The sequence below is a fragment of the Podarcis vaucheri genome (genome assembly GCF_965113315.1).
Source record: "Podarcis vaucheri genome assembly, chromosome: 7".
NCBI lineage: Eukaryota > Metazoa > Chordata > Lepidosauria > Squamata > Lacertidae > Podarcis > Podarcis vaucheri.
In genome coordinates, this window is record NC_138765.1 from 33,011,629 (window position 1) to 33,075,097 (window position 63,469).

General features: G+C 46.1%; 2 protein-coding genes across 3 annotated transcripts; both read right to left on the reverse strand.

Annotated features, from left to right (window-relative positions):
* Positions 1-4,740: 4,740 nt before the first annotated feature.
* On the reverse strand, positions 4,741-11,775 carry GJA4 (gap junction protein alpha 4). 2 transcript variants are annotated; one of them, XM_082232574.1, is made up of 3 exons: positions 11,566-11,775; positions 10,337-10,400; positions 4,741-7,954 (listed from the first exon to the last, which is right to left on the reverse strand). In XM_082232574.1, exon 3 carries the CDS (start codon positions 7,946-7,948, stop codon positions 6,890-6,892), a length of 1,059 nt encoding a protein of 352 aa, XP_082088700.1. In that variant the 5' UTR covers positions 7,949-7,954; positions 10,337-10,400; positions 11,566-11,775; the 3' UTR covers positions 4,741-6,889. The 2 variants fall into 2 exon arrangements, with proteins under 2 accessions (XP_082088700.1, XP_082088701.1); XM_082232575.1 differs by lacking the exon at positions 10,337-10,400.
* A 14,248-nt stretch (positions 11,776-26,023) lies between these two features.
* GJB3 (gap junction protein beta 3) lies at positions 26,024-42,570 on the reverse strand. The gene is made up of 2 exons (XM_082233222.1): positions 42,122-42,570; positions 26,024-28,451 (listed from the first exon to the last, which is right to left on the reverse strand). Exon 2 carries the CDS (start codon positions 28,412-28,414, stop codon positions 27,611-27,613), a length of 804 nt encoding a protein of 267 aa, XP_082089348.1. The 5' UTR covers positions 28,415-28,451; positions 42,122-42,570; the 3' UTR covers positions 26,024-27,610.
* Positions 42,571-63,469: the final 20,899 nt, after the last annotated feature.

Genomic DNA, 63,469 nt, shown 5'->3' on the forward strand with positions numbered 1-63,469 from the left:
AAGATGATGAAGAAAAGTTGTGCCACATTTCTGCTCCCTCTGACTTCAGCCTAGAAGGGAAAAGGCGCATCTCAAACTGCTCCGAGCAAGTTATTTTTAACCTAGATAGAATGTACTGTGCTGGAATATTTCAAGTCCTCTAGTAATAGAAACAGAAAACAATACCAGTGTATCGAGCTTTGAGGCTTATCTTGAATCCATTTCCACCTATTATGTGGCTAGCAAAGAACACAACTGTTTGGGACGAATGAACCTTTTATCAGCAGGCTGTTGAGAAGGCAGGAGCAGAATGAGGTGTGTGTGTTGGGACAGGGTTGGGCAGGGGCACAATATGTGTGTGTGCAGCGGTGGGAGATGTACCAGCAAAGAAACCAGCTGATATTGACTTAAAAGGGAATCAAAGAATGGGAAGAATTGGGAGGGGGGGAGTCTTTTCTTGGACTTCTTGGGGATGCTGAGAATTGAACATAATACCTTCTGCATGCAATCTGTTTGCTCTACCCCTATCAAGTCAGATGTGGGCTCCAACTCTCAGCGGCTCCAAGCCAGCATGACCAATGGTCAGAGATGATAGGCATGGCAGTCCAGCAACATCTGGAGGGCCACAAGTTCCCCAGTCCTGGTGTGGTACAAAAGCAGGCTGGGATGAGCTGGAACTAGAGGAAAGAACTGATTGCTACAGCTAAAGGTAGCTTCACCATATGGAGAAATTGCAATGCTGCTATTGGCACAGCAGGGCGGGGCGGGGCGGGGCGGGGGGACACAGGAAGGAGGAACTCCAGGGCAGAATAGATACCAGGTGCAGGGAACTTGGTTCTCTCCAGATGTTTCTGAGAGTCACCTCACAAGACCACAACTCCCATCATTCCAGACTGTGAGCCTTCCTGGCTGGAGCTGATGGAAGTCAGAGGTCAATGCTACCCAGAGGGCCCCAGGTCCCCCCTCCCCACTTCATGGGGATTGGCCAGCCCCAGCTTCTTCAAGGGGCTGTGCAATGCCCTTTAAGATTGCATACAAGGCTCTCGTTTTCAGGGCTTGGTAAAAGAAACGAGAGGTTTTGTCGACAATTCAATTTAGGAACAATAGATAAGCAATTGAACTATTTTAAAAGGAAACGGACACACACTTGGGAAACACTGGGGGACTACAGGAAGATATCAAAGATAACGTAACAGTTTCAGATCAGTTTAAAAATCAAATCAAATCAAGCATAGGCTCCTCATGAGCAGAGGCAGGCAAACAATTGTAATTTGACTAAAATGAATCGTAGACTCAGATGCTAGAAGCTAAATAGAAAGGGAAAAGGGGGGGGAATAATCTGAGCATTCAAAGCAACACACAGAGGTGTATAAAGCAAAAAAGACCTCTGAATACACCATTAAAAAGAATAATAGAATCAGAAGGAACCTTGAATGCCATCTAGTCCAACCCCTGGATGTTGGAAATCTGCTGGGACAGCATCCTTGTGCCTCTAACAAAGAAAAGCTCCTCACCTTCCAAGGCAGTCTGTCCTACTCTTGAGCAGCTCATACCATCAGGATGTTCTTCCTGACATTTAGACAAAACCCTTTTGTCATTTGAGCTGGGGCTCTGCAGAGTCCCCTGATGCAGCTTCTTAAACTCCATTGACCCCAAATGGCTCTTAATGTGAAACATAAGAAGTTGCCTTATACTGAATCAGATCACTGGTCAATTCTCCAGGTGGATGAGGAGCCATTGACTAGCACGCTTGGGGTATGGGCACCAACCTTCCTCAAATCCACTTAACAGCAATGTTATAAGTTTGGATGGGGCTAGGGGTGGTGGTAGTCAGTGAGGATGGTATCTGGCTCCCTTCTAAACCCATGATCCTGTACTGTATCTGGGAAGGTAGCATCCACAAGTCGAAACCTGCCAGACCAGTTTCTTTGTCAGTGTAATGGCCTTAGCTGCTCAGCTAAGTACATAGCATTCACACCTTAAGAAGTGAGCTCTGTTGCCATAGAGACAAACTGGTGGGCATTTCCTCACCTTACCTGGCTGGGTACCACATCATCTTAGGATGGAGAAATAGGATGGCTTTTGAGGGATGTGTTTATGAGAGCAGTGTGAGTTCTGGCTGATGCTGGAAGCTGGAGGGCAGAGCCATGCTTGCTCTATCTTGGACCCAAAGCTGTGGTTGAAGACTTCTCTGGAAACCTGAAGGGGAAGCAAGATCTGCTGCTTTCCCATTAGGTTTCCAGAGAAGTTAATGCTGTGAATCCTTTCAGCTGTATATATGTGCAAACCAAACCACACACCTGAAATACTCCACAGTCTTATGGGCTCATGCATAGCATATTATTGACCTAGGGGAAAAGACCATGACAGCTGGAATAAGATGTTTCGTATATTTCAGCAGGCAGGAATAAACTCAGAGGACAGAAGAATAATATATAATTTATACCCAAACTAGAAAGCTATCATTAGTGTAAATGATCTTTGAGTGAAGAGCTGAAATGCAGAGAGATCTGTCAAGGGTGCTCACAGTTCCTTGTAATGTTTAACGTATTCATAGAGGCTGCAATTAAAATAAGTAGCAGCAGACACGGGCATGAGAATAAATGGGAAAGAAAGAAATTGACCCTGCTTTGCTGCTGAGGTAGCAGAAATGGCTGACACAACTGGAATGCTGCCAAGTAAAATGAAATAAACTGAAATGAAATGAATCCAGGTTTTTCAGGACTGTGGCTTTAAAAGGATGGAATAAAACAAACATATTAATCATAGAATTGTAGAGTTGGAAGGGGTTCCCCTGTCTAGTCCAACCCCCTGCAATGCAGGAGTCACAGCTAAAGAATTCCCTGACAGGTGGCCATACAACCTCTGTTTAAAAATCTCCAATGAGAGTTTCCCACTTTACAAACTCATCTGTTCCACAGTTGAACAGCTCTTACCATCAGAACATTCTCCCTAATGTTTAGTCAGAATTTCATTTCTTGTAACTTGAACCCATTGGTTTGGGTTCCTATCCTCTGGGGGCAGCAGAAAACAAGCTTGCTTCCATGTGACAGACCTTTAGGTACTTGAAAATGGAAATCTCTCTCTCTCTCTCTCTCTCTCTCTCTCTCTCTCACACACACACACACACACACACACACACACACACACACACACCAGTTTTCTCCAGGCCAAACATACCCAACTTCCTCAACTGTTCCTCATAAGGTTTCATTTCGTTTATCAACTTGGCCACCCTCTTCTTCCAAACTATCCTTCACCAGGGCCAGGGCTTTTTCAGTGATGGCTACAACCTGGTGGAATGCTCTGTCCCACGAGACTAGGGCCCTGCAGGACTTGATCTCCTTCTGCAGGGCCTGTAAGACAGAGCCATTCCACCTGGCCTTCAATTTGAATTAGCCTGATCCTCTATTCCCTTCTCCCCTTTCCTCTTCTATGAAGAAACCCTTTCTGGGACCCCACATTTAAATTCTTCCCTGGTCACCTTGCTGTCCCTAGTAGGATTAACTTGGCCAGATAGCCCTGGTGATCACTTGATGTCTACTGACTGGGGTCCCCCCCTCAAATGACCCCTGAATTTTTGAATTTTATTGATATTGATGCTGCATTTTATGTTGTATTTTATGCTGTTTAAAAGTTGCGTTTTAATCAATGTTTTATATTTGCTGTTAGCCACCCTGAGCCCAGTTTTTAAACTGGGAAGGGCAGAGTATAAATAAAAATTCATTATTATTTCTGCACCGGTTCCAGCTTGTCAAAATCCAAGGCAGAATAACAGCAAGCAAATGGCGGGAAGTATAATCTAGGAAGCAAATGAAGAGAGGATGCCAGACTTGTGAGCAGAAATCTGGAGCAAAACTTGTAAGGGCTCTTCCGTCCTCACTTACTCCCCACAACACCACTGTAAGATAGGTTATGCTGAGAGGCAGTGACTGGCTCAAGGGTCAGTGGGGATTTGAACTCTGGTCTCCCAGGTCCTAGTCCAGCACTCGTAACCACTACACCACCTTGGCTGGAATGTACAGCCCAGTGTACAAATGAAAGCAGCATTTCCATTTGTCCTACCCTTTTGGTCTCTGACCCCACCCACTGGCATGCAGCCCCTGGCAGGTAAGTCATGGGGAAATGCAGCCGTCTGGCTGTAAAAGCCCCCCCCCCCGTTTTATGTTTTGCTCTTGAGGTAGAATGAAGTTTTGAGCTGCCTATAATTTATGTATGTTGCAAATAGGGGTAGGAAGGTTTGTCAATTTCTGTTTCTCATGGTTTCCAATCATGTTCCATTCCCCACATTGTCACATCAGTTTGGGATTATTATTAAGAAGTCATATTGAGTATTCATCAGCATATTTCCAGCTATACATTTTTGCTTACTATACACACATTTCCAAAGCAATTTCCCCCAACGTAAGGCTTTTTTGTATAGTATTATCATTAATAATACACATACCGCTTGCCCTGGCATATATGTTTTTGTACCCGGTACTTGATTGGTGAACTGCACTGCAACATTTGGAGAAGTGCCACTTTCAAAGGGCGGATGTTCTTTGGTTGTCATATACAGTATGTTCTTTATGAAGCCGGATCTGGGTTAATAGCTGTTGGGGCACCAGTTAAATAAGCAAAGGAGCCCTCAAAAGCCTGGCCACACCAGTTGTGAAACACAAGGCAGTTTCCCCCTCACTTCCCAGAACCTGCTTTTTCATTTCAAGCACAGAGTATGTAACAAAGGGTTCAAGGAGCACTCTTATTGCACACACAATATGGTCTCATGTTTTTCTTTTAATTTGAAAAACAACAACAAACAAACCACTTTTAATACTACTAAATGTATTCCCAAATTTCCTACTTGCACTCTTGCTGTTCATTCAACTTTGGCCAGTTTGGCAGTGGGGAAGCAAGCTCTCCATATTACATGCTGGTTGACATCAAACCGACAGATACAGATCTCCTTTTCACAGCTTTATCAAGAACAGTTCACTGGAGACCGAGAAAAATCAGGCTGCCCAACGTCCTGTTGGTTAGGATGTTGGATGCTACAAAGAGGGAGCTGCCATATTCTTATTGAAGCCAACACTTCTTATGCAAGAAGTTGCTGCAGATAAACATTTTAAGACACCCCTGCCCTTTGTCTTAGTTCAGAAATGGATAAAGACCTCTTCCCAAGGCAGCTCAACAGGCATATCCTTCTGTGAGATTCAGGTGAGATTCCTTCTTTAAACTTTTAGACGCTGCCTCAGCAACAGATGCAGAAGATCCAGCTTGCCTTTTCAGACTATACAGGATTTAAGATTGCAATAAATTAACACAAGGGGACAGGAAAGCAAAACAAAGAATCCAGGATAGAGATTGGGCAATACAGCCATACTTAAAGATACATATATAAAACATCTGACATCTTAAAAAGAGAATAGTAAACAGTGTTTTATGACTTAACGCATCATTCTACATAGTGGGGTTAAGCAGGGGGACAGACACTGAACCCAAGAGGACCAATTGTTATCCAGTATGGCAGGGAGGGGGGCCTATATGCATTGGAATGTACATCAAACAAAAGTTAACAGCCACAGACATGCCACCAGTTTCTTGACAGCCCAGTGGACCAGTGTCTTGCTTTTGATGAAAAAAAAATGACACTTCAGAAAATGATCAGGAGACAGAGTTTTGATGAATTGGTGAACAAATTAACTAAAACCTTATTTAGGATGTCTTTGGCAGGGATGGCTAATGTTATTGGACTCCACCTCCCATCAGCCCAAGCCAGCAAATGGTCAGGGATGTTGGGAGCTGTAGTCCAAATATATCTGGGGGCACCATGTTTGCTGCCTTTGGTCTATAGAAAGGTGTCCCAGAACCAGAAACTTAAATGGCAGCCAGTGGGGGGGGGGGGGTTAACCCTGAGCAGTTTGTAGGAGGGAAGCATGTACTTTGCTGTGGATCTTCAATTCCAAAAAAAGCTATCAAGTTGGAAGTGCAAAAGTCTTTTTCAGATCAAGTGCTAGTGGTTACATTATACAGTGAAGGTGAACTCCATAATAAGGCACAAAGCCTTCAGGGACAGTTTCCAGTGACAGTTGCCATCAAGGAGCACAACATGCAAGAAATAACTGAAAAGTACTTAAGCCACACCAACCAAACTGTGTCAGCGAGGAGGCCTGCTTGACAAACTTACTTCGGCAGTGGCCGATATTCCCTAAAATGCCCGCTTGTGACAGGAACTCTGTTTTTAGTCCAACATGACTGTATATGGCTCGCAGTTTTGCTATCCTACTCAGACTTCCTGTAAACCAGGGAGTTGTGCAGAAAAGGAAAGAAAAAATAATATATGAATGTCATACAACGTCACCATGTTGCTATCTGGGAATAGAAGCCACAACAGTAAGTTTCTTCCCACTGAAAACAAAAACACTTTCCTCTGTGTCTTCTGCACTAGGATACAAATCATCTTCCAGAAAGCAAGGCCAACTCCTGCATAGTGCCAAGCTGGTAGAGGTGCCCGTTCCTCCTCCTCCTCCTCATCCGGTGGTTGCTGCTACCCATCCTCACCTGCAAGGCCTAACACAAAAAGAAGACCAACAAATGCCCCTCCCCAATCAACTAGTCACCCTCTGACACTTGGATGACTGAATGTCTGTGAACCAGCCATTTCATTGGCCCAGAAGATGTCCCATGGTAGACTCTACCTGGAAGGTTCAGTTTATGTCTATACGAAAGCCAGGATAGCCCTACTTGGTACAGCAGGTTTCACATGGTAGAAAACAAGGCGGCCCCTGAGAAGAACATTTGAGACATGGCCACTTTTGTCAAAATCGGAAGGGAGCCATCCATTATCAGGAAGGCTAATTAGCTGAGTAAACCCAGAGTTGCCACAAAGGAAGACAACATCCATCTTCTGTAATGGTTGCTTTGCTTGCTAGACATATTGCTTCTTGGAAGCACTGCTGCTAGGCCGGCTCGACTGCCTTTCCTGAGAGAGATGGACTATGGGGGCATCCGTGTTAAAGACGTCAGGGGGCTTATTCCTGCCTTGCAAGGCCAAGGTTTCTTCTGTGTTGAAGTTGGCCCAGTTCTGCTCACTGGAAAGTTTGTTGTATGCCTGGTAGGGCGGAGAAGGCCTCTCATTCATTGGGAGGTAGAAGAAAGCCTTGTCGGAATAAGCCTCCTCAGGCACACCGCAAAGCTTGTTGGGGAAGCTGTTGGCCTCACAGGGCATGGGAGGAGCAGAGGAGGGGGAACAGTAGTCTCTTTCCTTGGTGTTGTGCAGCAGGCTCTTGCAGCAGAGGTGGAAGAGCTCCAGAAGGTTGAGAACGAGGGAGATCAAGCCCACCACCAGCATGAAGAGGATGAAGATAGTTTTTTCAGTGGGACGGGACATAAAGCAGTCCACATGGTGTGGGCACGGGTCCCCCTGACAGACATAACGGGCATGCATTACAAAACCATATAGGTACCACTGGCCAAGGAGGAAGCCAGCCTCAAAGATGCTCTTGAAGACCACACTAATGGTGTAGGTCCACATCAGAGGCCCGCGGATTTTAATCCTCCCATCCTCCGCCACGCAGATCTTGGCCATCTTCTTCTCCACCGCCACCAGCATGGCTGTCACCTTGTAATCCTTAGACTGCAAAGCCCGGAGCTCACTCTCCCGCTCCTTCAGCTTCACCTCAAGCCGGGAGAGATAGATGACGTGCCCCAGGTAGACCAAGGTGGGTGTGCTGACAAAGAGGAACTGCAAGACCCAGTAACGGACGTGGGAAATGGGGAAAGCCTTGTCATAGCAGACGTTGGGGCAGCCGGGCTGCTTGGTGTTGCAAACAAAGTCTGACTGCTCATCTCCCCACACGGACTCCCCGGCGAGGCCCAGGATCAAGATGCGGAAGATGAAGAGGACCGTCAACCAGATTTTGCCGATGACTGTCGAGTGCTCCTGCACTTGGTCCAGTAACTTCTCCAGGAAGCCCCAGTCACCCATCTTGTGCTAAGGGAGAGCACAATACATACTTTTACCACTTAAAAGCCACTCTTGATTACTTGCAATGTGATACATAGCCACACAGCGAAGTTTTGCAAATCTTGTTGCCATAACACCATTCAGTGTAGGTGGTGTTTCTGACTAAAATTAACAAGGAAGGTTCCTGCCCCAAAAGCTTACAGGTGAAAGTTTAGATAGCTTGGGGTGGGGAGAGACCAGCACAAGTGAAGACCAAGTATGAGCAAGCACAGATCACATATAATTGTTGTATTTTATTTTTTTGAAATAAGGAGCCCCAGACTTAAAATACAATTTGCCTTAAGACGCTAACAGTCAGAATGGTAGCTTGCGCAAGTCTCACCCCTGGTGCCCTGCTATTGTGGAAGTGAAGAGCAGCTGAATTTCTAGAAGTGTCAGAACTTGCTTTCAAAATAACAAAGGGCAGAGGAATCCAGAAGTGTTTCAGGCTCTTCTACATCTGGACAAGGACAATCCTTACAGAGCATCCCATTTTTAAAAGACAGTTTTGGGATAGAGAGAAAGGGCCAGCTAACTGTTCCCATGCTCTACACCACCCTCTCCACCTATCTAGTAACAAGATACTTTGAGGACTAGAATATTTGCCTATCCAGAATTTTCATGGACATTGAAGGACGAAAGCTTTAAGAGTAGAGTTTAAAGCAGAAAAGTACAGATATATGCATATACAAATTCTGGACCATAGTGATGTTAGCAGCCTAAAAAACACTTTAAAAATACCAGTTCTTTGGAAGGGGTTTGGAAGAGTGCTCAGCAAGCAGGGAGAAGGGCCTTGTTTTTCTGCTGTGGAAACGAGGCAGCTTTAATAGGATTCTCAAAATGTCTCGCAGTGAGGCATTGACAAGACCCAGACCTCCTTAGCTTCAGCAATCTTGGCCCATTAAGTGTCTTAAGACCAGGCCCTGGGACCAATGTGAATTAACCTACTGGCCTGCAAATTAATCCTAGAAATTGCCCTGTGAAGGAGAAAAGGCAACAGTCAAATCCACACCATATATTCATGTTGTTGGGCTGAAGTTTTGCAAGAAATAAAAAATAAATAAAGCTCAGGATCCTACGACTCTTATACTACTTTCACAGTCATGTTTCCTCCCCAAGGAATTATGAGAAATGAAGTTTGTTAAACATGCTGGGAATTATAGCTCTGTGAAGGGTTCTCCTAATATCACCCATGACAAACCACAGTTCCCTTGGGGGGGGGGAGGGAACCATGACACTGAAAATGGTATAAAAGTGCTTTGCATGCTTGGTGTGGATGTCTGGTAAGAAGATCCACTGTGCAGGAAAATTCCTAATAGTCTCATCGTTTGCAGAACATTTAGAAAAAAACCACCACGATATATTTCTACTAAAGGGACCAGACCCTCACTTCCCCTGATCTTAGAGCTGTTCAGCAGTGGAACAGACTGTCTAGGAAGGTGGTAGACTATTTCACTGGAGGTTTTTAAACAGAGGTTGGGTGGCCATTTGTCAGGGACTGCACTGCAGGGAGTTGGAGTAGATGGCGCTTGGAATACCTTGCAACTCTTTGATTCTATGATCTTTTAGCACTTAGGAGACAAACCGCCCAATGAATGCTGTCCCTTTAGGGATCTGTACCAAGAAGCCAAGCCAACCACAACACCATATCTGGGGTTAATCATATCACTCATTGTTACCCTCAGTTTCCTGTAAAAAACAACAGCTAGAAAGATTAAATCTTATTGGGAGGGGGGAAGCAAGATACTGAGCACGCTGACAAAATATACAAAACGGAGACCTTTGAAAAGCTATTCTCTCTCTGCTGTGTTCAGCTGCTCTGCAGGAACTTCCCCGTAAAGCTAACATCACCTTAAATTTAAAATTTTGTATCAGACAAGGCACTTGTGCTTAAAAGCATGATTGCATACCAAGCTTTTAATTGGAGACAGCAATGAGGAGCTCCTGCTGCTGTAATAATATAGGAAGGTGTCTTATACAAATTCACACCATTGCTCCACCTAGCTCCATATTACACACATTGACTGGCAGCAGCAGTTCCTACTTGGAGATGCAGCTGGGAACTGAACCTGGGACCTTGATGAGCTACAGCCATTTCTGCATTCTGGAGCCTTTCCCCACCCATCCAGTTATTTGTTTTAACTTGGCAATTTCATCCTGCAGCACTGTCTTAGGTATCTTCAAAAACCATGCATGGAGCTACTAAACATGGGTATTTTTCAATGCTAAGTTATATCCTATCATAGATTTTTGGCACCACCAACTTTAAAACATAAACAGAGATTTAATCTTAAAGTGCAAATAAAGACAGAGGAACAAGTCATAAAGTCCACAGACAACAAAGGCCAAACAACAGATTCTTTTGCTCACCTTTTAAGCCCTCTCTCAGCCTAGTACCTCTCTGAAGGCCACCACAGCCCTCTGCTTCTTGCCCCTGGGGTTATAAAGAGAAAGGAGCAGGCAGTCAATCAAGAAGTGTCCAGTCAGGGGCTTGATCAGCTTTTAAAGTGATAGCCTTTTCAACCTCACATACTGAAAGGATTGTCCCACTCAACAGAGCCAACTAAGGAAGGGGTGTGTGTGTGGGCGGAGCAGGTTTAACTCTATCAAAGGGTTAAATTATTCTAGAGGAAATTCCGGCAGGGCAGGTAAATGTTTTTCTCCTGCTGCTGCCCAGAACTGCCTATCAAGGATAAGTAAGAAACCCCCAATGCTTGGAAGAAACGCAAGCTATCTCAGATCAGGGTTGCCAGATGGAAGGAAATCCTGTTCTGCAGCTGTGTCTTCATTGCCTGACACACATCAACCAGCAGAACTTTTCACGGCATGGAGGGAAACATGACTGCTGGCTAATGTATGCGTTTCAAGGTGCTATTGAAAGCATGATGACAGTGGCAGGTTGAAAAGTTGGCAGCCCTATGCCAGTTTGGTGTGTGTGATCCTATCTTTATTATCTGGTGTTTTATTATCTGGCTGAGAGTCCACGCTCCAGAATTTGCATTCTGTACTGGGACTGAGGCTCAGTATACATGGAATATACACACAAGGATAAGAGTGTGCCTCTGAGCACATGCAGTGTGCTTGCTCCTTCTTCCACTGAGGACTAAAAACTAGTTGCCAAAGGATACAGCAACTTTGCTGAAGCAAAGCAGGTCTGTATGGGAGACTGTGCCATGCATACCCTCTTGATAGAAAGAGGGCAGGACAGAAATATAGCTAAACGACTAAATCATTCCAAGGTTCCATGCAGAAAAAGAGTACCAGACCAAGTGGAAAGAACTCACAGGCAAGTAGGAAATAATAAACGAATAAAGTAAAATAAATCAAAGAAATGGGCCCACTACTTCTGAGGCTGTCCAACTAATTTGGAGATTGGGCCAAAACAAATCTGGGGAAGGGCTGTAGCTCAGTGGCAGAACACGTGCTCTGCATGCAGAAGGTGCCAGGTTTGATCCCTGGCATCCCCAGCCAGGGTGGGAGAGATCCCTGCCCCAAACCCTGGAGAGCTGCTGCCAGTCAGTGTAGACAACACTGAAGAAGATAGACCAAGGGCCTGACTTGGCAGCTTCCTATGTTCTTTCCCCGACTGTGGTACTCACCAACAAGTAAAATGCAAGTTCTCAGCATACAAATCCAAGTTTTGGATTACTGTCCTTCTGAGTTCAAGTTTTGCTCCAGAAGAGAAAGGAGGCTTCGGCAAGAGAGCACAGAGCCCTCTTGCTGTGATCCAGGAGACTCCGTGACTGTTCTGAAGAGCTTGGTGGTGATGGTGGGGAAGTTGACTACAATAACTCCAGGATGAGTGCAGAGGGGAGGAGCTAAAGGGGAAGGGAGGAGTCACTGTTATCAAAAGCTTTGGGCCGGCTTTCAGTCCTGTAGCATTATTATGATCCTCCAAGGGGCAGCTGGTGGGGCAGGTGGAAAAAGAAGGGAAACCAGAGTGACTTCACCTGCTTCCTGGCTGGAGGCATGTGTAATGGGTGGGTGAAATTATGGGAGAGGAGAGGAGACAGCAGGAGTCCTAAGAGAGGCTTGGATCAGCCCAGTGGCCTTGCAGGGTTTAGCTTGCTGCTTTCCTTACAAACGGGCAGGCAGGGGGAGAGCTGCAGTCGGGGAAATAGGAAGCATAGGAAAACAACGAAGACTGAAATAACAAGCGTTGCCCATTGTGAAGCTGTCTGGGCCAAGAGAAACAAGAGGGAAATCCTGGAGAAGCGGAATTTGCCGGCAATTAACTAAGCGTGGGAATCGGGAATGAGCTAGGCCTCAGCAAGGCCAGTGGCAGTGGGAGTTTATTGTAGGGGGGCTCTGGTATTATCTTTTGGAAACTAGCAATGCAGCATGTCCCCCCCCCCCCAGCCTGGTCTTCGGTGTGTTTGCTTGGAAGCAAAATTATGCTGAGGTCAGTATTTTGGCCCCTTCTGCATTGTCAGAAAACAACAACAAAGAAACTGCAACCAACCAATCAGCCAAAGGACAGGTGCCCTTCGTAATGATTTGTACTCATGGTGGTATAAGGGCAGTTATACTCAATAAATGTTTGCAGCATCAAACATTTCTGGGTGGTCATAGTGCTTCATTTGCAAGAGCTGCATGTCTTTCCTGGCTAAATCTTGTAATTTTTGCACAACTAATGTTGTGGGGTTTGTTTTGTTTTGCCGAAAGCACATCAAAGTGCAAGCAGATAAATAGGTACCACTCCCGCGGGAAGGTAAACGGCGTTTCCGTGCGCTGCTCTGGTTTGCCAGAAGCGGCTTAGTCATGCTGGCCACATGACCCGGAAGCTGTACGCCGGCTCCCTCGGCCAATAAAGCGAGATGAGCACTGCAACCCCAGAGTCGGCTGCAACTGGACCTAATGGTCAGGGGTCCCTTTACCTAATGTTGTGGGGTTTGTTTTGTTTTGCTACAAGATAGTAGTAATGCAACAATATGGAGAGGCATTGCAGAACAACTAATAAAGTGGAATGATCCGTGGATGGTCTAGTATCAATCTATTGCTAATGCTCTATTATTGCATCAGTGACCTGTTGCAGTATGTAGTATCCCTCAGTATGAACCAACCTGAAATTTAAGAGAAGAGAATTTTTCTGGAAAATGATTTGTGAATTTACCCTTTTTTTTTGCCACCACCCCAAACTCCTCCTTGGAGAACATTCAGGAAAATGAACCCCCTTCCATGTGCCTCTTAATTTCACCACCTGCATAATTTAGGGAGGCCATTTTCACTCAGCTCAGAGGCCCCCGATATGGGGGCCTGATATGATGTCCTAATGTTGCTCCATGTTTGGTCTCAAAAATGGGGGGGGGGGCTGGCCTGCTCCTGCCCCCCCAAAAGTCTGAGGGGGCCCAAAGAGCCTCAGCCCCCTGGAGCCAGCGCCTATGGCTCAGCCACAGACTTGAGTCACTTTTTCTTTTTCTTTTTTATAGTAATTTTTATTAAAATTTTCCTTTTACAAATTCGCCATCTTAAACAATATTCACAAATTTCAGCTTTTTGGACTTCCACCAGCTTCTCTACCAATCATCCATATTTTCTATTTTTACGCATTCTCTAAATTTAATATTGCCATTTAATATTATCCTTTCAGTTCTATTTCTTTTTTACAATACATCTTTAACTTTCACAAAGCCTCTTTAAATCCCACTAGCGTTGTCTGTTCGTCACATATGCTTTTCAGATAATCTGTAAACTTTCCCCAGTCCTCGATGAACTTGTGATCCCGTTGATATCTAATCTTCCCAGTCAATTTGTCCAATTCTGCATAGTCCATAAGTTTCATTCTCCACTCTTCAAGGGTCGGTAACTCCTCTTGTTTCCATTTTTGGGCCATTAATATTCTTGCCGCTGTTACTGCGTATTGAAAAAGTTTGTAGTCCCTTCTATTTATCTCTCTTACTATTATTCCTAACAAAAAGGCTTCTGGTTTCTTTACAAATGTATATTTAAACATCTTCAACTCACTGTATATCATTTCCCAGAAACCCTTTACCTTCTTACATTCCCACCACATATGGAAAAAAGATCCTTCTTTTTCTTTACATTTCCAACACTTATTACACGTTTTAAACATTTTTGCTAACTTAACTGGTGTTATATACCATCTATATACCATTTTCATAATATTTTCCTTTAATGCCATGCATGCAGTAAATTTCATATTTTCATTCCATACTTTTCCCCAGTCAGCCAATTGTATATTATAACCAAAGTCTCTGGCCCAATGTATCATAACCGACTTTACCTCCTCATCCATCGTTTGCCATTCCAACAACATTTTATACATTTTTGACATTATCTTATAATCATTATTTATTATCTCTGTTTGAAATTTCGATTCTTTTTCTGTATATCCACATGTAGTGGTTAAGAGCGGTAGTCTCGTAATCTGGGGAACCGGGTTCGCGTCTCCGCTCCTCCACATGCAGCTGCTGGGTGACCTTGGGCCAGTCACACTTCTCTGAAGTCTCTCAGCCCCACTCACCTCACAGAGTGTTTGTTGTGGGGGAGGAAGGGAAAGGAGAATGTTAGCCGCTTTGAGACTCCTGAAGGGGAGTGAAAGGCGGGATATCAAATCCAAACTCTTCTTCTTCTTCTTCTTTTAAGTCCTTTTTAAACATTTCATTTACCTGAAAACAATGCAACCAATCAAACACATGTTATTTTACTTGTTCATATGGCTTCATTTTCCATTTCCCCCCTTCTTGAATTATTAAATCTCCGTAAGTAATCCAATTCCCTCTCATATTAATTTTCGACTTGAGTCACTTTTTCCTAGGATGGGATTGAATTCAGCCACAGTATTTTTATAAGTAAGGAAGCAGCGCCACCTCCTGGGCTAAAGGTATGATTAACAACCAAGTCCTGAAGTGTAGTTGAGCTGTATTAGGACCAAATTAGACACCGTGTGGATGAACCATGATGGTTTCATTTATTTAAAGAACTTCAATCCTGCTCTCCAGCTGAAAAGGAATCTCAGGGCAGCTTACAATGATCAAAGTTATGGCCATGCTAAGACCCTGGTTTCAGGTTCCACTCATCTACGGTAATTTGCAGGGCCCACTTCAGATTGACTTTGATGGTGGGGCGAGGTTGTTCCACCCTTTCCTCATCTTTGTTTTCAGCAAAAAGACTGACCAGCCTAACCAACCCCTAGGTATGCCTTGTCTCCAGGTAGGATTGGGAATGTCCCCTGCCGGAATGCCTCCTGGAAAGCTGCTGCCAGTCCGTGCTTACAATACTGAGCTAGTTGGGAAGGGGCTGTGGCTCAGTGGCAGAGCATATGCTTTGCATGCACCTGGGACCTTCTGCATGCAGTGCATTTTCAGGCTTTCCTGAAAATCCCCATGACTTGGGAAAATGGGGAGAAAGGGGCGGGGGTAGGGTGGGTTTTATTTTTGCTGCTGTTGCGTGAGTTTAAAAATGTAGAAAAGCTGTGAAATGACAATTTTCTCTTGTGGCCACTGGGTGGCAGTGGGACAGCAAGCATTTAATAATACAAAGAAGGTAATTTCACCTTCTGAACTATGGGGGGGGGGGAGATCCCTCCAGAAAATTGGTGCATCTGCTGTTTTAAATAGACAGCTCTCTCTCTCATAAATAAACCCTTTGCTGAGTTAAGAGAACATAGTGATCTAAAGGCTGGGATGGAATTAAATATGGAGAGGCCCCTAAGACACCATTAAAGTTTTAAGCTGCCGTCCTCCGAAGGTGGGTCATCACAGGGCTTTTGCTGAATTAGCTGTTGCTCCATCTGGGCTCATGGATGTTTGCAAAGGAAAACAGAGAGCGGGGCTGGGGGCAAAGGTTAGACGGTGGATGTAACTGGAATGAGACAAATTATTCTGAATGGGCATTTGAAGTGAAATGCAAAAATTAGCGTAAGTACATAAAAAGAACCCTTCTGGATCAGGCCAGGGGCTCATCCTCTGCAGGAAGAGCAACTGACACTGGAAAGAAGCGCATGGCTCACAGGAAAGCATGAGAATCTGAATCTTGGGGTTAGGAACTTTTGATATATATTTTTGTCTATACAGTGGTACCTCTAGATACGAACGGGATCCATTCCAGAGCCCCGTTTGCATCTAGAAGCAAACGTAACTAGTGATGGCACGTCTGCGCACACACGTGTCGCTTTTCACACCTTCTGAGCATGCGTGTGACGTCATTTTGAGCGACTGCGCATGTGCAAGCGGCGAAACCCCAGAAGTAAGGCGCTCCATTACTTCCGGGTTGCCACGGAGCGCAACTCGAACACGCTCAACTCAAAGCGTATTCAACCCGAGGTATGACTGTATTGTGCTCTGGTCCATGGGGTCACGAAGAGTCAGACACGACTAAATGACTAAACAACATGACTGTATTGGGCTTAGAAACACTGACTTGCCTGGAGTCACACCACCCATTTAAAACACACAAATCCTAATAAAAAATTCCTTCCAGTAGCACCTTAAAGACCAACTAAGTTAGTTCTTGGTATGAGCTTTCGTGTGCATGCACACTTCTTCAGATACCAAAGAATCTGAAGAATTCTTTCTTATCTGAAGAAGTGTGCATGCCCACGAAAGCTTATACCAAGAACTAACTTAGTTGGTCTTTAAGGTGCTACTGGAAGGAATTTTTTATTTTGACTATGGCAGACCATCACTGCTACCTATCTGTAACACAAATCCTAGGAATTGCAATTTGCCCCTTATGGAACTACAGTTCCCAGAACCCTTAGAATACTGGGAATTGTAGGTTTTTTTGGTGGCAAGTCATGTGCTTTACATGTATGGTGCGGATGTGACCTACGTTTCGCTAGGGAGTTGGAGACACAGGCAAGATGTGGATTGAGAATTCATGGCTGAGATGCCCTGCCAGCTCCAGGTTCTGGATTTGCACACGACTGCTCTGGGAATCCAAGCCTGAGCATAGCTGCCAAGAGCAGATGCCATAAAGCCAGAGCTTACTGGCTTGAGGTGGTGATGGGCTTTCTTGTGTGCTTCCTTCAGTACATATGTCAATATCTAAGCGAGGGGACCATTGTTTCCCTTGCCACATACCTGGCTACAGGTAGCAGAGCCCACCTGCTGTGTTTTGAATAGACTATTACCTTCCAAGGGGTATTAACTCCTTAGCTTTCAGCTGGCAAGGAGATAAGTAAAGGCTACTGCATAAGCCACTCAGCATCCAGCAAAGCTGTTTGGTAGGGGCTGGAGAGCAAGTGGGGGGCAATCAGAGTTTCCCAGGTGAGCTGCAACCAGTACCTGGAAGATTCTTTAAGAGGAAATGAAACGGAAATTCTTTCAATAACTTTTTGGTGTGTAATATTTATTAAGGGCTGGTGAATAATTGATACTGATCTCGGCTTCCTGGGGCAGGTTGGCTCTTGGTTAGATAGTATTAAAGTTTAACAACACTTGGCAGCTGCAAAGTAGGACACGCACCCAAGGTGTGGTCTTCCTAGCACTGTGGAGCTGTGAGTGCCGAGTGTCCCTGAGCTGGCAGGAATGCGAGGGTATGAATCTTAGCTTGATGGAGATGGCTCTTAGCATTCACACATTGAAGCCAGGTTCATTGATTACATGTCATATTTTCGTTTTGGTTGGATCCCTTCATTCTTCTGTAATGGTGCTCAAGGATTGCAGCTCCAATGGGGTCTTCCAGCCTGTCAGCGGCTGCACATTGGGGGTCTGTTTATTTCAGCCAGGAAGCCACAGCAGGTGCCTTCATATCAGCTACAAACTGGACCACAATTATTCTCCAGCTTAGATGCTGGGGTTGGAAATATCTATTTCAGTGGGGTTCAAACAAAATAAAAGTCATTCCCTTCTGGTCACCTCTTTTGATCCTGCTTGGTGGCATCCTCCCCCAGCCCCCCAAATGGCTGGCAAGTGTTGGTGCTTCAGTAATAATTTATCTCCACTTCCTGTTTCTTTCATCATCTTCTGGATCAGCCACAGTATTACTGCCACCTAGTCAGGGATCACGTATAGATCCTGACTAACTAGCAGGGGCGTTGAGATTAGTGTGTTACTGTCTGGTCTGCATCACATTGCCACAATGTGGACAGCTCCTCTCCTGCCTTGCATCAGTTTTTGCACTGCCCCCCCTTGGTAGGGCAGGTGAAGACCCAGCTTCCTGTCCCAAAGTGGGGTCTGCAGGTACTGCCAACCAGCTGATCACCAGCACTTGCAAAGCTCTGTGCCTTTGCCTGCATGGTTTGGTTTTAAACCACCTGGGCAAACGAAAACCTGTCCCCTGGCATCAGGTGACTGATAGGTGGCTGGCTGGTTCCACTTGTCTGAAATGGCCTGTAGGGGTTGGGGGAACCTAAGCATCCAGCTCACCAGCTGCAAATGCTTAGGCAGAAACGACTCTACATATATTGGGAAGTTGAATCATAGAATCATAGAGTTGGAATAGACCACAAGGGCCATCGAGTCCAACCCCCTGCCAAGCAGGAAACACCATCAGAGCACTCCTGACATATGGTTGTCAAGCCTCTGCTTAAAGACCTCCAAAGAAGGAGACTCCACCACACTCCTTGGCAGCAAATTCCACTGTCAAACAGCTCTTACTGTCAGGAAGTTCTTCCTAATGTTTAGGTGGAATCTTCTTTCTTGTAGTTTGAATCCATTGCTCCGTGTCCGCTTCTCTGGAGCAGCAGAAAACAACCTTTCTCCCTCCTCTATATGACATCCTTTTATATATTTGAACATGGCTATCATATCACCCCTTAACCTCCTCTTCTCCAGGCTAAACATGCCCAGCTCCCTTAGCCATTCCTCATAAGGCATCGTTTCCAGGCCTTTGACCATTTTGGTTGCCCTCCTCTGGACACGTTCCAGTTTGTCAGTGTCCTTCTTGACCTGTGGTGCCCAGAACTGGACACAGTACTCCAGGTGAGATGCTATACTCCTATTGATGCAGCCCATGAACTGCATTGGCTTTTTTAGCTGCCGCATCACACTGTTGGCTCATGTCAAGTTTGTGGTCAACCAAGACTCCTAGATCCTTTTCACATGTACTGCTCTCAAGCCAGGTGTCACCCATCTTGTATTTGTGCCTCTCATTTTTTATGCCCAAGTGCAATACTTTACATTTCTCCCTGTTAAAGTTCATCTTGTTTGTTTTGGCCCAGTTCTCTAATCTGTCAAGGTCGTTTTGAAGTGTGATCCTGTCCTCTGGGGTGTTAGCCACCCCTCCCAGTTTGGTGTCATCGGCAAATTTGATCAGGATGCCCTGGAGTCCATCATCCAAGTCGTTGATAAAGATGTTGAATAAGACCGGGCCCAAGACAGAACCCTGTGGCACCCCACTAGTCACTCTTCTCCAGGATGAAGAGGAACCATTGATGAGCACCCTTTGGGTTCGGTCAGTCAGCCAGTTACAAATCCACTGAGTGGTAGCATAGTCAAGACCGCATTTTACCAGCTTCTTTACAAGAATATCATGGGGCACCTTGTTGAATGCCTTGCTGAAATCAAGGTAGGCTACATCCACTGCGTTCCCTTCATCTACCAGGCTTGTAATTCTGTCAAAAAACGAGATCAGGTTAGTCTGACATGACTTATTTTTCAGAAATCCATGCTGACTATTGGTGATCACAGCATTCCTTTCTAGGTGCTCACAGACTGTTTGCTTAATGATCTGCTCCAGAATCTTCCCTGGTATTGATGTCAGACTGACTGGGCGATAATTATTTGGGTCCTCCCTTGAGGGTCCAGCTTTGCTAAGGCTTGTAAATTGTCTTTCCAAATGCACCCCATCCACCCAAACATCGTACATGTGCCTGACTACACTGCCCATACATTGAATGTGATCTAGAAAAGACAACTAGAGCTGCATGTGGGCACAGTAAAGTTTCCACTGCTGCAACTCCCTAGGTTGGTATGGCAAGCAGCTATAACAATGGGTTTTAGGTCAACTAGGTTTTGCATAGAGTAGACCCATTGACATTAATGGATCCATCTTAGTCATGCTTATTAATTTCTACTCTGATTAAAACTAAGTTGACTACCACCCTATTTGCCCTAGGCATCCATTGGCTTTGAGTAGAGAAACCAAGGACATCTGCGTCAGGGAAGTGTAGCTGGAGTTTTGGAGTGTTCATTGCCTGTATCTATGGTTGCTTCTAATGGGTATTGTATGGGCAATCTATCCGGAAGATATTTGTATTTCAAGGAGTTAGTGATCTAACTTGGTTACCCTTCCTGCCTCTGTTTGCTTCCCCTTCTCTATCTCTTGTTTAGCTCTTTGGCTGAGAGGAGCCTTTAATGCCCTAATCTGTGGAAGGAAGTGATAGCGCTGGGTACCTTCACCTTCTTTGATGTTAGACACACTTCTTTGATGTTAGACACACAGTGGGGCACTGGGAGAGGTGGCTAATGAATAATCTGCATGTAGCCAGTTGAGCAAGCCATGTAGGCTAACAGGCTATCTATCTATAAATCAGATGGTGTTGGGCACAGTTTCTGAGAAGCTCATGCATGGACTGATCGATTGCAGAGCCGTGCAAACCTAAGGCTACCTGGGAAAGTTGCTTCGCCACTTTTTGAGGGCTTCCAAGTTGCAGATTGAAGTGCTTGCTTGGTAATGTATATAATGCTTGCTGTTTAGAATGAAATCTTTAATCTTCTCACTCACGCTGAATCTCATTTTAAAAGAACCACCTTGCATTTGGAAAGAGAGGGATTTGTCAGTGGCTCAGAAAATGGAGGCAGCCTGCCTCTGAATCACAACTGGTGAGGAATAATGACAGCAGTGGGCTGTTACCTTCCCATCCTGCTGATGGGCTCCATAAAGGTATCCATCCAGCAGGCCACATGCTGGAGCTCTTCTGATCCAGCATGACTCTTCTTCAGGTACCCAGGACTTCAAAAGCTTGCTCCAGTTTTCAGAACATCACTAGTCCTCATGGCTGACATTCCAAATGCCATAGCTCAACAGACCACTGCAGGTAACCACAGTTTGAACTCAAGACTCCAGGATCTCTCCTGTTCCTTTCTCATCTTCTTGCTTTACCCCATTCCTTCTGCTCTGCCTCTCCCCTCTCCATACTCTCCCCATCATCTGTAAGTAAGGAACTCAGCATGTGTCTGTATAAACAAAGTAACATTTATTTGACCTTTCGCATTACACAGTTCGCTAGGCAAATAAAATATTTGTTCAGTGACTTAAAGGAACTGATATGCTTGGCTCTGAGCAAGAGAGGAGCTGAGTCTTGCGAAATACCAGTCTGGTTGGTTGGTCCTGCATAGGGGCCCCTAATGGGACTTTCCCTCAGGATGCTGGGCAAGGCCAGAATGGTCTGTCTGTGCTGCAGATGATGTGGAACAAGTAACAACATGACCTCCTGATTTCCCTTGGAACGGGAAGTATTAAGGAAGAAGTGGCACTTAAAGCCTGTTTGGGCTCTTTCTGCCCTGGAAGAATTCCTGCAAATTCTTGATTTATCTGTAGCACTTTCATTGCAATTAATTTCCTCTGAGTTCCCTCCTGTTTACAGATCAAGTTTATAGTCCAAGCTTCTTCCTCTAAGTTGTCCTGGGTGATGCAAGTAAGACAGCGATCCCATTTTCCCCTGAAAAACAGCCATTTGTGCCCAGAGAGGAGGGGAGTGCTTGTCCCGAGGTTATGCATCTTCATAGCTGAGTGGGAATTCAAGCCCAGATCTCCCTGCACTCTAAACCACTGCACTGGGGATTTTCACATTGCGAGATTGAGAACGGTAGCTACGTTCCTATGAAAAATGGCATGCTCATCACAACCAATCTTCCCTTGCAATGGAGCACTTGATAGTGGAGCTCTGCAGAGCTAGCCACCAACTATCACCCACCTGAGTGTGCACCCAGACTGCCCTGCAATGTGCAGAGAGCTGAAGTGGCATGCGCATGGCGATTCCCCAGGATACAGACTGATGAGGAAAGGGTTCCTGACACAAAGCAAACTTGAAAAAAGGCCTATCTCCCTGCCATCTTTTAAGTCTGCATACCCTCCTGCTCCATCTGAACACCTTTACCTTGAGCCTGTTGTATGACCTGAATCCCTCTTCTCTTGCCTGCTTCACTATCACCTAGCGTGGTGTTCTTGCAGCCTCTGCAATAGACCCAGTTCCACCCCCAGCTCTGATTCTCAAGCCTTATCTCCCTGCAAGGGAGATCTCCTTTGCAAATCTTGCAAAGGCTGCTTTGGTTGTGCCTTCCATGAGGTTTTCCGCCCCAGCTTCCACTCCCCCTTTTGTATTACATGTTTGCTGAACGCTATTGATTTATGGTTGTTACTTTTACCCCCTTCAGGGAGAAGTCCCAGCCTCCTTTTAAGTCAAGCCCTCTCCTTTGAAGAGCTGACTCTTGTCACTCAACGCTCTCTTTGTTTTCAGTTGCCGGTGAACTCGCTCAAAGCAGAAAAGAGAAATAACTTCCTGGACAAAAGAGCGATAAGCATGCCACTCTCTTGACCTCCCAGCCAAGATTAGCAAAAGATAAGAGCCTGGCACCTGGTTAATTTACTGCTGAAAGGCAGCAAATAGCTTTTTTTCTAATTTTCAGATTTGTGGCCAGTTCTCCTTCCCTCCCATATACCTGGAATGGGAACTCATGTTTTCAGAGGACTGGGCTCCTGTACCTTCAATAGCTGGAGGACTGAGGTACTATCAGCTGATGTGCCTGGCATGAGATACTACGCTTGCTGAAGTCCCTTTTATACATAGAAATTAAGAGTACAGGAACACTGTCCTCTTTTGCAGCTGCCTACCCTATTTGCGGGACGCGGGTGGCACTGTGGGTTAAACCACAGAGCCTAGGACTTGCCGATCAGAAGGTCGGTGGTTCGAATCCCCGTGAAAGGGTGAGCTCCCGTTGCTCGGTCCCTGCTCCTGCCAACCCAGCAGTTTGAAAGCATGTCAAAGTGCAAGTAGATAAATAGGTACCACTTTGGTGGGAAGGTAAACGGCGTTTCCGTGCGCTGCTCTGGTTCGTCAGAAGCGACTTAGTCATGCTGGCCACATGACCCGGAAGCTGTCTGCGGACAAACGCCGGCTCCCTCGGCCAGTAAAGCGAGATGAGCGCCGCAACCCCAGAGTCGGTCACGACTGGACCTATTGGTCAGGGGTCCCTTTACCTTTACCTTACCCTATTTGCAGGGCAACAGAGCATAAAAATCACTTGCTTTTCTTCCTGATTGTGCTGGAACCTTTAACAGCAGCCAAACTTGCAGAAATGTTGCAGGTGAAGCTTTCTCCCCGTCACCAGATGTGAGTGGTATGAAAACCTTCCCTTGCTTAAATCCCCTCCATCAAAGTCTACTGAGGTGGTCAGATACAAACGGCTCACAGCTCCTGCACCTTTAATGGGAAGAAACACCTGTTGATATTTCCTCTTCTACATAGCAATTAAAGTTGCAAGATCCCTCTCCTCCTTCCCCATCTGCTGACCCTGGGGCCTAGAGCTGAGTGAAAAAGGGACTTCTGAAGTTCTCTGCCCTACTTGCCAGCAGAAGAATTGGAGGGGAAATTCCACTGAATAATCTTGGAGGGTAGAGAAATTATCCAACCATTTCTCACCATCTGCAATGGAAGCAGCTCAATCCCCCTTTTCTAACTTTTGTTGTCATTTCTGCTGCTGCAAAATGTCTCTTTTTGATTGAATTTAGTCTACTGAGGATGGCAGGTTTCAGTTCTGAGCTGCACTCAGAACTGTGAGTGAAATTATTACTTACTCTTCTTTTCCTCCATTAACTCCTGTGTTATCCTGCTGGATTCTAGTTTCCTACCACATTGTGATTATTGTGGGAGCAATTTTTTCCCCTTAAAAGACTGCCCTCATTGAAGGTCACCCACAAGAAAGGTCTCACAGAGAAATTTGTTGAATTCATAAGAGAAGCTGTCAAGCTACACCAGAAATATCTGGATGCTGATGCGCTTGATTGCCATGGAGGCAATTGTTCAGCATTAAAATGCTTTTCAGCTTGGTTTTGTCCTGGAACTGTAATAATCTTTGATTTCTGACAATTAAGTGCACTGGCTTACCCTCTTGGATGTTGGATGCCGGATTAACAGTGGAGTTATGAATGTTTACAGCTGGGGTTGGGAACCTCAGGTTTGCAGGCCAAATGAGGCCCTCCAGGCCTCTTTCTCTGGCCCCCAAGCCTCTCCCTGGGCTATGCCAACTCCTAGGTCACACCTTCCACCAGCCCTGTGGCTGCCTGCCTCAAGTGCTTTTGTCTGCTGGAATGTGTCCTTGAACTGTGCTTTGCCTCTTGCTTTCCAGATGGTGAGGTATAGAGAGAGGTCTGTGTGTAAACCTCTGACTTTTGTATGGCTGGATTGTTCATTCCCTACAAAGAGTCACATCCACCACTTCACCTTCCTTTATCTCTCACCCTACCCACCCACCACTATCATGCAGGTTCTGGAAGGTTCTCCGGATAGGAATGCAGCCCTTGGACTGAAACCTTTCCCGCCCCTGGATTTCAAGCATGAAATTGCATGACTTGAACAAAGTTAGTTGCGCCCAATTCCTTTGCTCTCGTCATGGTCAAGTGGATCAACCCTCAGAGGTGTGGATGATCAAAGCATGGCACTAATAAACTAGGGTTGTCTAAAGACCATCCCAGGACAGACACACAAGAGCCCTGGGCTCTCTTTGAGGGACAGCCACAACTCTGCCACAAGAAGCAGAGTGCATGCTTTGCATGCACAACATCTCAGGGTGCCTCCAGCACAATGATCTCATTTAATAGGTCTGGGAAATATCGCTGCCTGCAATCTTTGGAAACCTTCAGTCAGTCATACAGCATTTAGCTAAATGGACTAATAGTCTGACTCAGCAGGAGTCAGCTCCCTGTGGAAAGTCATTTTGTCAGGATAGCTCCTGTCCCACAAGTAAATTGTTAGATGGGGCAACCCGCAGCAGCTTGTAGGACGGCACCCAAGCAATTTTGCATGCCCATCCTACCTCCTGCTGAGAAGGATGATTTCTCCATGGTGTGGCTATTTTGCACGCACAGGCAAAGCTGCAGGTCCAAACTTGTCAAATCCTGGTAAAAACCGACAGAAGGACCATAGCTTAGTGTCAGAGCATCAGATTTGCATGCAGAGGGTCCCAGATTCAATACCTGGCATCTCTGGGTAGGCCTGGGAGAGCACCTTGCCTTAAACCATGGACAGCCACTTCCAGTCAGCCTAGGAAATACTGAGTTAGGTGGGGCGATGCTCTGACTGAGCCTGAGAACCTTAGGTTGGGTTCCCAAGGATGGTACAGTGAAGGATGTTGAATTCACCTAATGCTAAAGGATGGGTCAGAATAACTCTTGCAGCAGAACACTGAAGCAAATGTTCACCTGACTCTTTCTTATTATGTATATGCATTAGCTGAGTAATGTTGTTTGGCCCTGAAGTTCTACCTGTCAGGTATTTTGTAGACATAAGCCTGAGGCTGAGAGAGAAAGGAAGATTCCTTGTGGTGGACAAGAGATTTTTGAAGTAGGCATTTTCCAGCTCACAGTCCAAGCCATAAGTTCTAACGTTGCCCCACTGAACTCAGCAATCTTCCCTTCTAAGTAAACATGCTGCAGGATAGCTTTTTACTGAGGGAAATGAGAACCCCTAATTGTTGGGTGCTTTTCTATAATGGTGGCCCCCTCTTTCTCCCTTGCAAAGTCCTTGCCCCTCCAAAGCGCCATGTCAAACCTGCGCAGCTTGTTGAATGAGGTCAGTTCTGCCTCACACCCCGTTCACGTCAACAGTTGCTTCAGCTAAAGAACTCTCCAGTGTGCTACAACTCCCACTCTGTGAGATGTTGCCAAATAAGGGTGGCCATGTGCCCTACTTTCCAGAGGACACTCTCTGTTTAAAGGGTTGTCTGGTTTAAATTTAAAGACCTCTAAGATGGGAGAGCAGGAGGGGTCTTGAAATTACCCTTCAACAGTCAGTACCTGGACAGGAGGCTGAGCAGGAACATACAGGCTACCTGGTCATGGTCTTCCCCACTTCTATGGGATGTATTGCATATCTACTTGAAGTATAGCAATTATTTACAAATGTGCCTTTACATGTATATATATATATATACATTAACATGTGCAAATTTTATGTAAAGCACTTCATTCTTTCGTCCTTTTTTTTTTTTTTGGTAGTGCATAAATGATCACCTTATAATTGCTGAGCAGTACAGAACTCTTACAAAACAGATAGGAAGCCCACCTGAGAAACAGCTCTAGTTCATCAACACCCTCAGAATCCCTTATATGGTTTCTTTTGCATATGGGGAAACCTCCTATCTCATTTAGAAATTTGCTTTCAACCTAATCTGGTCGAAGTTTCAGGCCTTAAGCAAACTGTCCACCCCACCAATGAGGCATATTACAACTCTTTTTGGCTTCCGATGAAAGTCCTCAGAGGTTTCCGTCAAAGTAGAACCCTCAAACCAATTTGGAATGCCATGTTAGGCAGGATTTCAGGGGCAAGTCAAGCCACTACCAGAATAAAGCCTTCTTTGCAGGGTGCCTCAGTCTGGTCCAGGAAGGAAGATGGCTTCCTCTCTGGAAAGCACCCGAGTCCTTGTATTATTCTCACAGAACTTCACTGGGCAGAATCCTTCCTTTGGGGAAAGGTCTGGTAAGGAGTGTGTAACCAGTTTTCCCGAATCATGTGCCCTCCTCACCAATTAGGCCTGGGAAACATGGCCAATGACCAGGGGTGTTGAGAGCTGTAGTCTCTCAGCATCTGGAGACACTGGGGTTGAGGAGGCTGGTGTAAACAGGACATCAAAAAAGCATTTGTTCTTGGCTAGCCCCTACAGCAGGCTTTCCCAAAGCTGGTGCTTTTCAGATGTTCTTGAACAACAACTCCCACCATCCCTGATTATTGGCCATTCTGTTTGGGGCTGGGAATTGAACAACACCTGGAATGCAGCAGACTGGAAAAAGCTACTATACAGAGATATCTAAGGCTGTGCCCCTTTGGTCGTGTAAACACACCTATAGATGGTGCAAATGCCTCCCCCCAACTTGAATTTTTTTCTTGGCTTTCCTTGAAATTGCTAACTTATTCTGCCTGAAGTGAAACCTCCAAATTAACTTTGAATTTCCTTTAGGTGAAATTTTGGTGAAAAGGTTGAGCTGAAACCAACCTTTCCTTCTCATCATTTGTTTTTGGATAGCATTAACTAAACAGTCCCCCCTCCCGCCCCTTCATTGATTCTGCAACACTCTATAAACATTTTAATGAGTCAGAGCTATAAGTCATTAGTTGCTAGGAGTTTTCTGAAGACCATAACAGATGTTTCACATATGTGGCTCTCTTAGCCAACAGCCCATATTATCATCTCTTCTGAGAAAGAGCAGATGTTAGGATCTAAAGGGCTGCAACTTCTTCCAGGGATTGTACAAGTCAACATCTTGTGTTGTGCGTGCTTTGACCATGCATCTTCAGTTTAGTAAAAACATGTAAACAGGCCAGGAGGCTTTGCCTTTAGGCCTCAACAAAACATGACGGTGCTTCCCCTTTGTGGAAAACTTTGGTGGCCACACAATGTAGAAGGAAGACTTCTGTTTCAAATCACCCTTCCTTGCCCCATGTTCCTCAAAAGCCACTTGTGTGTCGCAATGAAATAATCCAAATGGCAGCCGGCCATTTTGGATCTGTCCTTTCACGCCGCCTCAGATCAAAGTCAGGTTAGGTGCGGAGGCTCTGAGGGCCTCCACCTGTGTGTGCTTCCCTTTCCCATAATGTGGTTGGTCCAGTCTTGCATGGCACTGGCAGGTGGATGCCTTGCTGTAGGTGAGCGACCTCTTCTTCTTCTGGCACTTCTGTATCGAGCGGAACACCCGCTTGCAGATGAGGTAGACAATCTCGCAGACAATGAGGACGATGCAGAAGGCAGACGCCCCAACCATGAAGTAGGTGAAAATCTTCTTCTCCGTTGGCCGAGCGATGTAGCAGTCCACTACATTGGGGCAAGGCTTCAGATCGCACTTGACCAGCTTGGGCATGTCAAAGCTCTCCCATATCCTATGCAGGAGGTAGAGGAAGACGATTTCGATAGCCAACTTGAAGAAGAGGGTGAGAACATAAGTCCACCAGAGGCCACCATGTTTCTTGCCAGTATCGCTGTAGAGTTTGGGGCAGTTCTCTCCATTCTTTAACCGGTTTTTCCTCTCCCTGTCCTCGCGGTAGGCCACATGCATTATAACCAGCAGCGAAGGGCAGGTGACAAAGATAAGCTGCAGGGCCCACAGCCGGGTGTGGGAGATGGGGAAGTAGTGGTCAAAGCAGACGTTGGTGCATCCGGGCTGACGGTGGTTGCAATCAAACTCCTTCTGCTCATCCCCCCACACTCGCTCAGCAGCCACCACATAAACCAGGACTCGGAAGACAAAGACAACGGAGAGCCAGATGCGCCCAAAAGCGGTGGAGTATTTGTTCACCCCGCTCAGCAGGCCCTGTAGGGTCTTCCAGTCCATGGTGACGGAAGTCTGTGGAGCTCCTGCTCACTTGAGCCTGGAAGGGAGGAAAGAGAGAAAAAAGAAACTGTGCGTAAAAAAAATATTATTTCAACACTTCAAGATGGCGCCCCATACATTTGTAACCAATAACTGGCTGGCTGGTTATTCAAGCACTCAGGGTACCTGCCAGAGCTGGCTCTCTGAGGTGGTGAGGGATGAGATGGCTCCTCCTTCCATTACACCAGTGTTGGGGAACCTGAGGGCCAGGAGCCCCTTCTATCTGTGCCTCACCCAGGCCATACCCCTCACCAGCCCTGCTTCTCATCCTCCTTGATTGTTTTTTTCCTGGCTGGAATGTGTCCATGATCATACCTTTTGCTCTCCTGGATGGAGGATGGTGAGGTGTGTGTGTAGAAGCTAGACTACTGTGCAAAGCAAACATTGACATTTGTTGCTTCACCTACTTTTACTTTTGCCACTGGCCCTGCCAAACGTGCCCCCCCGAAAGGAAATTGGTCCTTGGGCTTAAAAAGGTTACTCATCCCTGCATTATTTGCATGGAAACAGATCTAACTTTCACTTTGGTCTTTTTTCAACACTGGTAATGGGAAGACGACAGGCTGACCATGCGGCCCACACAGATCTGTCCTCCACTTCCTCACTGCTACTCCCTGCCTCTCAGTATCTGCTGCCTGAGGCATCCGTGCCACACAGCCTAAGGGTAGGGCCAGCTCTGGGACCTGCAGGCTGTCTGGCTAGGGAAGGGCATTCATTACAAGGGGACTAACTGAGGAAGTCTCCTTCCATCAGTGGGCCAGAGAGAAGGCTGGCCATACTCCTAGTCCCTTATAGATGTCTTTGGGCTGGATTTACTTTCTGGACTAAACAATGAAGACACTTTCTTGCTGGTGAGATGCTGCTTTTTGCTCCATCTGTCTTTACCTTGCCATATCTTCAATTGCATAGGGAGTAGACCTATTAGACTTTCCGTCTGCCCAGCCATTCAATTTTATACCACCTACTGACAAAGCCCAAAGTAACTTATTTCAAAGTAAAATATTTCAACTATAAAACACACTGCAGAACTGCCCAACACTCCAGATTAGACTACTGCGATATGTACCTGGGGATTGAGGAGGTCACCTGAATGTTTATGCTCAGACAGTGTCTGGGGCTGGTTTTAATTGGATGGAACAGTATTCCCCACAATTACACTTCTAGGGTTACACTGCATCATGGATTCTGTAGTCCTCCAAGGCTTCACTGACGCTCGTGCACACGTGTTTTGGGCTGAACTGAACTGTTGTGGGTTTTATGGTCTCAGATCTTTACAAAGTATAATATTTACTTTATTTCACCTAAAGTTCTGGAACACTTTTCTGTTATGGAGGAATGCTAGATTTTGACCCAAATTCTGTTATGGGTCATATTTGTCAGCAATTCTCATGGAAACATGAAGAGGTGAATAGCATAATCTGGATTTATCTAGGCCTCTTTATTAAGCACACCGATTTACTCTTTCTGAAAGTGTTGATGTCACAAGATTTATTAACCTGGGCTGGCAGACAAGCAACAACAATTCTTAGTTGATTAATTCTAGCTTACTCACAGTCTCAGTAGCTTCTTGGCACTTCCTTAGAATAATTAACTTACAGGCCAAGGACGTAATCAGAAAATAGGTAAGTAGGAGCAAGGGTTTTGGCTTGACACACCCTGTTCTGAATTTAGCACCTGGTGCTCAGTCTGGGATTCACAAGCCACCGAGATGCAGCCCCCATGAAGTACCATGGACATGAATTAGAATCTCACAGCCAAATAATGACCTCTTAAATTCAGACCTAGTACTTCTCAGGTGCTTGGGAAGGCCCATAGCTCAGTGACAGAGCATGTGCTTTGTAAGCACAAGGTCTTGGGTTCCATCAGGGGCATCTCCAGGTGGGGACATTCAGGCAGAGAATGTCCCCTGCCTGGAGAGCCCCTGCCAGTCAAGTGTTGGTGATATTGCCAATGGTCTGACTCAGTGTAAAGGTAAAGGGACTCCTGACCATTAGATCCAGTCATGGCTGACTCTGGGGTTGTGGCGCTCATCTCGCTTTATTGGCCGAGGGAGCTGGCGTACAGCTTCCGGGTCATGTGGCCAGTATGACTAAGCCGCTTCTGGCGAACCAGAGCAGCGCACGGAAACGCCATTTACCTTCCTGCTGGAGTGGTACCTATTTATCTATTTGCACTTTGACGTGCTTTCAAACTGCTGAGTTGGCAGGAGCAGGGACCGAGCAACGGGAGCTCACCCTGTCGCGGGGACTCAAACCGCTGATCTTCTGATCAGCAAGTCCTAGGCTCTGTGGTTTAACCCACAGCGTCACCTGCGTCCCTACCTGACTCAGTGTAAGGCGGAGTAATTGCTTGAGCCCATGCAAAAGATCCTAGGTTCAATTCCTGGTATCTGCAAGTAGCACTGGGAGAGTTTTCACTCTGAAACCCTGGAGAGCTGCTGCCAGTCAGCGTGGATGCTACTGAGTGAGATAGCCTGATTTGGTGTGAGCCAGCTTGTTTGTTTTGCTCCCTCTGACTTGTCAGAATCTCATATACAGTGGCAGAATGCAAGCATTGGGGTTGCTGTTAAGGGCATCTGAAATGCATCCCTCATCCCATCTAGGTCAGGTTTTTCCAGGACAGCAGTAGCTCTTCCTTAAGCAACCTAATTAGATTTTAGTCAGCTGTCTAACCAGTCTTTCCCTTTCATCCCTAGTGGTGTGCGCAATCCACCCACTTAGCTTTTTACCCTCTGGAAGGAACACACCAGAGTGGTGGAATAGCTTTCCTTTTAACTCTTAGTTCCCTAGCTTCTTTTTCCATTGAGATTCCATGGGGGGTTAAATGTAGGGATGGGAGAACCTGTCACTTTCGGCTGCTCTCAGTTTCTCACTTTTGCCATCTTAAGTTCAGTCCTCTATATTTCCAGGTCAGTTTGCATTTTTAAAAGGTCCTTATGAAAATCCATCAGAATTTCAGCGCAAATTTCTCCTAATGTACACACTTTTGCAAAGCAATTTATCCTAATAAGGTGCTGTTTCCATAAACTGTACAAGTATTTTAATGGACACTTTACCTTAATAGATGCATTTTTACACACATTACTTAGCTGGGGAATTTCAACGCAAATTCGGAGAAGTGGGAATTTCATTGAATGACTGTGCTTTGGAATACTTATTGTTTCAGAAAGTGAGTCAGGCAGGTTCCGGAGATCCGTTCTTAACCTGAAACTGTTCTTAACCTGAAGCACCACTTTAGCTAATGGGGCCTCCCGCTGCTGCCATGCTACTGGAGCACAATTTCTGTTCTCATCCTGAAGCAAAGTTCTTAACCCGAAGTACTATTTCTGGGTTAGCGGAGTCTATAACCTGAAGCGTATGTAACCTGAAATGTATGTAACCCGAGGTACCACTGTATATGTTTGCCTGTTACTCCGGGCTCCTTTGGGAGGAAGAGTAGGCTATAAATTTATTCATTAAATTATAAGTTAAATAAATGTGAACTGAATCAAAATTCGTCCCCCACCCCTAGTTAGATACTTGTCCTTTGGGTTGTGTACTTGCTTTTTTTTGCCAAGCGCAGTTCTACTGTTCATTTTAAAACAATGTGTTATTGCATTGCAATTTTATATCTCTATTATTACTGTATTTTTCGCACTATAAGACGCACCAGATCACAAGACGCACCTAGTTTTTGGAGGAGGAAACCAAGAAAAAAAAATATTCTGAATCTCAGGAGCCAGAACAGCAAGAGGGATCGCTGCACAGTGAAAGCGGCAATCCCTCTTGCTGTTCTGGCTTCTGGGATAGTTGCGCAGCCTGCATTTGCTCCATAAGATGCACACACATTTCCCCACCCATACTTTTTAGGAGGGAAAAAGTGAGTCTTATAGAGCAAAAAATACGGTATATAACAGCAAGGCCAGTCATGGCAAACAACGTGCAGTCATTCGTTAAAGTAAACATGTGGGTAGAGAAAGCCCTGCCAACATATGCTTTTAATAAGGAGAAAAAAAGACATTTCGTTTGAGGAATGGCCATTTTTCCTACGCACTGAGCTGCAAAATCAGATCTTGCTTTGCCATGTTTTCCACAACCGAGAGGCTCCCAGTCCCCCAATCTCAAGAAATTTACCACAACCAAGGACCTCTCAAGAAGTCAAGGCAAGCTTAACCATATCAACGTATGCATTTAAATACATGACACCAAAGTAGTCAATTTTATGCCTATATTGAGAATAGGGAAGTTTGGGTGTTTCCCCAGCAATTAAGGTGTCTGTTTGCTCTGCTTTTAGAGTGGGCAGTCCTCTATTTGAAGCAGTTCTCTATTTGTATGGTATTTGTACAAGATCAGATTAAATATAAAAGGATTTTAACAGTCCTTACCTGGGCAACAGGCCCATGGAACTGCATTTCTCTTTATATTGTGTTCATGATTTCTAAATGTGATAAATTAGCATATGCCAGAATTTTCAAAGGAGGGACTTTTGTCTGGGCAGCAGCAAGGGAAGAAGTGGGTAACCCCCTATCTGCTGCAATGCCAATAATTATGTAACATTCCCTCCATAAGCTGTCATTTGCATCTGAAAGATCACACAGGTTAAATGCACAGGTACATGGAAGGTTATGTCTTGGTGGTTCGTTCCTGAAAGACAAGGAGAAGGGTGCCTGCCTACAACACATGCCCTCTCAATAAATATGTGACCCTGAGTTTCTTAGTTCTTGCAGGCATTTCCTGTGCAAAGGTGAGAGGTGCCAACTGGATGTGGCAACTGTCTGGCATCAGGAGGAATGGACTGTCTTCTGTAATGTAGAACACATGGGCTGGGCTGCCGATCCAGCGAGACTAGAGAACGAGATCAGAGCAGTTATTCCTGAAGGACAGGATCAGAATGGTAGAGAACATGACAGGAAGAATTTTGTTTGTGTTATTTTAAGGGTCTTCTTTGGCGTTATTGACACCACATTTAGTTGACTGAAAACCTTTTCGAAGACTAAGGCAGCAAGAATCCTGATCTTTTAGTGAAATATGTAAAAGCTTGCTTCATTAGATTAGTGCACAATTTCTGTATAATAACATGCTGTGAGATCTGAAAAGTGGGTCTTTTTATGGGCACATGAAATAAAACGTGAGTGTCTAACTTTGCTGTAATTCTTTTTGCTTCTGTTAATATTGCAAGTGCATGTTAAAAGCAGATAACATGCACAAAGACTGTGAAAAGGTATTGGTTAAAAAATAATTGTGGCTACTGCATCAAGCTTAAGTGTGGCATTTAATTTGGTGTTTCAGGCTTTTTGGGGTGCTATGATTTGCAAAGGTGTGTTTAAAGGAAGCCACTTGTACATCTGATTAAGTAATGGTATTTACACAACTGCTGGAGTTTGATTTGCTAACTTGTAAAATCAAGTTGGCTTGCTTATGACACATCACTGCAGGCACAATTATCTTAAATGGGGCACCCATAAGTTGTAATTTGCCGTTTTGCTTGACTTCTACCTGGGATACCAAGAAAATAATGTAAGCAATGGGCTTCTCTCAAGGTATGTCAGATAGATGGCAACAGTGAGATTCCTGAATTGCAAGGGGTTGGATGAGACTAAAGTGTTCTCTCGATGTTAACCAATTTCCATTATGTGATTCCAGGATGGCTCTCTGCTCCTGTGCCTTTAACAGCAGCTGGACACAGAAACTCAATGGTCAAAGCTTTCACTATTGGAATACCGCCAGGAAAAGCATCACCTGCTAGATTTGTTTGTGCCAGGTGGTCAGATGCAAAAGTGGAAAGGGCCACTGGACCTTTAATAGTTCTGTGGAGGAGGGCATTTTTAATTTGCAGGAGAAGAATCACCTTCTGAATGTCTTTACACACCTATTAAAGACACAGCAGCCCCACTCCTCTGTTGCATCTGGCCATCCTAGAGTCAGGACATATTTACATCCTTACTCCAGTAAAAGCAAACAGTTGGTAGTTTTAAAGGTTGCCTCCATTACCTGAGTGTTTTGATTTTGGAAGTCGTCCAATATATAATCTCAAGAGTTTATTAACAGCTAAGGTATTGTCAAATACTATATAACCATTACTCATCGGGTCTGAAATGTTTGCATGCAAAATAATGTAACCAACTTCCACCCAAACAAACAGATATAAACAAGGTCACTGAAGTCGTCTTCTTTTGCTCGCTGACTCATTTAATGGGCTTAAGCCTTGCTTAGATTGAATTCCAGAGAAGCACTGACATTTCTCCAGTATGGTTGCCAAATGACCAGAAAAACAAAGGTTCTAAGCCTTAAACAGCACCTTGATCTGGACAAATCAACAGAGAATATTTTTACAGCAGCCTTCCCCAATGCCATGCCTGCAACTTTTATTTATTCATCTTACTACAACTCGCATGAGCCCCAGCAAACACGGCCAATAGTCAGGAACTTAGTAGCCACAAACATTAGAGGGCACTGGGTTTGTTGCTTTTTGAAATACAGTCATCTACCAGCATAGTTTGCTGATCCAGTTGCTGATGCCGGCAGAGGAGCAGGGGCCAGTGGAAAAAGTTGGCAACCCTACCATCCATTGATACTGCACTCTCACTTTTATTTGGTTTCTGCCATTCCTCTGCCTAGCTTAATACTCGTGTCTTAAAACAGTAATACAGTGGTACCTCTGGTTAAGTACTTAATTCATTCCGGAGGTCCGTTCTTAACCTGAAACTGTTCTTAACCTGAAGCACCACTTTAGCTAATGGGGCCTCCTGCTGCCGCCGTGCCGCCGGAGCACGATTTCTGTTCTCATCCTGAAGCAAAGTTCTTAACCTGAAGCACTATTTCTGGGTTATCGGAGTCTGTAACCTGAAGCGTATGTAACCTGAAGCGTATGTAACCCGAGGTACCACTGTATTTGGAATTCCTCATAGTTGAGGGCAGCCAATGTTTAAAAGTACCCTTCCCCTTTGCTTTTAAGAGCACATGCAGACACGGGATGAGGTCAAGCTTTTCCTGGCCTGCGAACAGATGGTGTTGGGAAACTAACCGCTCAGTTTCTGTTATTTCAGGTTTTTGTTAACAACACAGGAGCAGGGCTAGTAAAGCAACGGCAACCCTGATTATAGCTTAATCTTAAGTGCACTGCTGCAACTAGGCAAACAGACAGGCTTAGTAACTCCCAGCTCCCCCTAGGGTGGGACATGGGTGCCTCCACCTTTAATAGCAATGTAGCTGAAGGCATTTCAGCAGGTGCAACTTGCATGCAGAGCTACACCTGCTGGAATTCCCTCATCTAGAGCGCTCTCCTCTTTTGCATCAGGCTGGTCCATCATTACCTTGCACCTCAAATCTCGACTGGGGAGGGGGAGGGCTCAAAAAGAGCTGCTTCTTTAGCAGGATGCACGTGACATGTTTTCTGGTCTCACAAAAACCTGCCCAGAGCAAACAGGCTTGTTCACCATTACTGTGCTTTTGGCTCCTGCATTCCAGGCAGTACTTAAATGGGAGTTAGCTGCTGAGCGAGTGCACTGCAGGTGAGCTGATAATCTAACCTTCAGGCCTGAAAGGGGGGGCATTAACCTCTTAACTGCTGGAGCACCCGGGACCCATCTGCAAACCATGTCTATTTGGCTAACCACGTCCCACTGTTTTGGGCAAGGGCAGCTATGCCTGGCTGCCATAGGTGATCAGGAATTTCATGCAGGCGAGCGAGCAGGTTGATGCCAGGGACAGAGTGCTCTGTCCCTCCTCCACCAGGCGACTGTGCTCCCATGCTAGCTGCAAAGGAGAGAAAGAGAGCAGGCTATTTGACTCTTAGCAGACTAGTAACTTAGGGCCGCCATATTTCAAAACGTAAACACCAGGATACCCTGAAAGTTGTTGAGCTTTCCAAAAAGCGATTTTTTGGATTGACTTGTCTAAGATCCAGAACAAAGCCTCACCTTTTGGAAATTTCCCCCGGATGTCAATTCCGCCTTTGAAATCCTGGTAATGTCTGGGAAAATCTGGACGTATGACAGCCCTAAATTTCATAGGCTTAGAAGCAGGGGAAACTTCCTTGTACTGAGTCAGCTGTTGGTCCATCTAGCAGCTCATTGCTGTCTGCACTGACTGGCAGTGTCTCCCCGTGGTTTAGTTTGAGGACATTCCCTGTAGACCTTCTGCATGAAAGCAGATGCCCTAGCACTCAGCAGCAAGTCTGGCCTAGTGGAAACAGTGATGGAACTGAGACCTGATTGCAGACCCACTACAGAGGCTTGTTCTAAAGATTCAGGGAAGCTATGCCCCTCTCAGCCCCCTCTTTCCCATGTGACAGGAACTGAAACTACAGTGCTACCTCAGGTTACATACGCTTCAGGATACATACACTTCAGGTTACAGACTCCACTAACCCAGAAATAGTGCTTCAGGTTAAGAACTTTGCTTCAGGATGAGAACAGAAATTGTGCTCTGGTGGTGTGGCAGCAGCAGGAGGCCCCATTTGCTAAAAAGGTGCTTCAGGTTAAGAGCAGTTTCAGGTTAAGAACGGACCTCCGGAACGAATTAAGTACTTAACCCGAGGTACCACTGTATAGCAGTCTACCCAGCTAGCAGGTCTGTTACAGTTTTGCAAGAGTAATTTGCAATTAGAATGTTTTATAAATAGATAAAGGTAATCAACGGGACTCAGTTCAACCCCATAGTCCCCAAAGCCAAGACAAATCACCCTCACTCTTCCTCAAATGATTAATCACAATGCTTTGCATTGATTTATCATTTTCTGAGTATTCTTCAATATATCTTTGATTATATTAACACCAATAGCTTTATAAATCATCCAGATACCTAGGTGCTGCACAAACATTAAAAACATACCCAGTTTACAACTGAGTAATGCAGGCTTACAATAATTATGCCAGTGACTTTTTCAACTGCTCTTTAAAGAAGGGAGCTGCCCCCCCCCGTGGCCCTTCAGATGGTGTGGAACATTCCAGATCCCTTAATGTTTTATTATTGACCATATTGAGTGGGGATGATGGGAGTTGGAGTCCAGTAACATTTGGAGGGCTATGGGCCTAGCCCCACTCTTTGATGTAAGGATAGACCTAATTTAGCACGGATGGGCAACTGAAGCTGAGGGAGAAAGGAGCTGGCTTAAAAGACACCTGATGAATGCATGACTGAGGTGAGACTTGAACCCAGACCTTCTCAGTTCGCGGCTCACTTCAGGGGAAGCAAACATGGTACCCTCCAGATTTTGCTGGACTACAACTCACATCATCTCCAGCCACTAGATGATGGGAGTTGCGCTCTAGCAACATGAGGAGGGCACCACGTTGGTTGCCCTTAGCTTGCTTTGTTGTTCTTGGGCAGTATTAAAAGCTTTCCAAACACATACACACACACAACGTGGGGGAAAAATAAATACAGTATACAAATTTAGGGTTGCAGCCAATCCTAGTTTTGCTCAGAGTAAACCCATTGAACTTAATGGCCATGACTGACTAAGGAACATTAATGTCAATAGGTCTACTCTAAGTAGGACTTGGTTGGATACCACTTATAATAATCACTTTCCCTGTATTTCTTGGGCTTGATACAATATATAGTAAATTAATTGCTCTTATTTTCAAGATTGATAACTCAAGTCATGAGCCTACTTCCATACGTTGTAGTGGTGAGAGCCATCTGGACATAGTCCAATGTGCTACTTGCTTGCAGCTAAGAGCTTGGCTCCTAAGCCAGACTGGCATCTGGGGTGAATTTAAATATGAAATCTCTTCAGGTGACTGTGAGCAAGCCAGGCAAGCCATGGGCAACAGAACAGGGGCAAATTAATGATTGGATCACGAGACAAACATCCTTTGCGCCATCCCCTTTCACCTAATGATGCTGATTGCTTGGCTGTAGGAAGTTTTCATGCATCACCTAATTAACTTATGGAACTCATTGTCACAGGATGTGATCGCAGTCATTAGATTTGACTAGTGCCAAAACATGTCCTCTAGTTTCTTCAAACTTGTCCTCCCCTGTGGAAAAAGGCTTCAACTTTTCTGCCTCTTTTTGAGGGCCTTTTAGAATTCCTTCCTAAAAAACACTTTAAAACAAAACTGATGAACAGCTGTCAGGCACACTGTCAACAGCCTCCCCACCTTTTCATGCTTATTACAGGAGTAGGGAATCTTCTTCAATCCAAAGGCTACATTACCTAGTGGGCAACCTTCTAGGTGCTGCATGCCAGTGGTGCATGGGGCCAAAGGTAAGTGTGCAGGGCAGTTATGCAGCTTTTACCGTTGTATAACTAGAATAGACCGTGTCCCTATTTTCCATGGATGTCCCTGATTTAGAGAAGCTATCCTGGTTTCTGATTTGATCCCGGAATGTCCCACTTTTCCTTAGGATGCCCCTATATTTTTTCCTGAATAATATTGGTGAGTATGCCAGAGGTTTCTGCACAATACCCCCCCACCCTTCAAACAGGCAAGAGACATTATCACTTCTCACGGACAAATTCCAGCCAGGCAAAAATACTCTCCACTAGGGCAAGAGCAGAGCTTTATGCCCTGGACACACGGGCCTTATTTGATAGTTTTAGAATGCCCTTTCTTTTCTCAATATTTGCTGAAGAATGATTAAAAGCACACAGACACAGACACACACACATACATACATACACGGGAAGTATTTGGAACAATGCTTGTTCTGATGGCTTGCAAAAAGAAGAAGCAGAGGAGGAAGAAGAAGAGGAGGAGGAAGTTTTATAAAAAATAGGTCTATAAAAACTGTAAGCAGTGATCCATAGATGGAACCTCCATAGGTAGAAGACTACCTTTGGATACCAGATCTTGCCTGCTGGTGCAATTCCTGGAGATATCTAGCAAGCCCCTCTTGAGAACAGGATATTGGACTAGGAGATCTTTGATGGACCTTTGGTCTAATCCCAATTTTTATTCTCAAAGGATTATGGCTCATAGCCCCTGCTTGTGTGAAATAATAAAGAAAAGGCGAGTAATGGTAGAAATGTATAAAATTATGCGTGACATGGGGAAAGGGGATAGACAACAGTTTTTCTTCCTCTTTCACAACACTGGAACTCATGGACATTCAGTGAAGTTGAGTGTTGGAAGATTCAGGACAGATGACAGAAAACGCTTCTTCACGTAGCACATAGTTAGACTATGGAACTCGCTCCCACTGGAGGCAGTGATGTGCCAGCAACGTGAATGGCTTTAAAAGAGGACCGGGCAAATTCATGGAGGAGGAGAGGGCTATTGATGGCTACTAGCCAGGATGGCTATGCTCTGCCTTCATGGTCAGAGGCAGGAATGCTTCTGAAAACCACTTGCTGGAAACCACAGGAAGGAAGAGTGTGCTTGTGTTTGGGCCCTGATTTTGGGTTTCCCAAAGGCATCTGGTTGGTCACTGTGAGAGAGGGATGCTGGGCTGGATGGGCTATTGGCCTGCTGCAACAGGTTCTTCTTATGTTCTTAAGAGAATGCCTTTGAGCATGCGCAGAGTGCCTTTCTCAAATTGCTAATGTTGAACAAGTTTGGGATTAAGGCTTAAAGTCAGAGGCTGTAACTGATACCAACTGCGAAAGTAAATTGTGGCTGGTTCCCCTGTGTGCACTCATCACTTGATGGCTGCCACTTCACAGGATGAGCTGCATGTGTGAACGGGCTCACTAGTCAAGCCTCGTGAACAAACACAAAGGGAGGGAGCACAGCTTAGTAGTACATGGTGTGCTTTGTGTGCAGAAGGCCCAACTGCCAACATCTCTAGGTAGGGCTGGGAAAGACTCCTGCCTGAAACCTTGGACACCTGAGCTATATGGAAAGGGCTGTGGCTCAGTGGTAGAGCATGTGCTATGCATGCCAAAGGTCCCAGGTTCAATCCCTGGCATCTCCAGCTAGGAGTGAGAGAGACCCTGAAGAGCTGCTGCCAGTCAGTGTAAGCAATGTTGAGCTAGATGGGCAAATGAGCTGACTCTATATAAGGCAGCTTTCTATGTTCCTGTGTTCCAGCACTGCCTATAAGAGGTAGGGCTGGGAAAGACTCCCTGTCTAAAACCCTGGAGAGTGGCTGCCAGCCAGTGTAGAGAGTATTGAGCTAAATGGACCAGTTATCTGACTTGGTATAAGGCAGCTCTCTGTGTTCCAGTGCTGCCTATAGCAAAACTCACTTGCCTCCCCCATCCCTTTTCTAGGACCAACACTTTGAAAAGTCACCATTCAAACACCTGTCCTTAGTGCCGCCTCAGCCATGACACTTCTCTCTGCTGCAGGCCTGACCCAGCCCTCTGTCATTCTACCTTTCCTAAACATCTGGTGATAATAGACTTCCTCATAATCTCACCCACTCTTCCCCTCAGTAATGTCGGAGTCCCTCAGGGTTAACAGATGTCTTTTGTTTCAAACCCTCAGTCTCCTAGAACTTTATTAAGGCCCTTTTATTTCAAAGGCCCAGCCTTCTGGGGAATGCCAAAGGGCCATTTGATGGCTCTATCAGTGCCTTTTATTTTCAACCCATCCCCTATATCGGGGTCTCTAATATTTTGGGGGGGCCTGAGGGCACATTTGGAAAGCTATCATGAGCACCACAAAATGCCCATTTCCCAGAGGAAAACCCTCCGAGATACCCAAACAACCCACACAACCCTCGACAAATAAAATACAGGCAAAATAGCCAGTCAACCCTCACAAAAGGCAATCCCCCAAAGCCAAACCCCTCGTTTTAAAGTTATTTTTACTAACAACAGCAGTAATAATAACACCGGGGAGAGCCAGGAGGCGGGCACTAAGGCAGATGCCCAAGGGCACCACAGTGCCCACAGATGGTAGTTTGTAGACCCTGACCTAAGTGGTTCTCACCACCAGCCTCCTTTGTAAGCAAATGCAGGTCTGAGACCCTACCTGTGATCTACTCCTTAGGGCGCAAATCCTAGAGACACTAATATCAATGTGTAAATATGAAGTAAGCACCTCCTTAGGGGCCAGTGTCACCTGGGGGTGGGTGGGTCGACTGCAGACTGGTGCAGGGAGAAAAGGATTAAGCCCTGCCTACAGGCCCCACTCTGAATCGGGGCCCCACACGGTTACGCTTCCCTTGAAAATGCAGCTAGCATGAAGCACGCACTAACAGTAACTTGAAAAATGGACAGATCCTTTACATGGGGCTGAATTCTGTTGACTGCAGCGAGACTTGCTTCCAAAAACTATGCATACAATTGCATTTACTTCTTAGATCGTGAAGTCTTTTCTTTCTTTCGCACTCTCTCGTAACAGAAGGATTGAACACATGCCCAGCTTTTTCCTACTGAAGTCAAAGGTGCTTTCAAATGATCATGCCCCCATTAAAGAACTGTCAGCCTTCCACCCCCCACAAAGATGCACCCCCCAAAAAGACCTCCCTGCCCCCCCGCTTTAGAGTTCAGATTCTCAGCCCCAACAGTCTCTAAGGTGCGTCAAGCCACTTACAGAAAAGCATAAGAGGGTGTAGTAGGCACTTTCTTTATAACAGACATTTTAAAAAAGCCTTTCCTTTTAAATAAGAATTGCCAACCAGGTTTGATTTGTTCTTGGGCAAGCCGTCAGGAAGATTTCTTCTAGGCAGATCTAACCACCACGGTGTTATTGGAGCCTGAGCAACGAAAACGCCTCGTTCAGATGCTATTCACTCAGAATAATCTGTGCCACTTCCTCGATCCACCGGTATAAAGTTAAATTCTACTTACCAACTCAGAATCTCCCTTGATCTCCCTTGCCAACTTCGGCCAGAGAAAAGCTGGGAAGTCTCCCTGGAGGCAAGACCCCGTACCTTTAGGGTTTATGCCATAAAACTTTCTCCCCGTCCTGCATAGGGAAGCGCCAAAAAAGCCGGGCTCATTGCACTGTAAGGAGCTGCCTTATTTTTGTGTGAGCAATAAGGGTGTGGTGCCTCTTGGGTTGTGCAAGAAGAAAGGAATCCTTTCTGAGTTGCGAAGGGGGTGGCAGAGAGAGAGGCTTTGGCTCAGCCGGTTTTCTGCAGCTGATGGGGCTGCAAAAGTGCATACGGGACCCAGAGGCGGTGTGGGACAGCCTAGCACACACAATACCCCTTTCCTTTCCCCCCTTTCCTTTGGGATGCCACACTCTCTAAAGCTGGTGTATGTCAAACAAGCCTGTTAGGGCAAGTTGCAGACTAGGTGCGAGGGCAGCTGCTCTTTGAAGATCATGATGGAATGTGGGAGGGAACAGATTAGCACAGCTGCCAATTCTTTTCTTTTTTTTGTCTTAGTATTGAGATTGCACCATCAGGGTATGCACAATATTTTTCTAGGAACTCTAACCAACAAAGACCCAAAGCACAGGAGACAATAAAGGAGAGGGAACAACCACACAGCTACAGAAGGCGCTTTGGAGGTCCTAGTCCACCCCTATGCTCAAGGGGTGGGGAACAGTTTTCAGCTCAAAGGCTGCAATTCCTTTTGGGGGGCCCCACATGTCATGAGTTGGTGTGGCCAGAGGTGAATGTGGGTGGAGCAATGCAGGCAAATTTTACCTCTGTACAGTAGGCTCATTTCCACACACTCTCTCACACCCCTCTCTATCCTCCACCCATGGAAGCAAGAGACATTATCACAGTTCAAGGACACATTTTGCGTTCAAGGAGGGTGCGAAGCAGGGCACTAGGGGGCGTGGTGAGGCTCCTGGTGGCTGGATAGGCTTGGAAGGCTGCATTTGGTTCCCCATCCCTACCTTAGGCTGAAAAAGAGTTCAAGGGAACTCCAAAGCAGGCTTGCAATATTTCTGTAAATCACAATTAGCTATTTTCCGAACAGTCCAAGTGTAATTTCTATGGTAGTTTATGGTGGGCTTGGTGCTATTCATCCATGTGAGGTTTCCACAGCATCCACACGGCATTATCCTAATCAAACTACTGTCCCATATTGTCAGAGTTGCTCCCCGATCCTAGCTCACAGAGGATCACGCTAGCCAGCGATCATTTAGTAAAAGTCTTTATTGAGTTACAGTTCCCATTCTCAAGCTGCTGCGTGCAACTCTACGTCTTATAGTTAGATCGGCGAAGCTCTGTCTGGGTCCCCGCCCCCTGTTTTAACTTAATATCCTAGCCTTACTCCACCTTTTCCGCCTGACTGTTCTTCTCTGGGTCCCTCTGCCCCCCGGGGTCTCTTCCTTCCGGGACTCTTCTGACGCTGACCCCCCGGACCCTTCTGTCTCCTTGCGTCGGGCTTTAGGACCTGGCTCCCTTTCCGGGCTGCTTACTGCGCCACCTTCCTGTGCATTTGAACTTGGCGCGCGCGCCCAACCTTCCACTTTCCGTCTGACCGTTTCTTCACTCCCCAATGGAGGTGTGGCCACTCCTGACTCGTGCCCTCCCTCCTGTTGTGAGCTGCCAGCGCTTGATACCTGACTCCCTTCCTCTCCCCTGCTCTCTGTTGGTGACGCTGGTCCCGATTTCCAACTGCTCCCCTCTGAGCTCCCTCTGGCCCTTTCCTCCTGGGGTGTCCCCCTAGGCTCCCCCCTTGCCCTGGCCACTGGTGCTCCTTTCTGTGAATCTTCTGATTCACTGGAAAGACTCGGAGATCTCGGGTCGTCGTCATCACTCATCCTTTCTTCTGCCTCCTCCCCCTCGCTCTCTGTTTCCTCCCTTGCCCTTGCCTCTGCTCCTGAACCCCTGACATCCACCCCCCCTCGAAGCCCCCTCTTCCCCCCTCCCCTCCTTCCGGTGCGGGAGCTGGGTGCTGCCGTGTCATGGGGACGAATGTCGGATACAGTTCGCTTCCCGTGGCGGGCCTCCATCTGAAGTCTTCCGGTTCTTCCTCCCTGCTCTCGTCGACGACGGTCACTTCCGCTTCCATCTCTGTGCCACCGTGCTCGAAACCCGGGTCGTCCCCGAATACGTCCATGTCCGTCTCTCCCTCGCTTCCTCCTGGGGGCGTTGCTCGGCCTGGACCCTCCAGCCACTTCCTGCGCCACTGCTCCTCTGGTCTATCGTCCCACCAATACGAAGGTTCTGAGGCAGATCCCGAGGGTGACCCCTCCGGGGAACGTGCGTCGCGTGTCGGTTCCTCGTCCGAGTCGAACCCCCGGAACGTGCTGGCTGAAAGCGTGGGCGTGAAAAGCCAGTCGTCGAAAAAGTCTGCTGGCATGGGCCTGTGTGGGAAGAGGGCATGAAACTCTTCTTTGAGCAGAGGTTCGTCTAGAGCGTAGCCTGGCACCCAGCTGTTGGCACTGGCCGGGGTGCCCTCCTTGGCGAGAAAGTATTCTACCCCCTCTTCCCCCCATCTAGAGTCCAAAATCTCTGTGACTTCGTTGATGCGCTCCTCCTGTGCCACTCCCCCTTGCTCGGTTCTCTCTCGGAGTGGACTTGGTGCCGTGCCTGGTTCCTGAAATCTGTGAGGTGCCTTGTAGGGAGTGAGCAGTGATCTGTGGAACACCGGATGCATCCTGGAACCCTCCGGAAGCGCCAGCCTGAAAGCCACCGGCTTGACCTGCTCTTCGACTTGGTAGGGCCCCAGTTGCTTATGCCCTAGTTTCTTCTTCGCCAACGACCTGGCCGGCACTGCGTGGGCTGCTAACCAGACCCAGTCTCCCACATGGATCTCTTCGCCAACCCTTCTGTGTTTGTCCGCTTGTACCTTGTATGCGTGTTTGGCCAGCTCCAGGTGCCGCCGCAGCTGATCGTGGACCTCCTGCAACTCTGACGCGAACGCATCTGCTGTCTGCGGCTCCCCCTCCCCCATTCTTTCCAGTCCCGGGAAGGTTCTGGGGTGCCTCCCGTTGTTGGCGAAGAACGGCGTGACCCCCGTGGACACGTGCTTCGTGTTGTTGTAGGCGGACTCGGCGAGAGGCAGGTAATCCACCCACGTCGCAGGCTGTTGATTCGCATAACATCTCAGGTACTGCTGCATGATGGCATTGACCCGCTCCGCTTGCCCGTTGGTCTGCGGGTGTCTAGCCGACGCCAGGTTGATCTTGACGTTCAGGAAGCCCATCAGCTTCTGCCAGAAATTCGAGATGAACTGTCGCCCTCGGTCGGACAGAATAGACCGCGGCAGACCGTGAACCTTGAACACGTGGTCTATGAACAGTTTGGCGGTTTGTTCCGCCGTGGCCACCTTAGCACACGGAATGAAATGTGCCATCTTGGAGAACAAGTCCACCACCACCAGCACGGCCGTCTTGCCCCTCGAGCTGGGCAGATCCGTGACAAAGTCCAGGGCCACTCTCTCCCATGGTTCGAACGGAGTTTGCAGCGGTTCCAACAGTCCGGCCGGCGGTCTGTGCACTGGTTTGGCCCTCTGGCAGGTGTCACACCTCGCCACATAGTCCGCGACTTCCCCTCTCATTCCGGGCCACCAGAAGTCTCTGGCGACTAATTCCATCGTCTTCTCCTTGCCAAAGTGCCCGGCAGTGGGCGCGTCGTGCAGCTGCTGCAGTACCTTGGCGCGAAGTTCGTCTCCCGGCACGTAGATGGCCCCTTTACGGATGAGCAATCCATCTCGCAGCTGGAACTCGTCGGTCGCTGCCGTGCCTCTGTGCACCTCTGCCATCTTTGCTTGCGCGAAGGAGTCATCCTGCAACGCTCGTCGCACCGCCTCCAGGTCAACTGTTGCCGCAGCGCACGCCCACACTGTTGGTGCGAAGATGTGCATGGCGGCCGCTGGCGTTGCCTCCTCCAGATACTGCGGCTTACGGGAGAGAGCATCCGCCATGATGTTGGTGTCCCCTGGGACATACTCTATTCGGAAGTCGAAGTTCGCAAAGAACTCAGCCCAACGTTTCTGCCTCTGGTTCAGGAACTGTGCCGTGCGCCAGTGCTCCAGATTCTTGTGGTCCGTGCAGACCTGCACCGTGTGCTTGGCGCCGATCAGGAAGTGCCTCCACGCTTTGAACGCTGCATGAATGGCCAGCAACTCCCTGTCCCAGATGGTGTAGTTCTGTTCGGACTTGCTGAGCTTCCTGGAGTAAAACGCTCCCGGCCTCCAAGCCCCCTGCGGGTCTTTCTGCAGCAGGACTGCTCCCACGGCTCTGTCTGAGGCGTCTGTCTCCACCCTCATCGGCCTGCTGGGGTTGACATGAAGCAGCTGCTCTTCCGACGCGAAGAGCCACTTGAGTGCCTGAAAGGACTGCTCCGCCTGCTCTGTCCAGATGAACTTCTTTTTCTTGGAGCTGAGCGTGTCCGTGATGGCCGCCGTCTGCATAGCAAAGCCTTTGATAAACTTGCGATAGAAGTTCGCGAAGCCGACAAACCGTTGGACCTCCTTCCGGTTGCGTGGGCTTTTCCAATCCAACACTGCTCGAACCTTGGCGCTGTCCATGGCGAGCCCCTTGTCAGACAACTTGTAGCCCAGGAAATCCACCTCCGTCACGTCGAACTGGCACTTCTCCAGCTTGGCGTAAAGCCTATGCTGCTGTAACCTGCTCAGCACTTCCTTGACGTGTCTGTCATGCTCCTGCTGCGATTCCGAAAAGATCAGGATGTCATCCAAGAAACAGACGCACGTCTTGTAGAGGAGCCCCGCCAACACGTGATGCATGAACGCTTGAAACACGTGGGAGCCATTTTGCAATCCAAAAGGCATAACTCTATATTCATAGGTACCCAGGGGCATGAACATGGCTGCCTTCCACTCATCTCCTTCCCGCATGCGAATGAGGTTGTACGCCCCTCGCAGGTCCAACTTGGTGAACACGCTGCCCTTCCGTACCTTTGCGAGGAGGTCGTCGATTTGGGGCATGGGGAAGTCCGATGGCTTGGTCACACTGTTTAAGATGCGATAGTCCACGACCAGCCTTTTTTGGGGCGTGTCCCGCTTCTTAACAAAGAATACAGGACTGCCCCCCGCTGCCTTGGACTCTCGGATGAAACCGCGCTCCAAATTATGATCTATGAACTCTTTGAGTTCCTGCAGTTCGTCCTCAGACATGGAATACAGCTTCCCTTTGGGCAGCGCCGCCCCCGGCAGCAGGTCAATTGTGCAGTCATATGGTCTGTGAGGGGGGTAACCTGTCTGACTCCTTCTCGCAGAAAACCTCCAAAAATTCTGCGTACTTGTGGGGAACCGCTTGCAGCGTGCCTAGCTGCAGCTGTGACTCCTCTTCCTCTCCTTCCTGCCGGGGCATGATGCAGTGTTCAGCACAAAAGGAAGAGCCGAAGGTCAGCTGCCTCTGGTACCAAGCCAGCGTCGGGCTGTGCTTGTCCAGCCAACTCATGCCCAATACAATGGGCGTGTCCGATAGTTGAGTGACGTTGAAGCTGATGATTTCCCTGTGATTCCCAAGTCGCATCACCATTGGTGGCGTCTGCTTCACCACTTGCCCCCCTAGCAGCTCCCTGCCATCCACCGTGACAACCTGCAGGGGCAGCGTGGCAGGCAGCAACTGTATGGCGTGCCGGTCGACAAAGTCCTGCCCTATAAAGTCCGCATTGCTGCCTGAGTCGATGGTAATTGGCACGTCCATGGTGATTCCATTGGGCAGCTGGAGCGATGCGGTGAGCCTCACTACTGGCTTGGGCGGGAGGGGGTCCATGGGCTGTAAAATCTCTGGGGACTGCTTCACTGACACGTCTGGCTGGGCCCCAGTGCCTCTTCCTCCAGCCAGACTGCGTCGTTTCCCTGCTGTGGTTCTCCTTGCTGCGTTGCTGCAGTTACCATTGCTGAGGCTGCAGTGTGCTTGTGGAGCCTCCGGGGACACTCTTTCGCCATATGCTGTGGATCATCGCAGATATAACACTTCCTGTTCCCTCTAGGAGGCTTCGCTTTCACTGCTCCTGGTGCTAGGGCTCTGGCTGCTGACTGAGCCCTCGCACCTCCAACCTCCATAGGTTCCGCTCCTCCTCCTGGCGGAGGCGTGGATTGCACACGCGCTGCTTCTCTGGGAAGGAAGGAGGAGCCCCTGGCTGGTTCGCGCCCTCCACGCCCTTCGTCCCTGCTCCATGGACGTTCTTCCAGCCGCACCCCCACCGCCAGCGCCCTCTGAACGATCTCCTGCGTGGTCCGGGGTCTCTCCCCCCTCGCAATTTCATCTTTAACCGAGCCGTGCAATCCCTCCCAAAACAGGTCTCTTACAGGAGCCGAATCTCTGTCCCATTCCAGGGCACTGACCAGAGCGAAAAAGCGGGCATGGTACTGCCTTACGCTGGCCCTCCCTTGCTTCAGTCCATGTATCTGCTGCCGAGCAAGATCCACGTCAATGCTTGATAAAAAACACCCATCCATCGCTTTAATAAAGGCATCCGCATTTTGGAGCGCCGGATCCTTATCCCTCCACAAATTGCGCAGCCATGCTTTAGCATCTCCATGCAAATGGGACATGATGAACCCCACTTTCTCTTGCTCATCTCTAAAGTCTTTGTTCAGCAGTTGCAGTGCACACATTACATCTGCTCTAAAGTTGGGGTACTGTTGCAGATTCCCATCGAAGTGAGAGACCAGACCGCCTGTTCTTCCCAATCCAATCCCCTCCCGTCTGGGTGTCAGTTCCCCTTGCTTCGTAAGCACTTCCAACCTGACCTGGAGATCCCTGTAGGCGGCAGCTGCATCCTCCTCTCTCTTCCTGGATGCCAGTGCCTTGGCATTCAGTCGTGTCACTGCTTCTCTGAGTTCCGCTATCTGCTGTTCAGCCGTCATGTTGTCTGCCGTTCGTGAGCTCGCTAGTAGGCACCCGCTTTCTCTCCTCTCCGTGAGGCCGTAGATGCCCACAATTTATGAGACAGAGCTTACTGTCAGAGTTGCTCCCCGATCCTAGCTCACAGAGGATCACGCTAGCCAGTGATCATTTAGTAAAAGTCTTTATTGAGTTACAGTTCCCATTCTCAAGCTGCTGCGTGCAACTCTACGTCTTATAGTTAGATCGGCGAAGCTCTGTCTGGGTCCCCGCCCCCTGTACACCAACTTAATATCCTAGCCTTACTCCACCTTTTCCGCCTGACTGTTCTTCTCTGGGTCCCTCTGCCCCCCGGGGTCTCTTCCTTCTGGGACTCTTCTGACGCTGACCCCCCGGACCCTTCTGTCTCCTTGCGTCGGGCTTTAGGACCTGGCTCCCTTTCCGGGCTGCTTACTGCGCCACCTTCCTGTGCATTTGAACTTGGCGCGCGCGCCCAACCTTCCACTTTCCGTCTGACCGTTTCTTCGCTCCCCGATGGAGGTGTGGCCACTCCTGACTCGTGCCCTCCCTCCTGTTGTGAGCTGCCAGCGCTTGATACCTGACTCCCTTCCTCTCCCCTGCTCTCTGTTGGTGACGCTGGTCCCGATTTCCAACTGCTCCCCTCTGAGCTCCCTCTGGCCCTTTCCTCCTGGGGTGTCCCCCTAGGCTCCCCCCTTGCCCTGGCCACTGGTGCTCCTTTCTGTGAATCTTCTGATTCACTGGAAAGACTCGGAGATCTCGGGTCGTCGTCATCACTCATCCTTTCTTCTGCCTCCTCCCCCTCGCTCTCTGTTTCCTCCCTTGCCCTTGCCTCTGCTCCTGAACCCCTGACACATATGACCCCCAATTTAATCCAAATTTACCGTTTTTTGTATTTTTTTTTAATCGGATTTTCCACCGAAATGGTAAATTCCAATTAAATGTTGAGCAGACGCATACCTGCATGAGCGGCACCAAAGGCACCATAAACTGCCCTGAGGAAAGACCTCCAGTTTTTATATACATACTTCAACAGGAGCTGGGAACTTTTGCATTGCATATATATCCTGATATTTTCAGCAATTATTGAAATCAATTAATCAGCTAAAGTTGATGGCCCAATCTCACTTTGGTACTGGGGAACCAATCACATCTAATAAGCAGTGTCTGCAAATGCCGACAACCATCTTTTATATTAAGGTGCCACTGGGCAATTTTTTAATTTATTTCGACTGTGTCAGACCAACACAGCTACTTACCTGCATCTTTTATATTGTGATGCTTTGGTTTGCTGCTGTTGCTGCTGCTGTTATTTGGTTGTTGTTTTTAAGGCCACATTCCCTTCAACTACTAGATAATGCTACTCAGTTTGGTTTGCCTTATTTTTCCAAATACACCACCTAAAATTAACCTCTTGCTTTGTTAATGTAAAAACTGTGCAGCTTCTCTTTCCTTCTCCTTTGCACGTACCAAGGAAACTGTATTTTGCCTAAGGATGGAGCTGTCTCCAGTAACATCTGGATTTTAAATTTTCAAAAATTTAACACTTGTATGTTTCTTGGTCACAGCAACCTTTGGGGCGGTCCTAGATTGACACTTGAAACTTTCATAGTACTTAGCTGAGCTGGTTTTCTAGTCACTTTTAACTTAATTTTATTGTAGCTTTTAAACCTTACTGCACACAGCCTAGAGACTGAGTTGTTAAACAGTACATAAATTGTTGAAATAGATCATACTTGAGTCTAATTGTTCAAATCTGCTGTCCCCTCCCACATTCCATCTTACAACTGGGTTTAAATCAGCCTCCCCCAACCTGGTACATTCAATATGTTTTGGACTTCATCAGCTTCAACCAACATGTCCAGTGGTCAAGGATGATGTGTTTCATAGTCCAGAACATCTGGAGGGCACCAGGTTGGGGAAGGCAAGATTCTATAGTTTCAACATCAGTCAACTTTTCCCCGTCCTTGTTCAGTCTTGTTTGGCATCTACCTGGAAGAATGTTATGAAGAACCCAAAAACATACTCACTGTTTTATGACATTTTGCTTTGCCTTCGCCATGAACTTTGGTTGCTCCCCCCACCCTGCCGTACCAAGGCATCCAGCTCCATTTGTGTGTTTTTATTGTAGCACTTAACTTTTCGCCAGCTGGTCTTGGGGAGCTGCCAAAGGTGGGGTATGAATGAAATCAAGAAACAAAAACTCCTCACCTGTGTCGGAATGTGCAGCCAGCCAGTTAATTCAGAAAGATTCATTATCTGCATCTACACCCACAATGTGTGGAAGGTAGGAATGGAGGGATCTGCCAATTTTGGCTCTCTCAGTATCTCATATTTCCAATCTTAAATTCAGTTTTCCATATATCTGTAGCAATTTGTACATTTTAGTTAAAATAATCCTCATGAAAATTCATCTGCATTTTAGTGTGAATTTCTCCCAATAAACATGCATTTGTAGCAGTTTGGACTAATATATACATTTTTGCACATACATTCCTCTTATATAATGCATTTTTATATGCTATTTCATGAATATATGCATTTAGCCTAGCATATGCTAGTTTGGTACAAATTACTTGGCCAGAGTAGTACATTACAAAATTCAGAGAAGAGCAAAAAGTTCAATGGATGGATGTGTTTTAAATTGAACTTCTCTATCCCTAGTGGAAGACTCCTCCTACATAAAGGCAAGTCTTGCTTGATAAGGGTGAGAGTCTTATTTTAAAAGTGATTCTCAAAAACTGCGTTTGAAAAATTCAGATTTCTGATTAGAATTTTGAAAATATGTCATTTTAAAACATTTTTTTAATTGTCTCTAGCGATAGACAAATCCAACAATTTCAGCTTCTCTTTGTTTCTCAAGTTCCAGCCTCAAGTTCAGTTCTCCACATTTCCACATTAGTTTGAGAATCATTTTTTAAAGGCGTCATGAAAATTTGCCAGCATTTTATAGAGAATTTCTCCTAACAGGTACATTCTTTTGGTATCTGATTTTGCCTAAACTACAAATTTTGCAATGCAAATTTCCCCAGGGTAATGCATTTCTGTCTACAATCCTCATTGCTATATACATTCTTATGCACACACTACCCCAGTATATGCATTTTTGTACACACTGCTTGGCTAGAGAACTGCAAGGCAAATTTCAGAGAAATGCCAGTTTGGAAGGATGACTATATTGTCTTGTTTCAGAAAGTACAGATCTGGTAGGTTCACCTTTAATTGTGGACTGAATTGAATTTCTTACTTATCCCTACTTGCCACTGAGTTTTCTTTCTTTCTTTCTTTCTTTCTTTCTTTCTTTCTTTCTTTCTTTCTTTCTTTCTTTCTACAAAACAAAACAATTTTGGCTGAGTTTCAGACACTCTGGCAAAAGTTTATTCTCCTTGTGAGTCACCACCACCTTGCCTCCCTGAGAGGTGGTAGAGGACAACTCAACTAACAGTCCCAAGTTTCAGTTGATGCTAGAATTCTTTCCTTAATTAAAGAGTGCTTAATTAAGGATGCCGGTTCCCTTTGTGGCCCGGCCCAGCCTGTTTGTTCCACAGTGGAGCGTGGGATGAAGACCATGTCTTTTCTTCTTCCTTCTCATCCTCTCGCCTTTGAGGCAAGAAGGGCGTGTGTTCATTCTGCCTGTACTGCCAGTTATTGGCTTCTCCAAGTGAGCCAAAGTTGAACACACCCTTAGTTCTTAATGCTAGGCAGGATTTTAACAACATTGTTTTTCCGGGATGAATTCTGAGTCTTCAAGGATGGGCCTGGGCTTAGGCTGAGTGGTGGAGGACATGTTTTGCATGCAGAAGGTCCCCGTTTCAATCCCTGGCAGCACTAGGTAAGGCTGGGAGAGACCTTTGTCTGAAATCCTGGAGAAGCACTGCCAGTCATTGTTGATAATACTGAGCTACAATGGACCGGCTTGCTATGTTTCTATCTTTTATCATCTCCTGGTCCTCAGTTTTAAGATTTTCAAACGTTAGCTGCATTGTCATGCATAGCCATCACGGTGGTTTCTGCCAATAGGATGCAAGCCCCGCCAGTTCCCCACCCCACCCTGATTGGCTGGCAACCCAGTGCCTGAGGGGAAAGGTCTAGCCATGGTGTCAATGAGAGAGCTCATCCTATTCCCACCCAAACTATCTCCATTTCAATGGTCCGTCACCTACTCTGTTTGTGGCATACAACCAGGTTTTATGATGCCAGCCTTGTTTTCTACTTTCACAGATGACAGTCCTCTGCTTGAAGGGCTCAGGCGGCACCCCAGCCTTGGCTCAGCCAGAAATACACCAGTACAGTGGTACCTCAGGTTACGAACTTAATTTGTTCTGGAGGTCCGTTCTTAACCTGAAACCATTCTTAACCTGAGGTACCACTTTAGCTAATGGGGCCTCCCACTGCCACCACGCCACTGGAGCATGATTTCTGTTCTCATCCTGGGGCAAAGTTCTTAACCCGAGGTACTACTTCCGGGTTGGTGGAGTTTGTAACCTGAAGTGTTTGTAACCTGAAGCATCTGTAACCCAAGGTACCACAGTATAACTTGCTCATCCTGGCTCAGCCTGCTGAGCTAAAGGTGGCTGAGCCAAGGACAGTGTAAGTTTCAAAAAAGGGATGTTATGGGGGCCAGAGGTGAAGCAATGTGCTCCAGTACCCAGAGCGGCACACGTCCCAGGGGGCCTGGCGTGTGTCTCGGGGGTGCTGCTGATTGGGGCCTGGCATTTTTTCACCCCCACTTGGAATGGTACCTGGAGTGGACTGCCCCCCGCCCCCCCTTGGAACGCCCCTGATGGGGGCATGGCAGAGGGAGGACCAGAGACAGAGAGGGTTTAGATCTGGTGCAACATTTTGCTGTCTTAACTTATACCAGCTTGCTTAGTACCAACCTCCTATGCAGACGATTGCTCCCCTAGCTGCAAATGTATACTTTATATATGCACATAATTGCAGCGTGTGGCTCATGGGGTGCTATAGGTAACACACTTCCCTCTGATCCACCATTTTTGGGCCTGGCTCCCCAATTCCAGTCACTATTTTGAACTTGACTCTCGCTGGTGGACCTTAGGACTCCTCGGGCTGGGTGGAGAGGAAACACCTCTGGCCTTCTCCAGATGACCTGCTAATTTAGCAGCCACCCTAATTTCCTCACACAGAACTTGCACAGAAGTCAGATTATATCTTGACTTTGTCGTCAAGCATCTATTGTGATTTGTTTGCAGGGCAGTTAAATGATAATGAGCACTTATCCTGCACTCCTCCTGTTTTGCTTCCCGTTAGTCATTTGTCCGTCCCATACATTTCCCTGTCACTTTCCTAACTGCAAAAAAGTCCTGTTTCTTTTTCCAAAGTGGGTTTCTTGCACAAGGGCAACAGGGCTCCTTAATCCGCTCCAGTTACGTAAGCCTAAATTTTCCCTGTATGCATTTGATTTCCTCCTGCAAAATGCAGACAGTATGTAGGCGGCCTCTGAGTGCTTTGTTCAAGCTTGGAGTCTGACCACCCTTGTTGTGAACTGACTGCCCTCAAACTCCCTACTCATCTGGAAAGTGCAGGATACAAATCTATTTCCCTTTAACCTTGGATTTGCCCCAGCTTCCCCACCCCCACTGCAGTCATTTTCCACTGTGTATTATGAAACTCTCTCTTGCCCCAAAGCAACTCCCTGTTCTTTTGCATCCTAATTACACTGTTCTGAGATTTTATCTCTTTCATATATGCCAGCAAGTTATCTCTAGGTCCACTGGGTGGCGGGAACCCCCGAAGAAAGCCATAGCAATCCACATTACTCCCCTGCCTGCATGCTTGACTATATACTTGGAACCAGTAATGTGTTTGGGGCACAGAAATTCACTGATGAACCCCAGACTAGATGGTCCTCTGGAAGGCACAGCTGATTGAATTGCATTATGCAAACCACAGTTATATGAAACTCACGATTATGAAAATTCCCTGCATATTTCACCATGTAACCTCAAACGGGGGTTGTGCAAATACTTACAAATGCTTAGAAAATAAATAAATCTTCTCCCCTATATCCATTATGCAAACTGGGCAGCTTTGCTCAGGTTCTCTTACTTGGCAAAATTTGATCACTGTGTTGCCTACTTTACACAATCGGAGCAAATTTGCATCATTTATTTTCATTTGCCAAATGCGTTCTGAAAATGTTAACTGTCTTGGAAACATTAATTCTGTATTTTACAAAATAAATTAATAAAGGAATAAATGTCTTCACGGTTCTTTTTTTTTAATAAAAAAATGAATCCCAGTATTCCTCTTCAGCCAGGGGATGAAGGCAATATGCTATGGTGGGCACTGAACCCTAACCTTTAGCTTCACTTCACAAACCAAATATATAATTAAATCTTTTGATATTTCGTCAGCCATTTCCCACACACTTGCAAAGCCTATACAAGTGGTACCTTGGGTTAAGTACTTAATTTGTTCCGGAGGTCCATTCTTAACCTGAAACTGTTCTTAACCTGAAGCACCACTTTAGCTAATGGGGCCTCCTGCTGCCACCGCACCGTCAGAGCACAATTTCTGTTCTCATCATTAAAGCAAAGTTCTTAACCTGAAGCACTATTTCTGGGTTAGCGGAGTCTGTAACCTGAATCGTATGTAACCTGAAGTACCACTGTATTGGCAACCAAAATAACTAGAAACTTGTACACACACACACACACACACACACACACACACACACACACCTCTGACCATTTTCCTGCTCTTCAGTATCTTTTTTTGAGATGGGTGACCAGAGCTATAAACACTATTCCAAGTGCACACCGGAGGCCCATAGCTCAGTGGCAGAGGCCTTACTTTGCAGGCAGAGGGTCCTGGGCATCTCCAGGCAGGGCAGGGAAAGATTCCTGTCTAAAGCCCTGGAGAGCTGCTGCCAGTCGACATAGACCAGGGGAGAAGAATATCTACCTTGTGGGCCAAAGTTGGCCTGCCGACCCTCCCCATTTGGCCCGTGAGGCTACTTTCCTGAAACTATGCCCAATTACCCCACACCTGATGTCAGGTGTAGAGCAGGAAGAGACATGGTTGCATGGTTCAGACAGGTGTGAGTTCCTGCTGAGGTATGGCTAGTGTGCCTGAACCCTGCAGCAAGTCAGACTGACTTATCTCCCTCCCCACCCCTAAGCACCAACTCAAAATCTGGCCTGGTGGGGAGACGAAGATCTGGGCTGCCCATCCCTGATGTAGATAATCCTGGGCAAGAAGGGGAAAGGGTCTGACTCTGTGTAAGCTTCCTTATTCCTTAAAGTGTGGCTGTTGCCCACGAGATTTGCATAAAGGCACCGCAACACCGATGCTCTTAATTTTGCGTCTCTTGCCTAATCAGTTGCCCGAGGGGTTTCTGCTGCGCCAAACATCATCTTACATAACGCTTCCCTGGGACTGCTCAGTACATCAGCCTTTCCTCCAGAGACAGGAGCCCCATGCATGTTCAAACAGATGCACGCTTGGGGCGGGTGGAGTGCCTGGGAGATTTCCAGGAGATTGTTGTTGTTTGCCTTCTCCCACAGTGAAAAGACGGAGCGTCCTCGCAAATCTGCACAGGCAAAGGCCCACTTTGTCAGCGTGGCGTTCCTTTTCATGGCAAGCTGCTGTGTATCCTTAGAAACACCCGCAAGTTGTTCTTCTCCAGAACTCCACTCCTCCTTCTTACTCATTGTTGGAAGAGATTGCTCAGCACTTTTGGCAGGAATCGTTTACATGTGGCTTGCTTTCTTCTCCGTTGGGGAAAACAAAGAAAGAGAGAGCTAAATAATGATGGGTTGTTTTCTTAGGGCAAAGTCTCCCACCCCTGTATCTTTGCCATACCATGCAGTCTATGGAATTCATTGCCACCAGATGGGGGAGATGGCAGCTCAGACAAGGATTTGACATAGCCCCTCGCAAAAGTTTTATTTGAATGTCAGTGTGCAACAGCTGTATGTGTGTTGGCAGTGGCAGATTCCATGCTAGGAATCAGCAGGAAAGGGACTGAGCACAAAAATGCCAACACAAATACCAATCAACTTTGCAACCATACTTGAAATACTGCGGGCAGTTCTGGACGCCCACCTAAAAAAGGAATATTGTAGAGCTAGGAAAAAGGTACCAAATTGATCAAGGGGATGGAGCAGTTCCCATATTGGGGAAGATTAAACCAGTTGAAGCTTTTTAGGCTGGGGAAAATATAGGTAAAGGGGTATATGACTCAGGTATTATTATTATTTTTTAATATGGTATTAAAGAAGAAGGGGATAGAAAAATGTCCCCCCACCCCCACTTTCAGAGTATCAGAATTCAGGGCTCCCCAGTGAAGCTGAATGTTGGAAGATTCAGGATAGACAAACAGAAATACTTCTTTATTCAGTGTATAGTTAAGTTGTGGAAATGGCTCTCACAGGATGTTGTGAAGGCCACCAATTTGGATGCCTTTAAAAGGGGATTAGACAGAATCATGGAGGTTAAGGCTATCAACGTATCTTTCAAACTTAAGCCTTATGACAATACAATACAATACAAAACAAAACAAAGAAACATCTTCACTGAGCGACTTCTAACCACCATGTTGGAGTTGACCTGAAATGCTTCAGAAGCTGTGTCACTGTAGAGTAAAAAAGGTGGGGAGTGGCTTCCCCCTCAAACATAGAAGTCCCCCACATGGTACTCTTTAATAATATAATGTATGGGGCACTGGGGGGAAATTCACAATAGTGATCTGAAGCCACTTGTAGATGCATCAGGGAGAAAAAGGTTAAAATGCAGTTGAATGTAATGAAAAACAGGGTCCAGGGTGTCCCATAGTGCTTTGGCTCTGACAACTCCTGCCACTGCTAGATTTGACTACGTGCAAAAACCAGGCAGGAACCTTTACCTATTTCCCAAATGCCCTGGTGCAAATTTGCTGACACATTCCCAGACATAATTTCACATATACCTTCCTGTTCTTCACGGAAATCCAGAGCCAAATCCATGTGGGTACAGATTGCTGAGGGAGGAGGTGGGAGTTAATTCTCCCTCAAAGGAATGTGGGTTTTTAATCCCTTTTTCATTTGCATCAAAGCCGGGAGGAACGCTGGCAATGTGCAGGCAGTTGGTACAGAGTGTTTTGCGCAAAGCACTGGAATTAAGTGCAGAGATCAGATTAGATTAAAGAGAGGTTTTGACCTTAGAATTGAGATGGGGAGGGAGGAAGGCAAGGTGGAGAGAATGAAGAATTACTGAAAAAAGTAAATTACATACCATTGCAGGCAGGATTTTCATAACAGTACTTAATTATATTATTATAATATTATATATTATAATAGTCATATGGCACTTAATATGTGGTTCAGGCATACATGTTTATCGTGCACTGGTGGACATCTTGTGATAGTGAGTTCCAGCAGTTAATTATGCGCTGTGCAAAGAACTAAGGAAGGAGTGGGCAACCCTTTTCCTGTTGATGGGCTGTATCAGGGTTGATCTGCCATGGCCAGATGTTGCAAGTGTGGGCAGAATCAAAAACAAAACTTGTTCTGGATTAACTAATTTGAAATCAAGACTGCGCTGTCAGAACATTCACCATGGCTACCTCAAATTTGAATTCCCAATTGTTCCTGCAGTGCAATGGGTCAGTGTGTCTGGCACAGAAGGTTAGTGGTTGAAGCCCACCAAGGGGCGCATTTCAGGGGGTTGGGCTACATGACCCTCAGGGTCCCTTCCAACTCTACAGTTCTGTGATTCTACACATAGGTATACAGAGGGTTAATTTGGTCCTTTTGTACAGCAGACCAATACATCCACTTAGGTAAAAAGCCTCTGGACACAGGTCTGCTCTATGAACACAATGTGCTCCCTAGAAATTGTTTGCTAGGTGAGTGTTCACATAATGAGTCCATGATATCCATTGTTTCCTATGGAAAGATTTTTAATGCGGGATTCACCTACTCCCCCCCCTCTCTCCATGGTTTCTTCCTGAAATGGCTGCAGCCAATCAGCAAAAGAGAAGCAAAGGAAAGAACTAATTTGCCCAACCTCTCTTGTTTCCTGGTTTGTCCAATTTGTCCTGCTCTCTGATTTTCTCCTGGTTCTCTCTCTCTCTTGGTTTTGAACCTGGCCTTTGATCTGTTCTGAGTTTCTTATTCTCCGCACTGCTTCTCCCAAAGTGAGGTTACTTTCCATCTCCAGACTCCATCACAATCTTTTTCTAGAATGCCCTCTCCCCGTTTGCCTCCAAACTCACTGCCATTGGCTGGTGCCAAAGAAAGACAGAACATTTTTTATGTACGCAACAACAGCAGCAAGAATACTTATTGCAAAGTATTGGAAGACACAAGATCTACCCACTTTGGAAGAATGGCAGATGAAGGTGATAGACTACATGGGACTGGCAGAAATGACTGGCAGAATCCGAGACCAGGGAAGAGAGACGGCGGAAGAAGATTGGAAGAAATTCAAGGACTATCTTGGGAAATATTATAAAATTAGTGAATGTTAGAATGATGTTGGATAGAATTTAAGTGGTTATCAGCTGTAATGATTAAGATAATTGGGGGGGAAAAGAAAGAAAGGTGTAAAATTAAGTGAAAAATAAGGGTGAGGATTTGCTGAATGAATAATTTGAATTGGAATACAAAAAGGGGAGGTATGAGGAGGTCTGAGAAGTAAGTTAAAAGAAAATAAGTGAATGAAATCATATATGTTTTTATTTTTGTATTTTTGTTAATTTTTTTGGTATAATCTCTGAAAAGTTAATAAATATATTTTAAAAAAAACACAAACTCACTGCCATTGGCTTTCTCATGCAGTGATCTTTTATCGGTCTCAGCAGATTCCTCATGGTCTCCGAATCCTTTGGTGAAAGCAGGTCCTTTCATGATTAAGGTTCTTCTGTGGCACAAAATACTCATTGCAGGGGAACTGCAATGTCCCATTCCACCAGCAAGTACAATCCAATCCAAATCTTTATTACGGTCATAACCAGCATAAGGTAAAAGCACCTCCATGCAAGTACAAAACACAAGTACAAAAGTGAGTACAAAATATTTAAGTATCTGTTCTGCTTGTGGTCTCGAGGCATAAATTTGGGAACCTGCTTGGATTTCTCCATCTTCTGTACTGTATTCAATCTGTCTGCATCCATTCTCGCCATCCAGCAGGCCTGTCAAAATTGAATGCCACTGGTGCAGAGACTCATTCCATTTTAGGTTCTCATTCCTTTGAGCTATGCCAGAGCCTTTCTTCCTCCCTCGATCCTCTGTGACTTCTGGCACCATATTTAATGAATGCCAGAGACTGCGGTAGATTAATAGTAGCTCTCTTATTGTCTAAAAGTGACTTTACACAGCCCTATGGAACTCACGAATTCAGACCTTACTTCTGCTTCAGTCCTAGTTTCACATTTCATGCCATACCATATAAAGCCTTGCCTCTCTATTCAGGCTGGCATGCGTGCCCTCCAATATTCATTCCTCAGATGAAAATAGGGACATTTCTCAATCCCCCCACAACAGACCCTCTTCGTGATAATTTATCAGCATTTTAGTGCACATTTCACATAATATGCATGTTTCATTTTTGCACGATAAACACATTTTTGCAAGCCTTTCCCCCCAATGTAATGCATTTTTGTATGCTATTTTCATTAACATATATACCATAGATTCTGGTGTATAAGATGACTTTTTAACCCCGAAAAAGAGGTTAAAAAGTCGGGGGTCATCTTATACGCCAGGAATGGGCGGTGTGGAGCGGAGCCCGCCCCCCGCTGCTGATGTGGCAGCTCTGAAGCATTAGCAGTGGGCGGCTGGCTCTGCTCTGCGCCGGGAGAAAGCTGCCCGGAGCGGAGCCCGCCACCACTGCTTCGGAAGGGCGGTTTTCTCCTAGTGCGGAGCTGCCCAGCGTATTAGGCGACTGGGCTAATAAGACGAACCCCCAAATTGCAGTTACTAATTTGGGGCAGTCGTCTAATATGCCCAGTTGCCTAATACGCCGGAATCTATGGTACATTTACATGCACACTTTCTTCAAATGTGCACTTTTTGGGCTGGAGAACAGTATCACAAAACTGACACAAGTGTGAATTTTGACGGATAGCTGCAATGTTTTGGGAAGAGTGAATTAGGTAGATTTACATTAAGATGTCAAACAAACCAGATTTCTCCCCCATCCCTTGGTCAGGCAGAAGATAAGAGGCAGTGGTGGGGTAGAGAGGGGTGGAGGATTGACTCTAAAGATGCTTAAGGAGTTGAATCGTTGTGATTTTTTTGTACACAACAAGCTGATTTGCACCTGATCGGAACAACCAGGTTCTGTCTAGTATACCAGACACTGTCTAGCTAAATTTTATGTTTCTGCGAATGTGTGACACAGCTCTGGTCAGTTTAGATGTAGGCTTGCCATACATCAGGAAAATTCCTGACACGTCCTGGTTTTCGAGTGTAAAAATGGCATGGGGGGAATTTTTGCTGAACTGGCAAAATGTCAGGGAAAACCTGGATGTATGGCGGAAACAGCTCCAAAAGCTTAAAATCACTATTTTTGTGGGAGGTCTGAACAATTTGGGTTTGTTCCCAAAAAAGGCTCGACAATTTTGGGATCCTCCTAAAAAAAAAAGCTCAAGAACTTTGCGGGTGTCAGGAAATGTATCAAAATGGACATGTAAATATATACTTAAGGATGGGGGATAAATTTAGTTCAGTTGTCACTTATAGGCAAACAATATAATTCACATTTTGCAAAACAATGAGAACCGAAACAAGAACCAGAACCTTTTGTGAATTTTGCAATGCACTTTTCCAGCCAACTAAAGTGTCCATAAGATTTATTTAGTTATTCAGCTATTTAGTTCACAACAGTAATACCTTGTTCATAAAGATATTTTTAAACCAATGCTTCTTTTTAAAAAAAGAAAATCAAAGCAGTTCACACCTGCTTGATGGCAACGAAACTGGAAAGTGGTTTAAAAATGCATAGATTGTATCTGTGAAAATGACATACAAATATGCATTATAATCAGGAAAATGTGTATATTAGGGAAAATTGCATATGCACATACAAATATGTGTAAATTGGGAGAAATATGATTAAAATGCTGATGCATTTTCATGAAGACTTAAAAAAATTGCAAGCTGATGTGGAAAAATGGAGAACTGAACATAAAATGGAAAAAATGAGAAATCAAGAGAAACCCAATTGCCAGTTTCGCTCATCCCTGCACAATATTTTTATGGGGAGTATTTGTTTTAATTCTCAGATTAGTGTGGAAATGGAACAGAACAGCGTTATGGGAGATATATGAAAGAGGCAGATTTGCCCATCTCTGCTCCAGTCACCTTTGAGTCTCATCATCTCTTTGCTTGAGGTTTGTCTTCTGACTCAGAGCAAAGTGAGACAGGGAAAAGGACATCCAATTGTTTACCAGAAATGAGTCGTTACTCACTGACCCACCTTGCATGCAAGGAAAGTTCAGCATGCCATATTTCCTGTGGCAATTTTTTTGTCAAATGATGCAACAAGAGGAAAGTGCGAAAACTTCATTTAACTTCATGCAGCCTTTAGAACACCTGCACTCAAATTGACCGGTGCTCTGAAATTCAGTTTATCTGCTGGGATTCCTCAGAACAGTTTCCTTTTCTTACATCCATTTATAAAACACTCTGATTTCCTATCATTGTTGCTGTGCATTCCACACAGATAGAGACGGTCCATTGTGGCTAGTGGGCCAAGAGATAACGTTCCCCTTCAACCAGGCCTTTGGCTGATTAATATTCTACAGCCTTTTAAATGTCTTTGTGAGAGGGGGCTTATTGTTTTGTTGTTTTCATTTTAACTATTTGTGTGTGCTTTTACTTTGTATTTTTATATTGTGAACTGCCCTGAGATATTGTAATGAGATATAAACTACATAGCTAGCTCAGTAGCTAGATAGACACGAAGTACAAGTAGATAAATAGGTACCGCTCCAGCGGGAAGGTAAATGGCATTTCCGTGCGCTGCTCTGGTTCGCCAGAAGTGGCTTAGTCATGCTGGCCACATGACCCGGAAGCTGTACGCCTGCTACCTTGGCCAATAAAGCTAGATGAGTGCTGCAACCCCAGAGTCGTCCGCGACTGGACCTAATGGTCAGGGGTCCCTTTACCTTTACCTAAGATGGAGAAAGGTTGTTTTCTGCTGCTCTGGAGGGTAGTACCTGAAACAATCGATTCAAATTACAGAAAAAGGGATTACAATTAAACATATTTTTTTAAAAAAATATTTTTATTGAGTTTTACAAATAATTTCCGAAAATCATATCACATACTTTTTTTTACTTATACAATGTTTTTGGACTTCCATCAACCGCATCTGATTTTTCAATCTTTATCACTTAATCTACATTTCTTAATTTCTCTATTACTTTTAATTGTCCTAAACTAATAACTCCTCATAATCTTCTCTGCAATATTTCGCATAATCCTCCTTACAAAACGTCT

Bases quoted from the DNA above. Each gene is read 5' to 3' on its own strand.
- GJA4 (XM_082232575.1), bottom strand. From the start codon at position 7,948: ATGGGTGACTGGGGCTTCCTGGAGAAGTTACTGGACCAAGTGCAGGAG.
- GJB3 (XM_082233222.1), bottom strand. From the start codon at position 28,414: ATGGACTGGAAGACCCTACAGGGCCTGCTGAGCGGGGTGAACAAATAC.